This window comes from Cebus imitator, unplaced genomic scaffold, assembly GCF_001604975.1.
Source record: "Cebus imitator isolate Cc_AM_T3 unplaced genomic scaffold, Cebus_imitator-1.0 Scaffold450, whole genome shotgun sequence".
Classification (NCBI taxonomy): Eukaryota; Metazoa; Chordata; class Mammalia; order Primates; family Cebidae; genus Cebus; species Cebus imitator.
In genome coordinates, this window is record NW_016107765.1 from 434,282 (window position 1) to 506,370 (window position 72,089).

The 72,089-nt window shown below is 37.0% G+C and overlaps 1 protein-coding gene and 1 long non-coding RNA gene across 4 annotated transcripts; one reads left to right on the forward strand and one right to left on the reverse strand.

The window, feature by feature from the left end:
- The first annotated feature begins 21,566 nt into the window (after positions 1-21,566).
- On the forward strand, positions 21,567-45,884 carry LOC119468585. Of its 2 annotated transcripts, none has more exons than XR_005197282.1 (3): positions 21,567-21,782; positions 43,052-43,100; positions 45,757-45,884. It is a non-coding gene; the product is annotated as an uncharacterized LOC119468585 (long non-coding RNA). The 2 variants fall into 2 exon arrangements; XR_005197283.1 differs by lacking the exon at positions 45,757-45,884 and adding an exon at positions 43,628-43,702.
- On the reverse strand, positions 31,825-46,842 carry LOC108291360 (histone-lysine N-methyltransferase SETMAR). Of its 2 annotated transcripts, XR_001819864.2 has the most exons (3): positions 46,783-46,842; positions 39,652-39,871; positions 31,825-33,044 (listed from the first exon to the last, which is right to left on the reverse strand). XR_001819864.2 is itself a non-coding variant. In XM_017511725.1 (2 exons), exons 1-2 carry the CDS (start codon positions 39,691-39,693, stop codon positions 32,775-32,777), a joined length of 312 nt encoding a protein of 103 aa, XP_017367214.1. In that variant the 5' UTR covers positions 39,694-39,871; the 3' UTR covers positions 31,825-32,774. The 2 variants fall into 2 exon arrangements, 1 of the variants encoding a protein (XP_017367214.1); XM_017511725.1 differs by lacking the exon at positions 46,783-46,842.
- Between the last annotated feature and the right edge of the window lie 25,247 nt (positions 46,843-72,089).

The window sequence follows — 72,089 nt, forward strand, 5'->3', positions numbered from 1 at the left end:
TAGTGGTGGATCCACAAGGGCAGGAGCTGAGGTGCCCAATCCATTAGGCTTCCTCTAAGCAGTGCTTTTTCATTGCCACCAGAGTCAGTCCTCTGTGCCTCACAGATTCACAGGATGGGAAGAAGCTGTTCTTGTGGGTCTTTCTTCCTACAGGGAAATGGAAGTTGAAGGTTGGCAGGATGAACAATAACCTCCATCGTGCAGGTAGTCTCAGGGCCACAACCTGTATTCACCTTTTTCCCTTTCCACTGTCCAACTGAAATTGTCCTCACTCTCATCTGTCACCTCAGGACATCTTGCAGGCTTACCTCATGGGTCGATCCAAGCCTGAAATCCTGAAAGGTATGACCCTTAGATTGGAAATCACACTCTTTCAGCTGGGGTGGCTGTGTGTGTCCATTATAGTTACAATGGTGTAAGGGTGTACAAGGAAGCATTCTCTCTGCACTTATTGTGTAAATGGAGCCGTACCTTTGCCCACTGTTCAGAGTTGATTCTTCCTGTCAGGATGATAACTCTTCTTTCAATCTGTTGTTTCCCAGATACAAAGAAGTCCATAGTCCTCTGGTGGCAGCCATAGCTTGTAGTTCAGTGGGACCTTGGCTCTGTCCCTTTGCAGGTGTCCAGGCCCCAGAATTTTGAGGAGGAGAAGCTCAAAATTCCCCAGTGGGTCAATGGGAATGATGATTAATGGGGTTATTACTGGTTCCACTCCTGGATCCCAGGCAAATTTATTCTTCCTGCTGAGAAGACTGTGTCATAAAGAGGTCTCTGATTTAATGTATATGCTGTTTCCTGAAACATGGCACCCCATTATTTCAGAGTGATGCCTCCAAGCTGGTGCTGTCTTTTTTCCTACTTACAGAGAAGTAACACCTTATTTTCTCAGTATGGTGAATATGTTCTATGAACTGTCTCCATAACTTGCTGTGAACCAAGCCCTTGAGTCTTTCCTTCCAAACTTATCAATTGTTACCATAGCACCTATTATCTTCTGTTGGTTAAGCCACCACCTGCCTTTTTAATTTCTGGGCCCCACCAAACCATGGATGTTAACAAGCCCTGGTCTGTGACCCCCTTTCGCTGTCATACGTGGCCTGGAGAGGAGAGCTAGCACTGAATGTATTGATTCTAGTGCTCCTCTCAGTAGTGTAGTGCTGGTGGTTGTGGTGAGTGGTATGTCTTTTGGGCTATCTCATTAATCCTTGAGAGGGTTTTCTGGCATCACCTAATGTGTTTATTCTAGCATGCCTACTTCTTTCAGCCACTTTATTTGTTCTACCCTCTTCCAGGGATACTCAGGCATTTCCACTCTATCAAGCACTGTTTGTCACTTTTTCAGATCTCTAAAAGGCACCCTGACAAATTGGTTCCAGCCTCTGAGTTTTAATTCTTATCTATCTAGTTATATTTTAGCCCTTTTAATTCAGTACTATCAAAATTCAATTCCAAGGGATGAATATATAATTCCATGATATATTAGTCTATTTGGGCTGCCATATATTGGGTGGTTTAAACAACAGAAATTTATTTCTCACTGTTTAACAGGTTCGGAATTTTAAGATCAGAGTACCAGCATCGTTATGTTCCATTGAGGAGCCTCTTCCTGATTTACAATAGCTGCCTTCTTGCTATATGTATTGGTCTGCATAAGCATGGAGAGGCATCTCTCTCTCTTCCCTTCTTATAAGCAATTTATCTCTCTTCCTCTTCTTATGAGGCCGTCAATTCTATTACATTAAGACTTCACTCTTATGATCTTGCTGAACCTGTGTTGCTTCCTAAAAGCTCTATCCCCAAATACCGTCAAACTGTGGGTTAGGGCTTCAACATGTAAATTTGGGGGTGGGAAAGGAACAGCTTAGTTCATAGTATCTGGTTTCTACAGGAATATGCGAATTCTTGCAGCTCTATTGGTATATAATCTCTTTTCTCACTTTTCAGGCCCAGCATATCCCCAACCTAGATTTAACTCTAGCTATAGACCTAGTGGCCAAGAGAGAAAGTGAGGGCAGCTCTTGAGGGTGCTTCTGTTGCTCTGCAGGAAAGAGTCCTCTGCAGCATGTCTCAACACGGGAGAAGTACTAGTTCTTACTCGGGAAAAGACGGACCATCTCTAAAAACTAAGGGTTAGGGGGATCTTCACAGCCAACATGCTCATAGGCATCCATCTTTCTGTTCACATTTCACATTTCAAGGCCCCAGATTTTACTAACCAGAGTCCTAGAATTATCATAACACACCTGGCTTGCTGGCTCATTTAATTACTTCTGGAGCTCTGTTAAACTATTAAAGCTTCTGTCTGCTGCTCAGCTCTATGTATCTATAAAGGAGGCTCTCTGGCTCTTCCACTTGGCCTTTAACTGCCTGTTTACAGTTCTCGATTTCTAATTATACTTCTGCAGGACATAAATAAAACAGCAATAATTATTCCTCTCCGATGTCTTTGTAGGCGATGCCCCTACATTCCTTCTATTTTTCAAATTGCAGAATCATGGAACTTGCAAGAATGTTTCCTTCCAACAAAGTTTTCCCAGGTTATCCTGGTAAAATCTTTAGCCACAAATAAATTCCAGGGACTATTCTTGCTCTGTAAACCACTCAGAATGCCGACTTTGCCTCCAGGAAGAAGAGTGAGCCTGTCCTAACAACTGCCCCCTGTGTTGTCAGAACATTCCCAGAGCCATGTATGTTAGTGAGGGCTTCTTCAAGAAGCAAACAGCAAAATTATATGTGCAAATGATTTACTGTGGGAAATGCTCGTAAACGGTAAAAGGAATGGGACCACAGAAAGCAGGGAGAGCCTTCAGACCGTGATGCAGCTCTGATGCCTGTGAAAGAGGAGCAAAGAAAGAAGGATCCAGTAGAGTTTTATACTGCAGGGTAATTCTCAGAAAATTTTAGGTAGTCTGATGGCAATTCGTAAGCCAAAGACCTGTGTGAAAGAAGCCCCATGCCTTGCAGGAGTTGGTCTGCATTAATATACCTACTAGGCTCAATCACTGGTAGCAGTCTCTGGGATGTGTGACTACAGTGTGCACTCAACGGTGAATCCTGAAGTTAGTTATCTGGGGCCATCACTCACTTATGCTTCTTGCAGCAGGTGATCTGAGTGGTACATTTTCATCGACACCACAGGGCAAGTCTGTAAAATTATTTTTCTAAGTTCAGTTTTCTCCATCATTATCTCATTTTTTTCCCCTTTAACATAATTTTCCCCATTTCTTTATCTCAGTCTCTTCCTTTTTATTTCAAGTGTTCCAATATGTGGTGACCCTTGATTACCCTCACAATGCAGTGAATTCATTGATGGCTGGAACAGTTGAATAGGTATTGATCAACCTGTTAACTAATCTGAGATGATTTGAAACTCTGTTTTCCAGAAGAGAAAATCTTTGCTTCAGAGCATCAACACCCACAGATTGCTTTAGTTCTTCTTGTACACATAGTTCAATGTTTAAGAAAACTACAAATTTTTACCTGGCATGAGTCACCAGCTGCTCTACATGTAAGGCTATAGTGGAACAGCAGCCTACTATCTTAAATAGTCAATTTGCAGTTCATTTCTGAGTTTTCAGCCCTATGGCCCTTTTCTGACTCTCCTTTGTATTTATTATTTCGAATTTTTAAATCTGTAAGCTTGTTTATACTTTGGAAAACTATTTTACTACATTGTTATTTCATAAATGTGACCTGAGAATCTACTGTTTTTTTTTTTTAAATTGTTACTTGATTAATTTTAGCAGCCAAATGTAGAGAATTTCAATTTCAGAGCAAAGTAATATGAAAGACTTTTCTAATTTAGAAATTTATACTAATTAAAATTCCTAACAGTTTGTGAGAATGCTTGTTTCAACATATGTTGACCCACACTGATTAATATAACTAAAACAAAACTAAAGCAAACCAAAATGTTAAAGAACAGAAACAAAATTTTACCATTTTTACATGTGAAAAATAGCATCCTGTTTACAGGTAAATCAATATCCTCCTATCATTTAAACTGGCTTCTGGCCATTCAGATTTCTCTGTGTATGTGTGTGTCTGTGTGTTGTTTATATTCTTTATCTATTTTTAAACTTAGTTCTAACTATTTTGCTTTCATCCCTTAAGGAAATAAACTTTACTTGAATTACTGTTACAATTTATTTTCCAGTTTGATAGTCTACTTTTAATTTATATTTTGGTGTTTTGGCAATGAAACAACTTAATATATGCTATCGAATATCATTTCAATCTGAATTTATAATCTGAAATACCTCCCATCCTGATGAAGAAATTTAAATACAGTAGAGACCTTTTCTTTTTGCTGTCTTTTTTTTTCTCTAATAGTTTCTTTCTTTTTAATGCTAACTTGGAATCATTTAGTACTTGTATTTAAAAGATGTCAAAGGTCACTACCCTCTAAAGGACAATACTGTATATGAATTTTGGTACAATATATTAGAGAAAGGTAGAACATGTTAAAAATGGTGCACTATTTCAAGAAGTTTTGACTTGATTTTGTAGTCTAAGAGGAGTCATTGAAGACACTGTTTTACAGACACTTAATGTTATTAGTTGCAGACATGTTGAAGCAGAGGTTCAACATAATGAATGGTATTCCAGGAAGGCTCTATGCTAGTAACAAAAAGATCTGCACCAAAATTATAGGCATCTTTTGGTTCCCTATGCTGATATAAATGATGGAACATACTGCATCACCTAACACAGTAAGAATATTCTAAAATTATCATTTATTCACTCATTCAATAAATATTTATTATGCCTTTACAAAATGGTCAATATATCTACGACATGTTTGTATTACAAAAATCAAAAAAAATTATGGTTCTTGCTTTTAAGAAGTTTAAAGTCTGGTAGAACAGCCACTCTGTACACAAATAAATTATAATATCAGGGTGATTCTAATAAGAGAGTTATAAACAATTTGCAATGAGAACACAAAGGAAGAAGAAACTAAGTATACTGCAGGGATTAGACTCTGTTTTGAAGGAAAAAGTGATGTTTCAAATGTATCTCACAAAATGAGCCATAAATGCAGACTTCTTCTTGGCCACTGACACCTTCCAGGTGGATTTTGGAACAAACAGTTTCCATGTGTGAGTTTTTGGGAGTGAAGGAATAAACCACTCGGTGAGTAAATGATTTAATGCCCTGACGTGTAAGTGAGAGATAAAGAGGCAGAGAAAATGCTAGCTGATCAGCCTTTTAACAGTTTTGTTTAGGCTGGGCAGGGTGGCTCACGCCTGTAATCCCAGCACTTTGGGAGGCTAAGATGGGTAGATGGCTTGAGCCCAGGATTTTGACACCAGTCTGGGCAACATGGCCAAACCCCATCTCTATAAAAATTCAAAAAATTAGCTGAACATGGTGGTACTAGTAGTCCTAGCTACTTGAGAGGCTGAGGTGGGAGGATCACTTGAGCACAGGTGACAGAGGTTGCAGTGAGCCTAAATCTTGCCACCACTGCACTCCAGCTTGGGTGACAGAGTGAGACTCTGTTTCAGAAAAACAAACAAACAAAAAAAGTTTTTTTGTCCTGTACAAGAGAAGAAGGGCAATAGCCACATACCTCTTAGTCTTTCTCATATTCAGTAGCAATGCCTGCCAGTTTGTGGCTCTTCTCATGGCCACATACCCTGTGGGGGTTGGTACCAGAGTGTAAGTTTTGTTAGGCTAACTTCTGTGATTTGGACAAGTAGTCAACTCCTTTCCCCTACACAAGCAGAAATATAGGTTGCTATTTTTCTCAAAAACATGAAATACTTTGAAGCCTTTTTAATATTTAATTTCAGATCTGACTTATGTTAGTTGAATCCTACTATGTGTCAAAAGCTTTCCTAGAATCTTCCTTATGTAGTTTATATTGACCAAAATAGTATCATGCATTTTACATACTTTTCAACCAAAAAAAAATTTCTCTAACATAGGATTTTCCTTTAGTGTTGCACCAACTACATAGAAATATATAATATACTAAGATGTATGATGCGTTAAGGCAATCTGACCTCCAGATGTTTTGTTCTGAAGCTGATGTGGCAGAAGGCTGAACGTTGCAGCCTTGTTGAAAAGTTGGTTTGCATAGCAAAGTTAAGACTGTGGAGAATCTCTCTGTCTCTCTCTCTCTCTCTCTCACACACACACACACACACGTGCACACACACACATACACGTGCACACACACACTCCAAACCAAAAACCATTTGCTTCAAAATAAATAATAGCAACTTCAACTACTTACTCTCAGAGGAACTACTATGTCTTCTTTCAATACCTCAGAAGATTTTCTCAGAAATTGTGTAGGGCTGGATTGTCGGCCAACTAAGTGCAACTGCAAAACTGGAGATGAGATGGGGAAACAGCAAGCAGAAAACATTCATTGACTCCCCAAAGCTGGAACCACTTTATATCAATTTTAAATTAAATGTAAAAAAAAAAAAGAAAATGGTGCAATATATTTTCCTCTGCTTCATTTCTTTTGCATTGCCTTCTCCTGGGCATTTTGCTATGTAGAAGGGTAATGTGTTTATACGTTTTGGAACTAAGCAGTCATAAAACTGTATAGGCACAGCTTGGAACTACCATCTACAAATTAGAAAGTTCCCCTAGACTTGCCCATTTTATAAACACTATATGAAGAGCGAGAGAAAGAAAAACAAACAAAACTGGAGGAAGGTGGTTTAGGTTTAGCTTTTTCTCTCACTCTTCCCCCATATAATTCCTAAATAGTTTATTTGATAATTATACAGCATAGAAATATGATGCAAAATAATGTAAATATTATTTTCATCATAAAATGGAAAACGTGAAAAATCGCCTTTAGCAGTGTTAGCTGGAATTCAATAGACTTTATGCATTTTTGGAGTAAAAAGCAAATTGTACTCCATTCTTCATTCTAAAAAGCAAAGACTAACTGAAAGAAATATCAGTAAACATATTTATTTTTGTTTTAAAATATATGTTTTTGCAGTAAACTAGATTTCAGAAGTTATTAGTAGTCAGAAGTAAAATGTTTTTTTCCCAAAATTTCTTTGATGATATTCTGCATTTTCTAAACAATCTTCTTGCTTTTTGACCCATGTAATTCAAGAAAATATGCTGAGCATTGGTAGTTTGGACAAAGATTCTAACACCCTGTTTCTGATGTACCCCCAGATTAAGATAGTGAGTAATTTGCATCAAAAAATGTAAAATAAACAAAGCGTAAGGCACTGCATGTTGGAAGTGTAACTCCTTCAACAAAACTATGAATAACTTATTTACTTGCCTCAGCAGTAATTTCCTCTAGATTGCTGCCTCACCACTGTCGGCACTGAAATTATATTAAATACAACTGTATTAACTGCTGCTTTTGTTTCACATCAGATGAAAGCTCAAAACACAAAAACTTGAAATAAATATACAAGTAAAAAAATAAGTACATATTTATGTGCTGTTATTGCAGGCTATGTTGAATAAGTTTAAAGGCCCAATAGTCTACTAGTACATGTGCTTCAAATAGAGATGTTCCATATATTGCATTTAGCCAAATTTTGTCATCTAGCCCATCTATCAACAAATGACAAATTAAATTATGGGAAAAAGAGGAAATGATTGTGGATACTGGTAAAATAATAGATGTTAGTAAGTAAGATTGATTTTAATACAATCTATTGAAGATTTAAACGGGTTCCAGAATAACTCTATGGCTAATGCTTGGCACATTGCAGCTACTTAAGAAATATCTGTTGAATGAATGGATAAATTTTATTCACAGCAGAAAATGTCAAAATGCTTCCCAAGGAAAAGAAAGTACTGCTGTGTATGTTTCTGACCTCAAGTTTCATTTCGTAGGGTACTGAGCATGCTCTTAACAGAAAGTAAATGTTCTATAGAAGTTTGGGGTGTAGGTAGATTGATAACCACCTTTGATGCTCAGCAGGGAACTCATAAATAGTTAAGCATATGCAAATTACTTGAGAGATGTTGGTCTTCATTTGTGGTTTTAGGTCAGACTAATGATTTTCTTTTTCAAACAGAACCAAATGGATGTGTCAAAGAGGTAAAATTCTTAATGGGAGTGGACATAAATAGTTTCTAACCTGCTGCTAAGGTTACAAATGTCACTGGTAGTTGTCATTATAGTAGAGCAGAGGGTCCTTCATCATTTCAAACACATTTCCATATCCACAGGTAGTCAGATAAGTGACCATTACCACATGTAGCAAAAGGACAAACAGATGGTGTTCAGATCATTCATTTTTTTGTGTGTCTTACAGGACTCCAGCATTTTAGAAGTCATTCAGAGTCATGTGTTTTATATCAACTTATGTAGAAACATTTACAGATATTGAACCCATGCTCTTTCACTCACGGCTTTGTTTCCTCCATCTCCCCTTTCCTATCTCCCAAGTGTGCAAGTATGGAAGTGAAGTATAGATCTTTCTCACTACAGAGTGATTGAGAAATCTTCCATTAGGATTCCAAGTGAGCATGTTCTATTAATCTTCTGGTCTCCCAGCAACCTCCACACATAATAAATAGCACAATTTACATCACTTGCCAAGGGCCTATCCCCCCTGCTTGAGTTTTCCACATTTAACAGTTTTTCCACAGAATTTGAAGTGAGGGTGGTGGCCATATTGACAGAACACAACCGGACTACCCTGGCATCGCTGATTCAGAACTTCCCTACAGTTTTCCCCCAGCAGAGTTTCAAACAGATTGTGGCCACAATCTAAACAGGCTATGGATATGGCCAAGAAAATGAGCCGGCTGTGCTAGAGTCAATTTTAGGGCTGTTTTGTTGTTGCCTGGTCATGTAGACAAAGCCAGTGAGTGTCATTACACACTGTCCCTTCCCAGTCTGTTGTAATTACCTCACTGCAGCTCATCATAGACACAGGTGGTAAGCTGTTCAGCCCAGGTGAACCCCACAATACAACCTGTGATTTTGAATCATTCCAGATATTGCTGAGAATTATAGATTTGACAGCTGTGCATGGTAACTCTAGTGAAGGGGGCCATAGGTTTTTAGAATTGATGTAACATTTTTATTTGCAACTTTCTCCCACTCAGCCCTCAAGCACACACCCCAATGATGTTGCTTGCAGAGCCCTGAATTGACCTTTTAAGCAGGGTGACACTAAACCACAAGATTTTCTGGCCCAAATCAAATGTCTCATCTTTTCTTCTAACCACATTCCTGTCTCAAGGTATGCCCTACTCTATTCTTCTCTTTAATTTGGGTTTTCTGGTTAGATTGCTTAAGAATTTAATGAATTTAACACCTGTGAGTGCAATTACCCCCAGCTAAGTTCAATTTTCAGTATTCAGCTATATCAAAGCCCACTCCCACTTGGCCTTACCTAGCTGAGAAAGGTCTGCTAGGATCATCCTTAGAGATAAACAGTTCACCTCACATTTAGGTCCCAGAGAAATTAAGCTATACGAATGACATGATCACAGGCATTGAGCTAATCATACCTAAACGTAGAACTTTTCTCATTTCCATGTTTTTCCAGTATACATCAACAACAACAACAACAACAAAAAGACTATACAGAAGTTTACCCACATCAATAATATGCATTTCAGTAATCTGGGCTATTTGAACTAATGCACCATATGAAAAGCATGACAGAAGCCCACAGCTGTGAGCAAATCAGAGCATGTGAAATCTCACACAGTTTGTTGCCATAGGATTTTGTTTTAGTTTTTCAGAAGTTTTTGTAGTAATTACTATTTTTTGATGTTCTGTCTCTGCTTTATGTGGAAGTGCAATACTGTTACATTTGAAATGAGTACCCTAAAGCTTGGTTGATTCATCAGTGCATTGCTTGCTCCAAACCTCCTTGGTCAAAAGTCTGTATTTAGGCATTATCAATTTACTGAGGCTTAGAAATGTGTTCTTGAATGCAGAGATCTTAGACACTCAAATTTCTTTTAGTCATGACTAAAAGGTTTCTCCTGTGGTATGATATAGACAATAGCTTTCCTTGCACAAATTTCTCATGTGAACAAATTCTGTAGTCTTGCCTCAAAGAAGGTATTCTGAGATTTACATGATGCATGCAGTTTTTAATTAATAGCATTTGTTTATTATAAATTACAAGCCACTTTAAACCAATGGTAGATAGTTTGAAATCCCCCTTGTCATCAACTAGTGTGTTGCTCTTACCTCCCCTTTTGTTTGAAAGGACTCAGAAAAAGGAGAAGAACAGGTAGAAACATCAAGGACCTCATCAGTTTAACTGAATAATGATTTTCTTGTCCTGTTCAAGATCTCTCCTCTCCCACCAGATGCAGCTCTAAAATATGAGTTATTTGTTTCAGTTGGAGAAGTAGCTGCTAATTCATATTCTCTGAGATTCATAGTGAAAATCTGAATATTGGACTTTAAATCATCTGTGTGGATTATCTGGAGGTAGGCAGACTTGCCCTGTGTGTTAAAGATAGGCACTTAGTCCATTTGTTTGCACTAATTCCTCATTCATTTAACAATATTTATCAGCACTCTCTATGTGCCATTCTCCCGCTTATTAAAGATGAACACCAAAACAAGAAATGATCTCTTCCTTCAAGTTACATGTTTTCCATTTTTATTATTTGATAACAACACATAGATCCATTCAGGCTATACCTATGGCTTCTTCATTACCTTCAGTTCTCACTTTGCCTACTTTTCCATGTTTTTCTATTTTTCTTTTTATCCAAGAAAAACAAACACAAAATAATAGAAATCAAAACAAAAAAATCATACTCTCTAATCGTCAGATGGGAATCATTTATTCTGCTGAAGAAGTTAATGCATTTTTTCTCAATCTTATGATTTCCTGAAATATTGCCAAGTAAATTGCACATTGGAGGTACAAGTTTTACTTAGGAAATGACCAACTATTCTTAATTTTCATTCCACACATTAGTGATTATTACAGTGCCTGGTATGTTTAAATTCACAGACACCAATGAAATTTAACTCTTTTTAAAAATATATATTCTCATGAGTATTAAAGTTTATTTTATATTACTCAAGAGGATATAGCCAATGTACTAAAAGACTAAAATAAAAAGTAAATAAATAATATTCATAATTTAAAGGGATAGCCTAAATGATTATTATTTGAACATAATATAAATGGTTACCTAGAAAATTTGTTAATCATCTGACAAGCCAAAAGAACAATTAGATAATTCATTAAAGTGGTTCAATATTTGATCAATGCATAAGTTTGCTACTGTAAAATATTTTTGATAATGTAGAAAAGTGCCAGCTTTCTTAAGTAACAGCAATAGCGAGAGAAAATGCAATAAAAACTGTAATAAGAAAAAATTTTACTGCAGAGTAAAATAATACATAAAATACTCTATAAAAATGATTATAAAAGAACATTTATATAAATGTAAAATAAAAGTTATAATATTTTTGCCAGGAAGATCAAATATTATAAAAATTTATATTTTCCCCAAATTAATCTATAAAATTATCTTAATAAGAAGCTATGACTCTGTATGACACATTTATAAACATTTGTTTTCTAAGTGTCATTCAGAGGAACGCATCGGCAAGAATACCCAGAAATTTTGATAATAACAGAAACATTTGCCCAGATATTAAAACATACTCTAAAGCTAGTAAAGTTAAAGAGCTTGGTATTTATGATGGAAGAGACAAATCAATTACGGTCCAGTATAGAGTCAAAGTATAGTACATTTGATTTTCCATGTTTGTTGAGAAAGGATGCATTGTTAAACAGATGAAGTGGATCAGCTGGCTGTCTACCCGAGAAAAATAAAATCTCCATTGTAGCATTCAAAAAAATAAATTCCAATACAGTGAATATTTACATAAAATATAAAGCAGCAAAATAGTAAAAAAAGGCAAATATTTTAGAATATTAAGGAGCATAAAATTAAACCCAGAAGTCACAAAAGAAAAAGATCAGATTTCACTTCAAACATTTTAAGTACATTTGTATGGGCAAAATACATTATTAAAAAATTGAAAGATAATTTATTTGTGAATAATATTAACTATGGTTGTCAAACACTTGATATCTTTATTGTATCCTACTGCCTATATATATAAGAGAAAACAAAAGATAAGATATTCCAATACAAATTAAAACATGATATGAAGGGACAATTCAAAGAAGAAACTACAAATGATTATTAAACATATAAAATATGCTCAAGCTCACTAATACTCAAAGGTAAATTAAAATAATTGCAGAAAACTTCACTGTAAGAATATAAATGGAAAGAAGATATTAGTAGAAAAGTGGTAATCTTCTAAGTTGGTCCTGACTGGACTACCTTTTATTTGTTGGTTTATCTATTTGTGCTAATATTTATATAGACTTATATTTTAATTAGCAATTCCCCTCACACACTTCATCCAACAGATATTCAAATACATCTGCAAAGGATGTTAGTTACAGCAATGTTGGCCAAAGTAAAACAAATCAGAAACAATCTACATGCCCATCAGTAGGGGACTAGTTAAGTAGAGAGATGCATTCATAAAAAATAATGCAATTAAGCCATTATAAAGTACTCTTTATGTTTTAATATTGAAAGATGACTATTAAATGAGTGACCCCAGTGAAGCCATGTGAAGCTGAAAAATACCCCAACTGAATACTGCCTGAATTTCTGATTTATAGTCTTGAAAACAAATAGTGTTGCTTGACACCCCAAATTAATCTATAAAATTATCTCAGTAATAAGCTATGACTAAGTTTCGGGGTGGTTTTTATATAGCAACAAAAACCCAAATTAGAGATTAAAATAGAAAGCAAACATGCTGTTGGACACATAGATGGAGTAAGGAGATTAGCCTGATTATATTCCAGAGAAGAATAAAGTTGGAATATATAGCGTAGGGCAAAACGTTAGGATCTTGAAAACTAGGCAAAAGACACTCTGTGTTCTTAAGAACAGAGAGATACTTGTTACATAGCTAACTCTAAACATCATTATAGTTTTTGAGACAGAAAGAGGGAATTATATTCCCCATCTAGCTGCCTCAACTACAGATCCTTTGTTCCTGGAGAGAGACAGAACAAAGGATCTCATGAGAACGGCTAATTTCAGCAAAGACAGTGAAAACTTCTGTGTTGCATCTGCCAGAGAATGTGAAAGCTCCTCAAATCAAGCAGATCATCAAGAGTCCTTCCAATTCTTTTTTTTTTATTTTTTTTTAGGAAAACGTTTCCTAAATTATTTCGCAAATGGCATGGCTAGAACCCTCAACATTCTGTTAATTCTCTGTAGGGGCTTTAACTTGTCAATGGCCCTTTTAAGTGAGATATCTGGAACTGGGCACCATGCTTCTGCTGTAATGTGGCCTGCATAGGGTGGAGGGCACTGTAACTCCAAAGATCCTAGTTATTTAGCATGCCAGTTTTCCAAAAATATCTAAGTATTGAAGGACAATATTAGTGGAATATGTAAATATTAACTAAATAGCTAAATGTTGATAGTAATGGGGAATGCAGAATCTTAGAAAACAATATATTCTAAACATATTTTAAAAATTGGTCTCATCCAATGGAACAGAACAGAGGCCTCAGAAGTAACACCACACATCTACAACTATCTGATCATTAACAAAACTGAAAAAACCAGTGGGGAAAGGATTCTCTACTTAATAAATGGTATTGGGAAAATTGGCTAGCCATATGCAGAACGCTGAAACTGGATTCCTTCCTTACAACTTATACAAAAATTAACTACAAATGGATTAAAGATTGAAACATAAGGCCAGGCATGGTGGCTCACGCCTATAATCCTAGCACTTTGGGAGGCCGAGACGGGTGGATCATGAGGTCAAGAGATCGAGACCATCCTGGTCAACATGGTGAAACCCCGTGTCTACTAAAAATACAAAAATTAGCTGGGCATGGTGGCGCACGCCTGTAGTTCCAGCTACTTGGGAGGCTGAGGCAGGAGAATTGCTTGAAACTCGAAGGAGGTGGAGGATGTGGTGAGCCGAGATTGTGCCATTGCACTCCAGCCTATGTAACAAGAGCGAAACTCGGTCTCAAAAAAAAAAAAAAAAAAAAAAAGATTGAAACATGAGACCCAACACCCTAAAAACCCTAAAAGAAAACCTAGGCAATACCATTCGGAAGTCAGGCATAGGCAAGGAGGACTTCATGACTAAAACACCAAAAGCAATGGCAACAAAAGCCAAAATAGACAAATGGGATCTAATTAAACTTAAGAACTTCTGCACAGCAAAGAAAACTATTAGAGTGAGCTGGCATCCAATAGAATGGGAAAAAATTTTTGCAATCTATCCATCTGACAAAGGGCTAATATCCAGAATCTACAAAAACAAATTTACAAGAAGAAAAACAACCCCATTAAAAAGTGGGCAAAGGATATAAACAGACACTTTTCAAAAGAAAACATTTATGCAGCCAACAAACACATGAAAAAAAGCTCATTATTACTGGTCATTAGAGAATTGCAAATCAAAACCAGGAGATACCATCTCACGACAGTGAGAATGGTGATCATCAAAAAATCTGGAGACAGCAGATGCTGAAGAGGATGTGCAGAAATAGGAACACTTTTACACTGTTGGTGGGAGTGCAAATTAGTTCAACCATTGTGGAAGACAGTGTGGCGATTCCTCAAGGATCTAGAAATAGAAATTCCATTTGACCCAGCAATCCCATTACTGGGTATATACCCAAAGGATTATAAATTGCTCTATTATAAAGACACATGCACATGTATGTTCACTGCATGTATGTACAATAGCAAAGACTTGGAACCAACCCAAATGCCCATCAATGATAGACTGAATAAAGAAAATATGGCACATATACACCATGGAATACTATGCAGCCATAAAAAGGATGAGTTCATGTCTTTGCAGGGACATGGATGAATCTGGAAACCATCATTCTCAGCAAACTGACACAAGAGCAGAAAACCAAACACCACCTGTTCTCACTCTTAAGTGGGTGTTGAACAATAAGGATACATGGGCACAGGGAGGGAAACAACACACACTGGGGCCTGTTGGGAAGTGGGGGGACTGGGGAGGGATAACAGGGGTGGGGGGAATGGGCAGGGATAACATTTGGAGAAATACACAATGTAGATGACAGGGGGATGGATGCAGCAAACTACCATGGCATGTGTATCCCTATGTAAAAATCCTGCATGATCTGCACATGTATTCTAGAACTTAAAGTATAAAAAAATTGGTCTTATTATAAAGATAGCTTAGTCTGCTTCATATAAACCTGTTGATAAGTATTTCACTCTTCAGTAATGTTCAAACAGAATTCTTCCTAGCATCTTTATCCTCTCACAGCAGATTAATTTACTTCTTCCCCTTTCAGAGAAAAGTTATTTAACCTACAATCCCTACATTTTCCTTCACTCCACCAAAAAGTGTCTTTGAGTTGTATTCAGGGTCTTCCCTAGTTTTCTCCTCCATCAATCCCTTACATTGCACCTAGACTCTGCCCCACTGTGTGTACTGAGACAATCTAACAATCACACTCTTGCTTCTTCCATTTTGCCTTCTATGTTGTCATTCTCTGCCACACCCATCGAAACATTCTCGAACTCACTCATGGACCTTATTTCATCAGATGACCTGTCTTTTATCTTTATTTCTCCTTCACTGAAACCTTTTCCTTAGTTTAAAAGTATGTAGTTTAGACCCAACTGAACAATTCTTCAAAACACTAAATATCTGTCATCTGTGCCTAGAAATCTACACTTAGAAAAATTAAAAACATTTTTGCTTGCTAGACCAAAAAGAGTAAACAAAACCACACTTGGAATTGTGTTAATGTTAGAGAAAGCATTCGGATAAATGGACTGTCCTTTGTAGAATCCTTTTTCAAATCGAACATTAGTTAAGCTTTCTATCTTGAAAAAAATGAGTTTTTAAGAACTCCGTTTTTATAGCATTGTATTTATAAAGGGTTATTATTATTTATTAGTGTCCAACCACAAACCCCTATTGAAAAGTGCCATTATGGCCATTTTAAAGATAAATAAATGGAAGACAAGAGTAATGACATTAAAGCCCAATTTCGGTCAAAGGATGAGTGAATGTAAAAGTTACAAACTCATTTAAAAGAATAAACTCATTTATTTAAGTTATCTCCAGCCCACCAACACAGGCTTGCTGTTATTAAACCACATGGCAGGAGCAGAGGGGTAATCTCTTTCTAATTTGCTGGTACAGACTTCATTAAAAAATACATTTTCAGCTATCCTTCCAATATTTCTATGCTATAGAATTTATTGCAGTTAATATGATGGTTAAGGCAGTATAATAAAAGAATCTGAAAATCTAATATAATCCTTATTATGACTATCAAAATATTTTGCATTTATTTACATGAAAGATGATACTACTCTGCAAAATCATTTATATGTGTGTTCTTTCATTTACAGAAATATATTGTCTTTATAAAAATAATGACATGAGTAGACATTTGGGACATGCCTTAAATAAATACAATACTTAAATAAATTAGTTACAATATTTAAATAAATAAAATTTTGACTAAGTTAAGGGCTATCCATTAAAGTATTCTTCTAGCATAGGTCACACATGAAGATTCTGAACCAGAAGACAGAACCACTGAGAGAAAATAGGAAGAGGTAAATACATGTTACAGAGGATACTTTACTAGAAAATGGATTAAGATGAGAAATAACATGGTCCTTGAGAAGTTGTGAACATAACCACATCCTGTGGATATAACTGGTGGGAAATTTATTTATTTATTTTTCCATAAGTTATTGGAGTACAGGTGGTATTTGGTTACATGAGTAAGTTCTTTAGTGGTGATTTATGAGATTTTGGTGCACTCGTCACCTGAGGAGTATACACTACACCATATTTGTAGTCTTTATGCCTCAAGCCCCTCCCACTCTTCCCTCCAAGTCCCCAAAGTCCATTGTATCATTCTTATGCCTTCGAGTTCTCATAGCTTAGCTCCCACATGTCAATGAGAACATACAATTTTTTTTTTCCACTCCTGTGCTGCATCACTTAGAATAATGGTCTCCATTCTCATCCAGGTCACTGCAAATGCTGTTAACTCATTCCTTTTTATGGTTTATGGCTGTGTAGTATTCCATCATATAGATATACATATATACATATATATATGATGTGGTATTCCATTATATATATATATATATTTCTTTATCCACTTATTGATTCATGGGCATGTGGATTGACTCCATGATGTTGCAATTGTGAATTGTGCTGCTATAAACATTCATGTGCAAGTATCTTTTTTGAATAATGACTTCTTTTCTTCTGAGTATCTACCCATTAGTGAGATTGCTGGATAGAATGGTAGTTCTATTTTTAGTTCTTTAAGGAATCTCCATACTGTTTTCTTTGGTGGCTATACTACTTTACATTTTTGGTGGGAAATTTAGAATCACTACAGTGAAGAAGTCTCAGACGCTGTTGCTGCAAATGTCATTCTTTCAAGTAAATAGCTAAACCTCAGCAGAAGTCAACATTTCACTTTAAATAAATATCTACTGGGCAGTTTATTGTATGTGAGCTGAGAGCAGATAATAGTTTAAAAGTGCTTGAAATGTTGAACACTTAAAATTTGAAAAGAAGCTATTGTAAGAAATGGCATCTCTTTTTACCATTTGGGTTTATTGCATTAGCCATACATTGTTTAGTGAAGAGCATTGCCCAGTACTTAATCTTGTTTATTCATTCATTTATGTGTATTCATTCTAAGGTTTTTTTTCTGTTCACAATTTTGTATCTGTACCAATCAACATAGTGTCTAGTTGATAATCAGGGGTCAACTTAGAAAGCTGAAATATTCTGCAATCTAGCTGGTTAGGCTCTAAGCATGTAACTGTCTAAGCACAAAACAACTCTTGACTAAAACATTTTGTTCAAGAGTTGTCCTATGCTTAGACAGTGAATCTGTCTTGAATAACTCTTGAACAAAACGCAGGTGAAATATAAATAACATATAAGATTTACCATCTAAGCATAGAACAACTCTTGAACAAAACACAAGTGAAATAACATATAAGAACTTGTGCTCATACATGATAGAAATAAGAAAAAAGGTAGAACAGCAGAGTTGAAGTGTGCTTTTCAGTAGAGTCAATATGATGTTATTCATTTTTTATCATAGACAGTTCCTCATCTTATCTGATTTCTTTGAATTTTTCCACATTACATATATATGTACACATACACACATGCAAATGCCAAGCTAGTTGTTATAAAGGTATGTTAAGAAATACATGGACGCAAACACTTCCGTCCCCAATTTGAATGTATCAGGAGAGACCAGAGGGGACGATGAGGGCTCAAATCGTGGAGAATGTCCAACGTGGACCTGTGATGAGCAGGAACATCTAGAGCTTGTAACACCTGGGGTCTGACTTTGCTGGAAGCAAGTTAGTAACCTCTGAAATTCTGAATTAGATTATAAGCAATAAGTTTGTTCTAGTGAGAATAGTCTTCACCAGAATGTATTCTCACATTCTGTTTGCTGATCACTGTGTAACTCTGAGTAAGTCACTAAACTAGATTTCTGTCCAATTTATCTCATAAGGTTTTGATTCCTATGTATCACTGTGCATTCTCCACATCCAACAGGTTACCCAGTACTGTTATGTATTCCTACATTTTATACTTGATGAGGGCAAGGCCTCCATATTGCAAACGAAGTGGCTGTAATGGTTGGCAATTACATTAAAAAGGCGAAAAGTGAGAAAAGGATGTCTTAATTCACATTCAAAAATTGTTCTAAGAGCCGAGAAAAAAAAAACCCATTAATTGTAGCCACAGAAATAATTCACAGCTCATATGTAGGGCTCAGTTGTGGCAGAGGTGGGATATGCCATTTTAAATAATTCAGAGCATCACTTCATTCATTCAACATATAATGTATTTAGTGTCTTCTCTGTGGCATGCTTTGTTTATTCTTGGCAACACTTCATTGAACAGAACAAAGATTTGTGACCTCACTGCTTTTACATTTAAGAAGAGGGAGACCGAAAACAAACCGTAAACATAATAAATAAGTTATTTAGTGTGTTCATAGATAATAAGTGTTAGGGGGAAAAAAGGAAATAAAGTAGAATAGGGCAAAGGGGATCAGGAGTGCCAGGGTTTGCAGGAAGGACATATTAAATATTGAGGTTAGGGCAGCATCATTGAGGTGACATTTGAGAAGAAATTGAAAGAAAGTTAAGGAATTAGCAATGAATATATTTGGAAGCAGATTATTCCAAGCAAAAAACGTAGCCAGAGCAAATCTTTTAAGATGATAATCTGGTCATCAAGTTTAAGGAAAAGTAAGGAAAGCTTATAGTGTAGTAGAGAGTGAGCAAGAAGAGCATATTACAAACTGAGGGCAGAGAGGTAACTGGATTAAGGTACAGAGCAGGAGGCCATTTAATGCTTTTAAACAAATTTGACTTTTAATCTGTATGAAAATAAAAATGGAAGCCATTGCGATGGTTTTGAACAGAGAAATAATATGATCTATCTTAAATGCTAAAAGGAGCACTATGTCTACTGTGTTGATATTAGACTGTCAGAAGATAAGGGTGAACCAATTAGAAGGATAAGCTGGAAGTGTACAAATTATGAGAGAAAAGTAAGAGTCATCATCATCACCATAATTTTTTATGTTAAGTAACTGGATGGAGTTTTCATCAGTTGAAATGTGGAAGGTTGCAGGTGAAACCACCTGGTGTTTATTTTGGGGCATATTGATTTTGAGATGCCCATTAGACATTCAAGTAGATAGTTAAGTAGACAGAGATACAAATGTGGTATTTAGGAGAGAAGCCAGGGCTGGAGATACACATTTGTGAGTTGTTGCCGTATGGAGTATATTTAAATTCATGTGATTGGATGAGATCACCAAAGACATGAATAGAGCAAGTGAAGAGACCAAAAACAATGTGGGAGTCTTCCCAACTTTAAGAGATTGGGGAGAAGAATAGAACCCTTAACAAAGATTGAGAAAGAAACCAGCGAAAAAGAATGAACATCAAGGAATTGGGTGGTATGAAATGAAAATGAGAAAAGATTTATCAAGGAGGTAGGATTGTTGCTAAGAATGGCTGTTGATCAGCAGTAACCATGAAGACAGTAGTTTTGATGCGATGAGGGAGGCAAAGAAGGCCTGACTTGAGTGGATTTAAAAGACAACGGGAAGAGAGAATTAGAAACTACAAGAATAGGTCATTCCCTCAGAGTATTTCAACAAATAAGACTAAGTAATGAATGGATAAGAGACAGGGAAAGTGGAGCAAGTAAACTTCTTTAAGAACTTAGACATATCTATATATTTATATATACCTATTTCAATGACAAGGAGAAAGAGAGAAAAATATTAATGTCAGAGAAAGAGGGAAGAATTGCTGGAGAAATATTCAAAGAATTCTGAGTTCTGAGAATGATGTCCTTAAACAAGAAAGAGGAAATGGGATCTATGTAAAACTGGAGGAATTGGCTTTAGATGGAGATAAGATTAAAGCCCATTATTTACTGCCCTACACAGTTCCTATTTCATAACATACCCATGAATGTCACTGGGTGATTAAACACTTACTGAGGAAATATAATGTGTCTGTATATATTATGGAACATGGTTTTTATTATGATTGTTAAGGATGAAATTGAGAACATTTTGAAAAGTCAGAAAGGAGCAACCTGTTGCCAACAATGGCAAAATGGGCATTAAAACTGATTCCATACCCTTTGAATTGTTTATGCCTTCATGTTAATTTCTTGTTCACAAGACTACAGAATGCAAAAGGGTCTTGAAACTCATTGCTTTAATCCATGGATTATATTCCATTCTCAAGTCAACACAAGTTGAGGTTGGACTGTCAAAAGGGCATTGAATAAAGCTACAAACATCTAGAATTAGCATCTTTTTTAAGAATGAGAATATGTTATTGAATACAGGCCTCAGAATGGTTTCATTGAATGAGGCTGTTCAATTATATATCATGTGGTGAAGAGACATTCCCTTGGCATTTAATTTTTTTTCTTTCTTTCAGTTGTTTTCGTTCTAGTGTTCTGTTTCTCTACTCTTTTACCATAATCCATTCATGAAAACATGGCCAATTTAATTTTCCTAAATTAGCAGAAGCTTGTTCATGTCAATCTTTGTTTGTTTAAGGCATTTAGTAATTCACCATTTCTTAGAGAATTAAATTCAAATTGCTTCAATTGGGTAGCCTTTGTCATCTTCACTATCACTTGGTCCAAGCTGCCATTTTATCTTACTGCAAGAGCCTGAAAATTGTTACAGTCTTGTGCACATCATATACCACTGTGCAATCCATTTTTACATTTACCACTGTATCCATTATCTATAGCTATGTTTATGCTGCTTAACAGAACCACAAATCCTAGTGGCTTAAAATATTAAATATTTATTTAGTTCACAAATCTGTGGATTAATTGGATAGTCTTTTGGGGCTCACCTGAGAAATTCTGCTGATGTGGAGAGAGGGCTTAGCAGAATTAACTATTTATAAATCAGCTAGACTACTTGGCTGATCTTGGCTGGGCTCTCCCAGGTGTCTGGCTGGTGCCTGGGTGAACCTGAAGGAGCTGAGTTGAGATTACTGCTCTGCTCCACATTTTCTCATTCTAGCAGGGAAGCCTATGCAGATTCTCATAGTGGAGGAAAAGAAAGAGGCAGCATGCATCTACTTTTCTGAGTCTCTGCCTGGGTCCAGTTTGTTCCTGTCCTATTGACAAAGAAAGTCACATGGCAAGCAGAGTCATTATGGTAAGGCACTAGAAAAAGGGCATGGATTTCAAAAGGTGTGATAAATTGGGGGCATTAATGTAATGAAGCTACTAAAAAGATCTATTTTTTTTTTGGAGATAGGGTCTCATTCTGTCAACCAGGCTGGAGGGCAGTGGTACAGTCATGGCTCACTGTACTCTTGACCTCCTGGGCCTTAGTTGATCCTTTAGCCTCAGTCTCTGAGTAGCTGGGACCACAGGCAGGCACCACCATGCCCAACTGGTTTTTGTATATTTTGTAGAGATGGGCTTTCTCCATATTGCCTGAGCATGTCTTAAACTCCTGTGCTTAAGCCATTTACCCACCTCGGACTCCCAAAGTGTTGGGACTACAGGTGTTAGCCACTGTACCTGGCCCTAAATTCTTAATAGGTGCCAATATAGTCTCTGGCTCAAAGCCCCATCTCACACAGTTTTTCCCCATAGATGTTGAGACATCACTTTCTTTGCCACATTTATTTAGCCTAATTCCTATTTGTCCTTTATCTCAGCTCAAATATCAGTTTGTATTGGAAAAGTTCTCTGATTTTCCAAGTTAGGTCAGAAGCTTTTCTCATAACCCTTCATAGAATCATGTTCTTGTCACAGAGCACTTGACTTGGGTTGAATGATAGATAGTGTAATTATTTGATTAATTTCTGTCTTTTCATTACACTAATAACTCTCTAAGAACAAGAACTTTAACATCTCTTTGTAGCACCTAGTATCCAGTATTATGCATGGCTGATAAGAAATGTTTAATAAATGTTTGTTGAAAATGATATTGCTTATTCTGAATTTTCCTGATTATTCTTTCTCTTTTCATTTTCCTTTTGTTGAGAAATCTTATGTATTCTGTAAAATTTATTAACAAATTTTTAATGGGAAACTGTCATCTATCATTCCATGTATCTAATACATTGACTATTTTTCTTTCTTCTTTGCCTTTTCTCTTAGACTTTAAGTTAGACGTTTTTCCTAAGTCCCTGGTATCTCAGCAGTGGTTTCCTTTGTTAAATAGCACAATTGAAATAGGAAATTATGAATAGTTGTCATTTCTCTGGCCATACCCTCCTCATTTTACTGTGGCCTTTTAAAAGGGAGCAATAACATACAAATTAATCCTGTGAGTTAGAGATATGCTACTATGTCTTCCCCAGAGAGGGATCTGCTCTAGTAATGGAACATTAGACTTGGAATCTGGAGATGTGGTGAAAATTACCTGTTGGTCCCTGCCTGGGTCATTTTACCTCTTTAGGCTCAGTCTTATTATAACATTTAGAGAGGACATAGTGTCAGATGAAGTCTAATACTCTCACTAGCTTTAAGAAAAATTTTCAAGCAGTGTTTTAGTGTTCTCATATCAGATTTCCTATATGTTCTTCCTTAAATGGCTGAATAGTTCTCTGATGAAACTTACTCTGCTATGTTACATAACATTCCTGGCTTCCAAATTCAATTGTGATTTCTGTTTATCATTAAGAACTCTGTCTTCTTTCTAATGTTTGGCACAATTAACTGCTGAAAATTTTTAAGATCAATGAAGACTGCCATCGAATTCTCATTTGTGCTTGTACATTTCAGGGCACATATTTTCAGAGAACTCCCGTGTTCAGAGGCTATTGCCTTAGGTGTAAGTTAGACACATTGGAGACTGCAGCTGGAAGTTGTTAACTCTCATTCATTAGTCCTTCCTTGAATGTGATAAAGTTATATTGAATAGGTGTCTTGACATGCTAATTTGAGAAAGGAATACAAATGTAAAATGCAAAAATATAAAGAGCATTTTGAATGTATAAGTTTGTCTTTTGGAATCATATACCTTGAAAAGGAAGTCCTGAAATGCAAATTTCATAATATTTAGCATATACTAAAGTGATGGGGAAACTGTTAATATCAGGTTGTGAGAGTTCCAATTATTGAGGCCATCCACCAATAAGTACTGAAGTAATGTCAAAGAATCCCAAGAGTGTGTCAGTGAAAAAATAGTTTATTATGGAAAAACTAATGGGCCGTTTTCTGTAGTTGCTCCTGCTGTTGCTACTATGATGGGTAACATACACCAAGCAAAATATCCTTCTCATATGTTTAACCACACATTTTCACCCTAGGGAAACAGAATGGGCTTCATCTCTGTTAAACGTGTTGTTGCTTTGGGATATTCTCTCTCCTTTTCTGTTTTATCTATTGCTGTTTTTATTTTTAATAAAAGTATTTTATAGCATTCATGCAAAAACAATTCAACGGTATCTTTTTTTCACAAATAACTTATGTTAGGAATAGAGTTAAATGGCTCTCCTGTGACCTCCATCTTGTTATGATCCATAGGTCCTTAGAATTTTGCCTTCAGGGTGTTAGGATAATGAATCCAATGCTTACCCTGGTTAGATGGCCAATTCTGGTGATGCAAGCTGAGTGTGCACTATTTTTTAACTTGTCCCAAAAAAAAGGTGTTTGATGATGGCCAGTCTTTGCTGCATGCATGAGAAGTTATGTTGGTTTGGAAAAGCTTAAACTTTTACATGTGTTCTCCGTTAGCCATACTTTTATGTTAAGAAAATAATTTCTTCAGGAGTCCATCTTAGCCTTGATTTTTCCAGAATAATAAAGAGTTAAGAAATCTGAATCTTTTAGGCCCTAAAAGTAAAATCACAATGAGTATTATCTTTCTAAAGATATTGCACATTTTTTTGCAGATATGTGTGGTCGGGGGAATGTATCACAACGAAAAGCACTAGCATTTGTCATTCTGCAGAGAATGACTTAGAATATCAAATCTCTGCTGAAGCTGTTTCTGTTCCATCTGTGCCTGCTTCACAGACTGTCCCAATTCTTTAAAGAGCAATCAGTGAGTCTAACATATAAAATTATGGAGCCTGGGTCCCTTTTTGTAAAAGAAAAAAAAATTACTTTATAAAGATCCATGTTTTCTTTTGAGGAAAGAACAAATGCATCATTTCCACTTCCAAGTTACTTCATCTTGACAAATGTTAGCCCTTACCCCTGCAGGGTTAGCAGCTGATTAGACTAATACAACACATAAAAACCGTAAAATTTATTGCCGATACATTTTAAACCCAGTTTCCAGTGAAGAACTTTGACAATTGTCCCAAATGCATTAGAACTCAGATGTTCTAGAATATCATTTGAAATCGAGATTGATGGGTATGTTATTTATAACTCATTCTCCTTAAGAATTTTAATTTGTGTAAATTATTTTACTCTCAAGTTCAGTCAATACAGAATTCAGGAGTCATTTGACTTCGCAGCATTGATTACGTATTTTTTTCCCTACACTTCTTTCATGGTTGCTTCTGTGTTTAATTCCATAAAGTTTTTACTTATGGTATTTTCCTGGCTTAATTCCCCTTTCTGTCTCCATGGATCACAGTGTTTGACAGAACTGCAGAAGAGAAAAAGCCTCACTACCAGATTTTCCATTCAAACTAAAGATTAAGTCAAGCTCCAATAGAAAATTCCTTAATCAAAGTTGTCAGCTTACATATGGTCGCTAAGTTTAATACAGTCAAATGGATATATATATATGAAATGTTGTCAAGAGCAAATTTAGGGTCCTGTTACATAGGAAAACACTAAGGAACACAGATGATTCTCATTTCTTCCATAGAAGTAAAAATAATATAAATAATAATAATAACTACTCACCATTTATAATGTGCTAATTATAGCATCATTGTGCTGAGTGCTTCACTCAAGTGATACTTGAGATTGTTCAGTTATTTACAATTTCATGGTAATTCTACGATATCCTGTCCCAGATCATATAGCCTTTAAGTTGTTTAATGTGGAAATTCATGTCAAATCCATTTCCATCTTCCATCAAGGCCTTTCTTAACCATTCTGCAATACTACTCATCTAAATCATGATGATGCTTTTTAATTTTTTTAGTGGAGATGGAGGGGTTTTTTTGGTTTTATTTATTTATTTATTTATTTATTTGCCCAGGCTGGAGTGCAATGGCGCAATCTATCTTGGCTCAGTGTAAATTTCGCCTCCCAGGTTCAAGCTATTCTCTTGCCTCAGTCTCCCGAGTAGCTGGCATGCGTCACCATGCCTGGCTTATTTTGTATTTTTAGTAGAGATGAGGTTTCTCCATATTGCTCAAGCTGGTCTCAAACTCCCAACCCCAGGTGATCTGCCTGCCTCAGCCTCCCAAAGTGCTGTGATTACAGGCATGAGCCACTGTGCCCTGGCATGATGATGCTTTTATCTCATGATAAATGACTTTGGAACTCAGGGAGCTTCCAAACTCATGATTTCGTATTAATCTCTGAGGAATTTCCTCTAAAGGCCTCTGTGAATGTAGTCTCTGCCAGGATAGAGGATCAAACTAAGTTGTCTGTACAATATGACAAGTATAGTTGGCCCAGACACTGTTATTAGTGTTCTCAGTATTGAAACAACTTACTCTTCAGGATTCTCCCTGAGTAAAACACAATAGAATAAAATTCAGAATTGGTTCTTTGTAACTTCTATTTTCTGAACTTCTGGTAGATTCATGCCCTAAATCATCAGACAGCTTTATAGTCTGGTCTTCTAGGAGAAGTACGTACCTTTGTAACTGTACCCTCCTGGGGTCTCAAGCCAAAGCAAAAAAGACAGGACTCAGTCTGGTACCATCATGATAGTAAATTATGCAGCACCTCAATCCTGACACAAAATTTATAAAGATAAATCCTTTGTTCACCTTTCAATATCTTTTTCAAAGCCTCCAAATTCAGTTCTCCCAACTCACCTAAATAAGCCAAATCCAGTAAACAGTAATTTTCAGGGTAAAGGCAAACAGTAAACCTTCAAATGCATGGAATAATTCCTTATACGTAGGCCTTATCATGCTCTGGTGAGCTCTAGTCCAGTCATAGTTTTCAGAATGATCTCTAAGGTGAGGTACATGCATGTAATCCAAGGTGGATGCAAAATGATCCCCTAAATAATAGTAAGAAAATTTTAGGGCCTCTTGTTATATTAATTTTATCTCAATCTTTAAAGTTTTTTATTTTAGGGACCATTTCAAAAAATAAATGATATAAAAGTATAGTGGTAGATTTATGTTATATATAAATACACAAGTAATAGGCTCAACATATCTGGGGACTCCTGTTCTATACCACAGTAATTAGGCTAAAGGAATTCTAGGTGGAAAGTATGCAGCCACTTATTATGATACTACAAATTTATAAATATTGATGCATCAATTATCTAAAATTATGAAAATACTACATTGTAAAGAGGAGGCCAAGATTCCTGATTTAAATACTAATTTTTGATTGAGAAGTAAGAATGATACCTCTAAAGGTAAGGCCTCTAGGTTTTCTTTTGAGACAAGAAAAAATGCAGAATGAGATTTTCCATCTACTCTACATAGCTTTAATTAGGGAAAAAAAGGAAAGAGATTGGAAAAGACTTGTTAATCCCTCAGAACAGTATTTCCCAGGAAGTACTCCTCAATGTTATTAGGTATTCTAGAGGAAGAGAAGGGTTTGTTAAACAGATTTCTTTACTAGAAAACATTTTAGAGCTCCTAATGAGAAATTCCAATATGCACCATCTAAGTGGCAGACAAGATTGTTCAGCTAGACTTATTTGACCATAGTATCATGTTTTTTAAAAGCATTTCCTAAAATGAATCTGTTTTTGAATGTACTTGGAAAATGTTGACTAAAGTAAATTGAAGCTTTCTGCCTAGAGCCCAAATTAGTGTCCATCCCAGTTCAAACTAATTCCACTTTAATGTATGCCTCACCAAGAGTCAGGGTATTCTCTCTCTTTTCCCTTCTACCTTCGTCCTCTTATATTCAATATATAGGTTTTTAGTTCTTTCCATTTATCCAGTACTGTGCTAAGTATAATGAGAAAATTATAAACCTATATAATATTTATTCTAATTGAATTCAATACAATTAGAAAGATAGACATTCTACCCATAATTATTTCTAATTGTTATAAATCAGAAGTTATAAATAGGTTTCAGAGGGACACTGTGTTTGGTTTGGTGGGTTCAGGAAGCACCTATCAGGTCATATTTCTGCTGAGATGTAAATGACGAGTTGGAAATGTACATTTGATAAGCAAGAGAGCTCCTAAAATAAAGGAAATAAATATACAAATGCTCTGAGTGTAGGAGAGATTTGTTCATCATCACCATTAGCTTAGCAGGCTGGTGCGGATGGAGCAGAGTAGATGGGATAGACAGCTATATGTACGGCATGGCAGAGTCAAGCAGGAAGCAGATTACACAGGACTTTAAGAGCTGCATCAGAACTTTGGGAGTTTAATCGAGAGCAACTGAAAATTATGAAAAGGTTTTAAGTAGCCAGTGACGAGATCAGATTTATCCTTGAAGTGATTACCCTGGATGTTTTGTAGATGACATATTGGAAAAAGCCAAAAGAAAAAAGACATCTCCATATCCTTCTAGATAAACTCTGCAAGGACAGGGGTATTTTTCCCTCACAAAGATACCCCAGACATTTATGAGAGTACTTGGTACTTGGTAGAAGCCTCATAAATATTTGCTACATAAAAGAGTTAAGGTATGCATCTAGTTAAGACCCTATTTTAGCAATTCAAGTGAAAGGTGTTGGTACATTGGACTTGAAGGTGACAGTGTAGCAATACAATATTTGTGATTAGCTATTGACTTCATCTCCCATTACTTTCAATATGTGTGTTTTAATGTGAGGAAATCTTTTGATGGAATATCAGATATTAGCCAGAAATTGACAATATACAGCTTTCGGAGACATGAAGAATTACTAGCAGGTACTGCACATCATAGGCAGCTGTCTACTTTGCCCATGAACTTATATAGCGATGTTTAGGTAACTTTTCAATTCCTCATTTTTAATATATACTCATATCACAATTCCGAGTTCATTTGAACTTTACACATGTCAAGATTTAAACAAACAACCATAGAAACTATTAAGAATTTCATTTATTATTTTAACTCTATATAGTGTTGAAGATCCACCTTAATTATTGTTCCTAACAGGTATTTATGTTACCCATAGAATTTACACAAAAAATAAAATTTTAAATGATGCTTCAAATAAAAATGCAGAAAGTGCTTGTTATGGGTTGAATTGTGACCTTCCAGTTCATATGTTGAAGTCCTAAACCCCGTACATACAAAGCAACCTTGTATAGAAATAGAATCTTTATAGAATTAAGCTAAAATAAAGACATTAAGGTGGGTCTCAATCCAACATGACTGGTGTCCATGTAAAAAGGGAAAATTTAGGGACAGCCACATATACAGGGAGAATGATATGTAAGTATGAAAATCTACAAACCAAAATGGCTTAGAACAGATCCTTTCCTCACAGCCCTGAAAAGGAACCAATCCTATCAATCCTTTGATTTCAGAGTTTTAGCCTCCAGAACTGAGAGTCATTAAATTTCAAACAGTTTCCAGCAGTTTGTTTTGGCAGCCATAGCAAACTAATGTAATGCCTATAATAGCAGCAACTTTAAGATTCTATTAACTGTTTTTTATATTCTTTATTCTGGTTGAGTCTGCCAAATTTAGCAACACATGCTAGTTGCTACTGAGGATGGTGATTAGCTCTGTTGTTTACAAAGACAAATCGTATTTAAATCTTTTGAAGTTGGAAAAAGGTGGAAAGCAGGAATAGCAATTGCAGTTTTAGTCAAGTCCTGTTTCTGACTCTATTGTTGTTGGAACTAGAAGGAATATTATTTTTTTATTGAGAAGTTATTTGTTATTCTGTGTGATTATTCAGAATAAATAATATTGGCAAGGTCACTTGAGCTTCAGTTTGAGATGGTGCAAATGTCATATGAATTCTCAGCATTTGGCTTTGCTCAAACAGGTTTTCTTCACTTTAAAGATCAATATACCTGCTTCATTTTATTTACAAAGAAGTCATTCTCTTCACTACAACTGAGCCACAACTTTTAAATGTACAGTCAGCCCTTCATATGTGCTGGTTCTGCACTCTCAGATTCAACCACCAAAAGATGAAAGATATTTGGGGAAAAAAAAACAGTGAAAAATAATATGATTTTAAAAATACAAATGAGCAAACAATACAGTATAGCAATTATTTACATAGCATTTACCTTGTTTTAGGTATTATAAGTAATCTAGAGATAATTTAAAGTATATAAGAGGATATACATAGGTTATATGCAAATACTATGCCACTTTATTTCAGAGATTTGAGCATCCACAGATTTGGTATCTTCAGGGGTTCAGAAGCCAATCTCCTATGGATATGAAGGTCAACTGTATATTATAATTAATGGCTGAAATAATGTGAAAAACATTCAAATTTATTTCTTTATTTTTTTTGGAATTGAAGGATATAAAAATTAAATGATAGTAATACACAAAAAAATTAAAGCTATCTTGAATTTAATGTTATTAAATTCTCCAAAGTCTAATGCCATTCCAATTATATTTGTATTTATCCTCAATATGTTTTCTTAAACAGTAGGTTCAATACATTTAATTTTTTTTCCAGATTTTACACTTTAATTGTAAAAATCATTGTCAATGCAGACGCACCAAAAAACTAGTCCCAAAGTTATAGTTCTTCAGTTTCTGAAATATTAGCATACTGGTTTCTTTTTATCGTTTCCAGGGCCTAGAGCTCAGATAGATTCTGTTATGTCAACACATATTTATAGATTGTTCAGAATCACAGCATATGTGATAAAATTCCAAACAAAACTGAAGATGTAACTCTTACCCTAATAAACAGGTAATGTTTTGTAGAATAAATGGAACTTGCATTAAAATAAAAAGGAAGCATGTGTGTATGTGCACCCAAGTGAATGTGCACACTTGCTAAAGGAATAGCGTGAGCACGGCACAAAGTCGTAGTGAGTACATTTTAAGTAAAGATAAGTAGGCTCTTTTGATTCAAACACAGATTTGATGAGTTACTTTAGATTATGTATGTAAGGAGTGATTACTGGAGGCCTCAAATGCCAGTAGTAAAGATGCTTTTGTTATGTGTTGAATTGTGACTTCCCAGTTGTACCTGAGACTGATCAGTAACAGGGGCTATTGCAGAGGATCTAGAGCCTCGCTTCCATCCTAGGTCAATGTTTACTGCTCATTGCACTCCAAGCTTTTACGCTGTTTTATTTTTATAGTGATACAAGAGTGCTGGTAAGGGAAGGGCGTGGTCCCTTTAAATGACAGGGAAGCAGGGAAGGGAAGTGTTGGAAGTGTTAGGTAGAGGAGGGTGTGGTCCCTGGCTAGGACTCCATCCCCAGCAGCCTAGGTGAGGACAGGCATTTCTGCCTTTGCGCCCAAATGTTGCATTTTCCAAGACCACCCTGGCCCACCATACCCTCATCCTGGGCCTATAAAAACTCGAAACCCTAGCAAGGCAGAGACAGAAGCTGCTGGATAGTGAGAGGCACACATCAGCAGAAAAAGACAAGTGGCCTGACATTGAGAGGATGTACAGCAGAGCACACCGATGGAAGAGCACACCGAGACCCGGCCGGCTGGCAGGACATCAATGAGCTGGACAAGGTGGAGTTTGGCTGGAGAAGACGCAAGAGAGCCAGGGGCCCCCAGCAACCAACTCCAGGGGAAGACCATCCCCCTATTGGCTTCCCTTTCGCTGACAGCTACTTCCACTCAATAAAGCTTTACATTTATTCTCCAAGCCTACATGTGATCCGATTCATCTGGTACACCAAGGCAAGAACCCAGGATACAGAAAACCCTCTGTCCTTGCCATAAGGTATAAGGTCTAATTGAGCTGGTTAACACAAGCAGCCTATAGATAGATAGCAAACTAAAAGAGCACCCTGTAACACACGCCCACTGGGGCTTCAGGTGTGTACACATTCACCCCTAGACACTGCTGGGGTCAGAGCCCCACAGCCTGCCCATCTGTACGCTCCCCTAGACGTTTGGGCAGCAGGGCACTGAAGAAGCAAGCCACATCCCCATCACCCTCCATGCGTGGGGGACAAGGGAACCTTTCCTGTTTCAACAGCATGTATTGCTCTATCAGACATTGTTACAACATCATTTGTTTAAATGGTTTTATTAAAATGTTTACATTTTTAATGATCTTTCTCCCCAGGCAAAATGCCCGACTGCCAAGAAAGAACTATTCTGTTCAACTATTACTTCCTCATATTAGGGTGGTGCAAAAGTAATTGCAGTTTCTGATCGTCAATTTGAAATCATTATAACTAGGCTCAGGCACATCTTTATTAATCAAAATAGGAACCATTACAATCAACACATTTTTGCCAATGAAAAATAAGTTTGTTTATTCCTGTAGCATATAAATCCATGCTTCAGGATTCAGTGAACTCTTGAAAAGCACTTTCTGCATTCTGGTTGTGGAAATGTTTTCCTTGCAAAAAGTTGTGCAGATGCTTGAAGAAGTGGTAGTCAGTTGGTGAGAGGTCAGGTGAATATGGTGCATGAGGCAAAACTTCAGAGCAAAATTAATTAAACTTTTGAAGCATTGGTTGTGTGACGTGCAGTCATGTGTTGTTGAGAAGAATTGCGCCCTTTCGGTTGACCAATGCTGAGTGCAGTTGTTGAAGTTTTCAGTGCATCTCATTGATTTGCTGAGCGTACTTCTCAAATGTAATGGTTTTGCTGGGATTCGGAAAGCACTAGTGGATCATACCAGCAGCAGACTACCAAACGGTGACCATGACCATTTTTTTTTTTGGTGCAAGTTTGGCTTCTGGAAGTGCTTTGGAGCTTCTTGGTCTAGCCACTAAGCTGGTCATCACTGGTCGTCATATAAAATCCACTTTGCATTGAATGTAACAATCTGATTGAAAAATGATTTGCTGTTGTTGCATAGAATAAGAGAAGACGACGCTTCAAAATGACATTTTAAAAAAAATTTAACTCGGCTCATGAGGAATCCACTTGCCAAGCTTTTTCACCTTTCCAGTTGGCTTCAAATGCCACACAACTATAGAATGGTCAATGTTCAGTTCCTTGGCAACGTCTCATGTAGTTCTAAGAGGATCAGCTTTCATGGTTGCTCTCAATTGATCATTGTCAACTTCTGATAGCCGGCCACGATGTTCCTCATCTTCAAAGCTCTCCTCTCTTTTGCAAAACTTCTTGAACCACCACTGCACTGCATGTTCATTAGCAGTTCCTGCACCAAATGCTTTGTTGCTTTTGCCAGTTGTCTCTACTGCTTTACGACCCATTTTGAACTCAAATAAGAAAATCACTAGAATTTGCTTTTTGTCTAACATCATTGCCATCGTCTAAAATAAACATAAAATAAGCAGCAAGTAATAAGTCATTAGCAAAAAAACATAAAGTGAGAAATGCCCATTAAAATGATGTATAACCTAACCACATTTATTTAAGAATGTATTCCAATATTAAACAGCAAATTACAACAATGTAAAAACCACAATTACTTTTACCCTCATACTTAGAACCATGCCTGGGGGATTATAAAAACTCAATACAAATGTGTTGATTGGATAAATGAGTGACCTTGAACAACTGCTTAGTGTATTTCTAACTTGCTTTCCTTATATTGATATGGCAGTGATGATGATTATATTAACAATAATCATAGTAATGACACATAGTGGTATGATAAGGCTTACACATAGATGCACCTTGCACGGTGCTTTTCACATAAGTGCTCAATAATTTTCATTTGTATTTTTTGAGACAGTATCTGGCTCTGTCACACAGGCTGGTGTGCAGTGGCAAGATCTTGGCTCACTGCATCCTCTGCCTCCTGGGCTCAAGCAATCCTGTCACCTTAGCCTCCCAAGGAGCTGAGATTACAGGTGCATTCTACTATATAAGGTTAATTTTTTTATTTTTTGTAGAGACGAGGTTTTGTCACGTTCAAGGCTGGCCTTGAACTCCTGAGCTCAAGCGATCTACCTGCCTCAGCCTCCCAAAGTCCTTGGATTGCAGGTGTAAACCACTGTGCCTGGCCTATGCTCAACAAATTTGGACACTTTTTTCTTGTTGCAGATTCTTGCATTGAGATCAACATAAAAAAAATTCTAAAAGAAGTCTTGATTTCAGAATGTTGATTATTTTCAAAACAAGTGAGAAACCCAGGGGAGTAATAAGCACATAGTTAGTTCTAGGCTTCAAGAAAGAAAACATTTATTTGAAATTAGTCTAAGATATAAAAGTAAGAAACAGAAAAAGATAATGCATGAATTGCAGGATCCAGAATAAAGAGTTGGGGAAACAAACAAACAAAAAATATATATATATGTATCTCACTGATATATATATACATATCAATGAGAACAGGACAAGAGAATCAGAGAACGCTTCATGGAAGAGGAATGGATTTGAACTTGGGATTGAAAAATTGGCCTGATCTATATAAATGAAGAGGAAAGGAGCAGACAGGCCATGGGAGAGGATCAAGGCAAAGAAGAGTGCAGAGTTCAGTTGGAATGACTATGGTATGCCCGTATGATCAGAAGTTGGGGGATGTCAACAAAAAACAAAAAAGCAGGCCTTTGGGAGAGGATAGCATTGCCTATGTGAGAAACCTATCCTTCAGTAAATCTAAAGGACACTGAAAGTAAGGCAAAAGACTTTTATTTTGTTGTAAAAAACAAAAAACAAAAAAAAACTATAGATACTGAAATCATTTTGTTTGGGGTGTGTGTGTGTGTGTGTGTGTGTGTGTGTGTGTGTGTGTTGTGCACCCACACACATAATCAAGTGTCATAAAGTCACCCAGGAGTATTGGAATTAAGAAGTTGGAGTCAGGAAAGCTAGATAGCAGACCAGCCTATTTTTATATCCTCTATCACATTTGCTCTTTCCCTCTTCTTACTATCAGCATGATCATTCTAAGATAGAGACATGATTATGTACTTCTGCTCAAATTCTGGTCACCTCCCAAACTTTTCAGGGAGTCAAGTCCAAACTCCTTAGCAAGTTATTCAAAGTTGATAGTAAACTAGGTTCAACATCTTTCCTGCCTCATCTCCTAGTAGATCTTCTAAACCTAAACGAGTTTTGTAAACTCTGTCCCCCACACAGACACACCAAAATTCTACCCATCCCTTTAAACAACATAAATATTTGCAGCCTGGAATAGACTTCTCTTTCTATTTTGCCTCATATGATCTTCAACTCATTTTTCAAGACACATCTCAAATGCTGCCTCTCCTATGAAGCCTTTTCTAACACTGTCCCATCCCTGTGCTTCTCTGAGCTCTCTCTTTTCTCTTTCCATAACAACTTATACATCTTATACTTGTAACATTAAACTTACTTTGATTTTGTGTATATATTTCTATTTCTTAGGTTAAATAACGAGGTTCTTGAAGGTCATGTGACTTTGTATCTGTAGTGCTTAGCACGGTAATGGCATATGGTAAGAAATTCATATACTAAAAAGCACTAGAAAAACTTACATTTTGAGTTTCCCTTAACTTACATTAAAATATAAGTTGCAACTTAAACTTACATGTTAAGTGAAAAAATGGTGTTACTACATAGAATAAGGTCATGATTAAAAATGAGACTGATACAGAATAGATGGCAAGTTTAGTGTTAACTTTTTAAATTGGATATGTCAGAGGGTTATTTGAGAGAAAATATTCTGATATGCTTGGAAATACAAGGCTGGCTCTTGAGCTAGAGAACCACACATTGGGCAAACATATTTTTAGAGATGACACTGAAAAACAGATGAGGAGTGGACTCTAAAAAAAGAATATGAAAGGAAACAAACATCTGATTAGAACCTGGCCTTGTGTTATGATAGAAACAATGAAGTTACTAGATCAGGAAGCAGTGACCAAGAGTAATTGGAGAGGTGGAAGGAGAATTAGGATGGTGTGATACAGAGGCCCTTGGCAAGAACACATTCAACAAATCAACACTGTCAAATGCCCCCAACAGATCAAGGGAAATGAAGCTGAGAAATAATCAGAATAAAATTGCTAATTTTAGAGCAAGATTTCAGCAATTTGATTGGTAGAGAAGATGTGGAATTCAGATATCAAAGAAAGTTGTTGAGCAGGAATTGGTATTTTTGGCTTTCAGTCATGTTTACAACTTCAAAAATGGGAAAAAGAGCATTGCTAAATATAAGTGTCCTATCTATAGGGTTTTTAAAAATATGATGGCACTGCATTTTAAAGACTGAGTTTCTAATTTCAAGTTCAGTTATAGAAAAAAATAGAACATTGGGAGTTTGGAAACTCCCAGAATGAGATTTTATTCCCTCGCTGGTCATGTATGAAGGCTCCAGAGCCTAGAATTTCCTTCACAAACCTTACTTTTCTTATGGGTAGTTCGACCAATGGACACATTTTTCTATGTATAATCTTTAAAAGAGTTAGACTTTGTGGGTGAGGTATGTAGAAGTTTTGAGAGCAGCGTTTCCCAAGGTATGTTCAATGGAGCACTAGTACATAGTCTGTTTAATAGCTGTTATATGAAAAAAAAAATTACCCTAGTCAAACATATTTTTGAAATGCACATTAAAACAAACTCAAACACTTTCTTTACTGTAGGACTCCTCGGAACCTCTATTAGTGTGCAACACTGAATATGAAGGAAGTATTTAGGGTAGCAGTTGTTTTCAAAACACTTTTGACCAAGGTATAATTTTTGTAGTGAAACTCACCTTTGGACATGTTGAGCAGAATGTGTTTTATTTAATATTTTCCAGCTCCTTTTATCTCAAAGTAGATGTTGCATATTTACATGTTATATAATAAGCATAAAAATCAGTAATAATAATAATATATACATACAGGAACTGCAAGTTTTTTTTCCCTGCCTCCCTCCCTTCCTTCCTTCCTTCCTTCCTTCCTTGGGACTGTGTTAGACTTCCCAGGGTCCCCTGGTGGGAGGGGGGAGCATTGTTTAAAGTGCAGAAATTCTCTAGTTCTTCCCCAGCCCCCACCCAGCTAGGGCTCTTCATTTTCCTGCTGCAGGCCAGGTAGAGCTCTTTGTTTCACCGTTCCGCCCTGACAAGCCAGGTAGGGCCCTTTGTCTCTGAATTGCCCAGGCTGGCTCTTGGAGGAGGGAGCTCTGTGACTCAGGGTTTTAAACAAGTAGCCAATCTGGTAACAGAGTCGAAGATCAGTCAATCCAGAGGATGTTTGAAAGAACTCCTCTCATTGGATGAGAACATGCATAATGGGGAGGGAATAACTCAAGGGTAAAAACTCCAGCCATAGCTGTCTAGACGGTATTGTTTTTCTGGATCCCCTTACACGAAAGGGTGGGAGCTGTCTTTTCACTCTGCCTAATAATCTAAACTTTCGCACACACTCTTTGGGTCCATGAGTTCTATTTGAACGGTAAAACTTACCGCGCCTCCGGGGCCCCTTTCCTTATTCTTCTGGGGTTAGGAAGATCAAGAACCTAAGCTCCACCTGCAGTGGCAGTTCCTGCTTCTGTGGTGGCCTAGTGGTTGGGACTCCTCCCTTTCACCCAAGCGGCCTGTGTTTGACTCCCAGTATGGGAACCAAGGAATTTGGCTGTAGTTTTACTCCTCTGGTAACCCTTCCTCCCTCCTTTCATCCCTCCTTCCCTCCTTTCTATCTCTCCTTCCTTCCTCCACAAGAATTTGAGACAAGTCCATAGAGCAGAGTGAAAGCAAGTTTATTAGGGAAGTAAAGAAACAAATGAGTACTCCATAGGCAGAGCAGTAGTATGGACTGATCTACTGAGTACACTTATAGTTATTTCTTGATTATATGCTAAACAAGGGGTGGATTATTCCTGAGTTTTCTGGGAAAGAGATAGGCAATTTCCAAAACTGAGGGTTCCTCCTGCTTTCAGACTGTACAGGGTAAGTTCTGGACATTGCCATGTAGACTGTCATGGTCTGGTGGGAGTGTCTTTTTGCATGCTAATGCACTATAATTAGCATATAATGAACAGTGATGACGACCATAGGTCACTTTTGTTGCCATCTTAGTTTTGGGTTTTGGCCAGTTTCTTTACCAGCAGGGTCTTTGTAACCTGTGTCTTGTGCTGACCTCCTATCTAATCCTATGTTTAAGAATGTCTGACTTCCTGGGAACGCAGCCCAGTAGGTCTCAGCCTTATTTTACCCAGCCCCTAATCAAGATGGTGTGGATGCCTATCTCCCTCCCTCCCTCTCTCCCTCTCTCCCTCCCTTCCTCCCTTCCATTTCCTTCCTTCCTTCCCCTCTTCCTTCCTTCTTCCTTTCCTCCCTCCCTCCCTCAATATTGGGGTTCAGGGTGCCTTCAGCTCCCCTGAGAGGATGTTTCTCCAGGTTCTTGGCCTACTGCCCTCTCAAGAATGAGAGAGGAGACCATGGCACAGTGTGCGGTAAATGCCAGATTCAAAAGTGTTTGTTGAAAGTGATTTATTTAAAGAGAGAGAAACAGGAGAAGGAGAGAGAAAGAAACAGCTAATCCTCACACTGAGTGAATTCAGAAAGATGGAATCCAGGAGAGGAAAGCAGCTTCCACACTGAGTGGAAGGGAACACAGAGAGAGAGATGGAGTTTAGGAGGGGAAGACAGGCTTCCACGAGAGAGTGTGGAAGGGGACTCCAGAGGGAAAATCCAGGGTAGAGAAAAACAGCTTCCACGAAGGGAGTGTTTGTGGAAGGGGACCCAAACATGGAATCTGAAGGGATGTGGAAGAAGGGGACTTTTAACCCGGGAGGAACCTCCATGTTCTCTAAGACCCCAGGCCAATGAAAGGAGTTCCTTAGAACTTCCGCGGGAGTGACTGATTCTTAGTTTCTTCCCGTGCCTGCAAAATTCAAACATAAACCCTTAAATCTCCCAGATGGAGAGAGATGGGAAGGGGGGGCGTGGCGCTAGGAAGTTTTTGCCCTTTAAACTATGCCCCCTTGCGGACGCAGAAGGAGAACACCTTCTCCCTCCCTCCCTCCCTTTCTTTCTTCCTTCCTTCCTCCCTCCCTTCCTTTTCTTTCCTTCCTTTTTTCCCTCTGTCCCTCCTCTCCCTCCTTCCTTCTTTCTTCCTTCCATCCTTCCATGCTCCTTCTAATTAGATTGTTTCAATGAACTCTTTAATTTTCATTTAAAATAAAGAACTTGCACCAGCGAATTAGATTTCAACTGTAACTATATACTGAAAAAATTATAAAGTAACTCTCAGGAAACATCATTAACAAAATCTGTGGGACTGAGATATCTAAATTTTCTCATTTCCAGTTTGTAAGCTCTCATATTTTAGGGCTCTAAATTTCTTTGAAAACGTGAGAGTTTGAGGTACTGGCATGCATAAAATTCTTTAGTAAAACAGGAATATTGAATATGCTTTTAACTTTAACACTAAGAATTTCTACGATTGCCTCACACTTTTTTTATTGGCTATTGATTGTAGTGGATTCATGAGGAGGACATATGTTCTTAGCAAAGACATGTAGGATGATTCTGCGTTACATCACCACCACCCACCTTTATTTCAGCTCTGGAAAAAGACAAGCTCTTCCAAATGTTTCTAATTTTTATTCTGCTTTACTCTCATATAGATACTTCTCCGGAATGTTCTTATCTCATCCACCATGATTTTTCTGTCCTTCAGCTTTGTTCCTCTGCCCTTCACAGAAGTTAAACGATCAGCACCTCTCACGGCAGCCTCTGGATCCACGTTCCCCATATTGTGTCCCGCACCACTTCTCCTGTTCTTGTGGCAGTTTCCCCAGTGAGCAGAAGCTTGTTTCATATCAGTCACTTAAGCCACTTATGTTTTCACTGCTTCGGATTCACAGCTTTTAGCTACCTTGCAGTGCTTTTCTGGAATATGTTTGGCCTCCCCAGGTTTGTTAAAGCCAAAAAGAAACCCCAACATCATCTATCTGAATGATTCTGATTGTTTTTAAAAAACCCATTGGCTTTGTGAAATCTACCTTTTCAAATTCAAGGTAAATTGGCCCCTTGCAGTCCTGCATTCTTGTGGTCTGAAATGCTTCTTGATATGCAAGTATAGCAGGAAGGCACCGGAATGCCTGGGCTGAGCAGTGACCAGCTGCTCTGTGCTGTTAGGGGACTTCAACCATAGTGCAGGTGACAAGAAGCCCTTACAGGAAATAAGGGCTTCTTGCCCTTTCCTGGCGCCTACTGTCTTCCCTAGAAACAAAGATAAAGGACACCTCCTTCCATAAATAGACAACTACTTCAGATGGAGTTAGTCAGCCGGAAGTCACAAGATGACTCAAAATACCTATTTCACAGGCATAAAATACTCTTAGTGATTGAGATATAAAAGAGTCAGCTTTAAGTGTTTCATTAAAATCATGGCAAATACTACGCATAACAATTTACCAAGAACCCATGAAGCTGCTTGTTTAATAAATGAAGTTCATCTATAGTAAATGGCTTGGTGCAACCAAAGAGGCTCTAATCAAAATGGGGACAGATGAGTTTTGTACATGCAGCTTATTTCATTAATTTACTAGGGTTCATAGGCAATGGCCAATTGATATTATTTGTGACAACACTAAATAAAATAAGCAAAGGAAAATAAGTTGCATGATGTATTGCAGAGATAAATCACACCCCAGTAAGCGGGGAGCTGAAACCCTCCAGCAGAAGCACTTAGCACACTTCATTTCATTCCCATTCGTCTGCCTCAGTGCCGGTGGCTCAAAAAGAATGCAAAGGTAAATGAACACCAAAATATGATTTACAGTACTGGAAAACAGTCCTACCCAAATAAATCAAGGTTCCACTTCATTTCAGGCATTGGTTTATTCATAATACAGGACTTTTACAATCAAGCCCTGCCAATTGTAAACAAACCACAACAAAACACACACCTGCACTAAGCGATAGGCATGATACTGTGTGTGCATAGAGAACTAAAGAGGTTTAAAAATAACTGCAGCGATTCGGCAGATTGAAAAAGGAAACGGGCAGCACATTTTAAAAGACCTTGTTGGTTTGAGCAGTAATGTTGTTGCAGTCTGCTTACATGATTAGGACAGGAAAAGCCACATCCACTTTCAGAATATACAGATTTAGAAATGTTTCAACCAGACCATTTCTATACATAGCTTTGTTAAAACTCCTGGGAAGACTATCATCAAGTTCCATTCATATTCAAGATTTTTAGAATTGAGCTAGGGTAGAGATAAAAGAAGAGAGAGAGGAATAAGTGAATAGGAGAATCTATTAAATGGGGTGTCTTCTAAAATGACTTAATTTCATTTTCATTTTAGGCTCCATAAGATTGTAACTGCCACCTTGCTACTGGGGAGCTTTTCATCTGATGTAAACCAACAATAACAAAGGAAGAAACTGAAGGGTTTCTGCCGTAAACATCTCTCTTCAGCTAAATATAAGTGATTGCATATTGCAAACATAATTCTGTGTTGATTTCTTTTTATTAATAATAAACCTAAAAGAAAAAAAAATGGAAAACAAAAGAAACAAAAGGAAAACCTTAAAATTCCAGTGTTTTAGAACTGGAAAGAACTTCCTTATCGAGCATTTAGAAGTCTAATTACCAAATTCTGCAAAAATAATCTTAGGATTTAAATAATGAGTAAATTTAAATTTACTCATTTAAAAAATGAGTAAGCCAAGGTTACAACATTGGTTAATGACAGAGTGAAACTCCAGCTCAAGGACTTCAAAATCTTTAAAAAGTTTATGCACAAATATGTTGAAACCTTTATACCCTACGCTTTTTTGTGTGTGATAGGCAAAATACACAGATAAATGTTTTATGTTTTTACATACCCTGTGTACATGCATGGGTGCGTGCTCCCATGTGTATATCATAGTTTTTTTTATACATATGTCTATGTCACGGATTTTTTTTAATTTTAGTTTTTTTGCTTTTCTTACAGACTTACAGCAATATTTTATTTGGTTTCATTATATTCAAGCAATTTTTCCAAGAAGCATTTAGTGTGGTTTCCAACATGGAAGTGTCCTCCCTGAGGTTACTGTTGCACTTAAATGCTTTTTTCCCCACCTTCTTATTTGTGTCCTAAGAACGACATACTGGACCGACTAGTTGTCTGTTTAGTGCCATGTCTCCAAAGGTTGTACATACATTGTGTTTCCTCTAACAAGCCTACAAAGCAACTGCCTAGAGAAGCATTTAAAACCAAGTGCAAAGTCTTTTTTATAAAATATCTTTCCTGGGAGAGAATGTAATATTTTTAGTATTTATGTTGCAGATACTGCTTGTATTATCGAAAGTTAATATTTTATCCCTAGTTGCAGAGGTATTACAAATTACCAAACCTATACAACCATGCTGCCTGAAGTTAAGATTATACATTGCTGAGGTTTAAATAGGTGTTTTCCTAAGAGCAGCATTCTCCATAGAAAACAAGTTTTCAGAAGGAGAGCAGAAACAGTTGGGTTTTCATTCTATTATCGTTGAAATTGCACTTCTTTTTCTTAATGATTGAATAAATCAGAATTTCAGTGGTGTACTCTCAGCATTTTCTTCTATTTATTCTATCTGTTAGGGGAAAGCACCAGCATCTTGAGAAATAACCCACTTTATAGTCAAAAAGTATAGTCTGCAAATTTAAGCTGTTTATTGTGGGATAAAAATAACCATAAAACAAACAAGCTCTCCTTGAATATCTGTGCCTCTGGTTGGAGAGCTCTTCCATACCCTTGAAGGCTTTTGGCTATAAAACACCCAGAAAAACAATTTCTCACAGTCCTAGCTCGTATGTAGGAAGCTGTTTCCTCTCATTCTGATTAACTTGACTGCAGGTTTGCCTGGGGATTAAATAAACTAGCTAACTTCCAAAACCCTTCCCAGGGAGGGACGGTCTCTTCTGCCTCTTGTCTATTTCAGTGTCAGCCTGTAACACGCAGGGAGGAGGATGGAGATGGGGTTGGGGAGCAGGATAACTTCGTGGGAACTGAACACAAAAATAAACCCATAAGAACATGGAGGCTTTCCGTAGTACTGCTGGAAAATAGGATTGCCGCCTACCCCTCCTGGTTCACGTTTTCTCTACCTGTTACAAGTCATTTATTTTTATCACACCTTTAATGAAAGTGACCTATAGAAAGGGTTTTTATCTGGGCTGTGGTAAACGAAGAAAATAAAAAAGAACTTAGAATTATAGTAGTTTAGTTACCCATCAAGGAAATAGAGAAGTTAAGTTTTCATAAGGAAAGATAAGTTATTTTTTAAACGAATGTTCTAAACAAAACAGTATAATGTACAACAGGAAGAAAATCTAATTGAGCACCATCTCTAACTATGATTGATTCACCAAATATGCATTAAACATTGAGCCATGTGTAAGCTTCACTTCTTTGTCTTTTCAGAGTTCAAATGCTACGATTACTATAAATATCTATACTTCAAGTTTTACAGGTAACTTAATATATTCTATTGACCTAGGTTAAATATTTTCCCCAAATTTCCAATGCTTAAACATATCAGTATTTTGAATGACAGAAAGGCTTGCATAACAATTTTGTTTTCTTTCTTCTATTTATCTGATCCTAAAGCTTCAGGGGGATTGCTAAGTTTTTCTTCCAAACATGCTTGCAGGTTATTTCCTTGTTTGGCAAGGGAATGAAATTTACCATCACTTGGGAAAATTCTGAAGTCAAGCTGTGAAACTGAACAAAATTTTCATCAGCAAAAATTGAGTTTGAAAAACATGTGTTTCCCCTTTGGTAACAGGAGGATGCGAGGTAGATAGGAAGCAGGATTGGAGAGTTTAAGCCTTCATTATTCTTTCCTGTGTAACTAACTGTTCGGCAGCAAGGAAGAGAAAGAAAAAAATGCCAGCTGCAGTGCCCAAAGCAAAATCTTTATGAGAGTGAGTGATGGAACTCTGAGAGCAAACCAGGTGTCCACTCCTTGATCTTAACACACAACATTTGTATACACAGCAGAAAAGGAAAGACAAGCCAAGAAGGACAGATCCCTGGGGAACATGGAGAAAGAAAGTAGAGTGAGGAATCTTAAGAGGCTGTGGGTCCTTGTAGTGTGTTCACACAGGCATGCTGAACAGTAAGTCCAAGATTATATTTTCATAAAGGAAACAGCATAATTGGCTATTTCCTAAAGTCACCTAAGCCCAGCCCAAAGGATATGTTTTCAGGGATAACAATAGCTTAAATTTTTATAGCACTTTATATTATCTTGTTTGATCTCATCCGATCTGCACAACAAGTCTGTAAGATAGGTTACAATTATTCAATTGGAACTTAATAGTAGAAAGGTTAAATCACTTTCCCATGAGCCAGAATCAGGCTGGCAGTCTGTTGCTATAATTTCTTGTATGAAATTTTACTGAACCAAGCAGATTTACACTAAAAAGGAAAATTCACAGCCCCAGTGTTCTCAGAATAAATACAAAAGAGTTATCTAGCTTGCAATGAAGGAAACATCTTTTATAAGAATCAATATTATGAACGTAAAGTAAAATATAGAAAATAGGGTGAGTGCTCTTTCTGGTGATCACACCCATAGGGTCAGTTTAGTCCATCCTTGTTACATAAATATATGGTAACTTTCATGTTCCATGCTCAAATGTATCATTCATGACTATCTTTTTACTCCTGGTTGCTGACTTTAGACTATAGACCTTACCCTTACATGAGAGAGAAAATCAACCATATCATCATCATCATAGAAAGCATTTAGTGAGGCCTCAATCTGTGCACCTGTTGTTTTGCAAAGCGGGCTATTAGACATGGTTCCTGTCCACTGGGATCTTAAAGACAAAGGAAAGGACACACAGACAACTAAACAAGCAATGAGACTTGTACACAGGCACATATGTGCTAGCTCCTATTTGCATATGGAAATGTCGACTTTGTAGATTCAAGTTAATGATGTTTTGCTTTTGTCAATCCATTATGAATTGTCAGCTATTAAAATCTGGCCCCAAGTGGTATCTCAGCACAGTGACTTGCCTGATCCTGCTGTTCTGTTGTGTAGGCTAAGATCTCAATGTTCCTATCAAGCTTCAGGGAATTCTTAGTTTGTAAAGACTGTGCATTCAGGTCACTGATGTTTCAAGAAACAGCTTAGCCAAACACTCATTTTTTTCTGTTAAATTTTAAAAAGTTAGTTTAACAATTAGGAAACCAAATCATCTGCTGGCTTCTCAGAAAATAGAATTTAGGGGAACTTTATGAATTGAAATGAAGCTTAAAACAATTTCTATTTTGAACTCTGATAAACTTGAGACAAAATATAGCTTTCCTTTTTTCAGTTCTCAGCACTACGAGAAGCCTTATTTCTATCTTAGGAATCCTTAAATCATTAAAAATGTGTTATGCTTTATGGCATCATTTGATGCATAAATATGGATAGGAGTAAGAAAATAGGAAGATTGCCAATCTTTGCCTCTAAAATTTTGTTTTGGTATGACACCTATGCACAACAATGCACTAAGTGCTATACATAATCTCATTTAATGACACCTAAGAACAACAATGCACTAAGTACTATACATAATCTCATTTAATATTCACAATTGGTGCATAGAAGAGACATGATTTTACCATACCCCACCCTCCCTTTTACTGATGAGAAAATGCTAAATGAGTTGATCTTGGCTGCACAAAGAGTGATAATTACCAACAATGTTCAAACCACAATTTATCTGACTCCAAAGTTCATATATTTAATCTATACCTATCTACTTTATATAATAATTCTAAAAGGATGCATGTCAACTTTTTCTTTGAGAGAAAGTATATCTTTTTGGGATGCATTAAGTACCCTAAGGGCAGAGTGTACCACAGGCCTCTCCCTTTTGCGTCTTCTCAGCCCTATCTGTTCCACTAGTCGGCTGCAGCATACAGTCCAGCATAGGGGCTGGCCAAGCTCACACAGGTGAACCTGACAGGGTCCTTTTCAGGCTCCCCAAGGCCTCCCTGATGCTGCTACATGGCATGTCTGTGCCAATCACACAACTTAGTGTGGGGAAGTTCACGTCCATTAGGTTACACTTGACAATTGGAGAGCCGGCGCCCATGGAAAAAATCATCTCCCTTTTATCTTCCAGGTTAATAATTCTGAGATATGTTTCATAAGCTTCCTTAGAGAGTCTGGCAGGATGGAACACCATTTGCCTATAGTGGTGGCCGATCTATTAATGTTTGGTGTGGCATTCTCTCCTGTATTTCATTCTCTCATTCCTGTCCCTTGGGTTCCTATTCATAATAAATGGTCTGCATGCAAGCTCTTTTTCCAGTTTATGCAGAGTACTTCAAACTAAGACACAGGTAATTTGTTTTGCTAATTATTATATCCCCATCTTCTAGTAATATATCTGACAGAGTATATATATATAATCAATGATGATAAAACTGAAATTTTTTTCTTGTATTTTTACGTTGCCTAAAATGTGCTTAGGTTAAAGGGAGTTAAGAAATTGTTTTCTTTCTTTTTTTTTTTCCACAATTGAGAAACTGTAATGATGCTTACTTGTTGCCATGGATGTGTTGCCTTGGAAGCTGAGGAGTTGGACAGGGTTGAATCCATTCTGGTCATTTCTAGGGGTGTTAAATGGGCACGCACATCCAGAAAATGTCTAATTCCTTGATGCTAAGATCGATGTAATCAGTGCTATTATTTTCTAACTGTAAAAGCCATAGTCCTATTACTGAAATTTGTAACACAATTTTTATCAATCATTCCTTTTTCCCCCTAGTATAAAGTGAATACTGTAGTAAATTCCTTGCTTTTTCAGATATGGATAATTATTTTTAAGCAACTGGATAGCTCATACTCTAAAGTGAAATAAGCCCATCTTATTGATCCATATGCAATTTGTCATCAGATAGGTATCAGCCTTTAAGAATAGAATCATAACTAGGATTAATTAAAACAATTTAAGAAGATCTTGTAAGGGAAGCCAAACAGTGGAAAGCTGTTGAAATTGAACCCCTTCTCTGTGTTACTTCCCGATCAATGTTTTCAACGCCTGTGGGCTTTCTGGCAAATGAGTGTTCTGGTGTCAAGGATTACAACTGGGCTCCCTTCAAGAGCAATAAATCCACTTAAAAATATGTAAATGTGTTTCATTTACCACTGACCCAGAGGTGAAAAGTTCTATATCAAATTACTAACAGCCTGAGATACCCATTCTCCTATTCTGACTCTAATTAAAAAGGGCTAAAAACAAGCTATGTATGAATGTTCATTTATAGTACAGAAAAAAGTAAAGATTTACTAAGTGTTACTCTCTACACAAAGCTGCAACTACAGCCAACCACGAGGAAAGGAGACTTCAATGTTTCTTCTAAATGGAACATGCTTTTCCAATTAAAAAAAAAAAATCACAACCATAATCCAAGAACTTGTCACTTTATGTCAATCTTTTATGAAAAGTTTCTAATTAGATTCCCTGAGTCTTAAAGAGTTTCGTTCATGGATTTTCATACTGCTGGAGTAACCATTCTGAATGTTGTCATGCACATGATATTCCTATATCTTCAAATTGGCAGGAATTCACCATTGCCCAGGGTAGATCATTTAAATTTTTTCATCCAAGCATTCTAGCTACCTTCCTGATATGGCTGCTAGGAGAAGCAAAAACGAACTCTTCACTGGCATTGAAATGCCTTCTAAGTGCACTGTGGCATGATGGTTAATCTCATTTTGTAACCCAGGGGACAGCAGCAGGTTGCAGGGGCGTCCCAAAAGGTCCTCACTCACTGTTCCCCAATCAGATGTGTTTTTTCCAGGTCCTTGGGTTCTCACTCACCCAAGAATGGGTAGGAAACCCTGGTGGTGATATTGTTCAAGTAAATATTGGACCAAAGAGCTTTGCAGAAAAGCGATTTATGAGAAAGAGAGAGAGAGAGAAGAGAGAGAGAGACAGAGAGAAAGAAAGAAAGAAAGAAAGAAAAATAGAGTGTGAGAGAGAGCCAGCGAGCAAGCTTCCACGCTGTTATGGGAGAGTATCCAGAGATGAAGTCCACACAGGTAAGGGGCAGGGGGACTTTTAATCTTGGAGTTACTCTGGCCTCATTCAAGTTCTTGTCCCATGAGAGGAGTTCCCTTAAACTTCCACTGGAGTGACTGATCTTTGACTTTGATATGTGATTGGCTGCCTGGCTTGCAATAAAGCTCTTCCTTCCAAGGCTTTTGGCGGGCTTTCTAATCAAAGGAAGCTCACCTGGGCAGTCTATCTTTCCCAAGTGCACAAAAGTTAGACAAAGAACTCTAGTTCCTGGATGGGGACGTGAGTGGAGGTATGGCCATTGGAAGTTCTTGCCTTTGAAACCATGCCCCTTGTGGACCCGGGAAGAGAAGTTAACATCGTCCTTCAATTTCATCTATTTTCCTGCTCTACTGGCAACTGTGAGGCCAGGAAACAACTTTCATACTGTGTTTTTTTACATACACCAGGCACTCAAACAACCTTTTATTAATTGAATGAGAATTGTATTCCATTCAGTTGGGTATTGTTTAGGTGCTGTCCCACATATTTGACCTTTCACATACAGTGGGTTTGATGAATAAACTAACATATTTCAAATTTAATTACCCTGAGAAACTACAATAATTAGGGACAAGTGGACAAACTGAGAGTTGATCCTCTCTAACTTAAGACCACATGTGTGGTTGTGCAGGTGATACACTTCAAAACTCTAGAAGCCTCAGCTGCATTGTAGTAGATGCGAATAATGCCCCTGGTCCTCAGAAGAGGTTCAGGCAACACCTGCTGAGCCATACCTGGCAGCCATGCTGACCTTTACTAGCCTTACAGATTTTGACAAGTTCTTTAACCTCCTAATTTATGAATAGGGGACACTGTGCTTCCTTAAAGGATTGTTGAGGATAAAATTACATGTTATTTCTTCATAGCATTGTTTACAATTATGAATTTGGTTAGTGTCTAAGACTGGAGTATGTACTTTTCATGAATATAAGAAGCATGCCTATTTTTGCTTATCACAAGAGTACACATTTTTGTAATGTGCCAGCTGTTGAGAAATATTTGTTAAGGAATGAATAAATGTCAATTAAATTATGCAGAGTACCTGGCACATAACTGGATCTAAATAAATGTTGGTGCCTTCTTATCCCCGTTCTATTGTTATTAAAGGTAAAAAATGTCTAGGGAGAGAGCGACAGCATTAGAACTGTTTACCACTTAAATCTATCTATATGCTTCTTTACAATTCTAAGAAAATAAGAATATGGGAGTAAATATCTGAATGGTTAAAACAAGAAGTGCTGAGCCTTCAAAGCATCGTCTCTGGAACTGATTACATTTGTGTTTGTGACCATGCACCTAGCCAGGTAACTGAGCAAGTCTGAATTCTTTTGTAATTAATAACATCTGTAGCCATTAGCTACCTTACAAGTTGATGTAAAGAATAAATACGACATTTTGCCACTGTGGCAGAGGTTTCCAAGTTGTGGCTTCATAGACCTCTAAGGACTTGCAAGCTGAGTAATATAAGCAACTGTATCACCAATATTTTAAAAAGCTTTTATGTTTCTCCACTTTATTAATAAACAAAGCAAGGCAAAATGCAACAGAAAAAAAGTCAATAACATGTATTAATATATTTTTTATATATTTTCTCTTAAAAGTTTTTTCCCCTTCAATTTTTGTTTTTTATTACTTATCTACAGTATATAAATTCTGGGACAGTAACTAATATATGGTAAGATAATAGATCTAGTTACATCAAATCAGATATATCGATGTCTCCTTTTATAACATGATGACCTTAATGCTTTTTCATCACCTGAACAAGTTGAGAAGCTCTACCAAAATGAACCACGTATTTATAATTGCAATTACAAATGCCCTTTATTTTGAATATACAGATAGCTAGGTTATTCAGGGAGTGACTTCATGGAGATTATGATCAAGTTAAAGAGACAAACCATATAATACACAAGATAAATACTAAAATCAGTGATATTAATATGACTGAATTACAGGGAATTATATCAGAATTTAGCAAAATAAGATCGCATTGTAGGGCAGGGTAACCAGGAAAGCTTTGAAGTTTGCTAAGAATTTAGAAGAGCAAGGGAAGTGTAGTTCAGCTGAGGGGAACAGCAAGAACCACCATTTTGAATTATTAAGTATCTTTTCAGCTTCTTAATGTTGGAAGGGCTTTATCTTTCCCAGGCGGGTATTCTATTTATATGAGGCATTAAAGTTTTTGGTGTATGTAGATTTTTCCCTACATTACTGTATATTGCAAGTTTCGTGAAGGCAGTATCTTTTTTAAAATTTATTTTTCTGTCCTACAAGCTAACCTCAGGTCTCAAAATAGCAATCAACTGATGATAAATCTAGAAAGTATGAAAGTTAAAACTCAGGCTTAAAAATGAAGATTATTGTTTGCAGTTCTGCTTTTAGTATTTTCCTGTGTAAGTTTAGATAAATTATCTAACTTCTATGAGCCTCAGTTTTTAAATCAATACAATGAGGATAATAGAACCAACCTCATGAAATTATTGATGTGCATAAAGTGCTTGGCAGTCTGATACAAGGTAGGTATTTTTTCATTATTTAAATGAGTGGATTAACAAATAGATGCATAAAAATGTATAGAAATTAATAATATAAAGAACGGCTACTTCATGCATTAAATGATAAAAAATGACAAAATCTGGCAAAAATACTCAGTATATCTCCTAAAAAAGAAATCAGACGGCAAGAACTTCAACAATTACACATATAAACAAGGCAGAGAAAAATATATCAAAATAACCAATGTTAAGTACATTTACTATGATTTTGTAAAATAATTTTAGAAGACAAAAATATCATAAGAAAATAGCACTGACCTAGAGGATGGGAGAAAAGCAGATCAGAAAATGTTAAGTAAGGTAATAGGACATGTAAAATGGTAGAATAATACTCAAAAAGGTTTTCAATTTCCCTTAGACTGGAGCGATAATGGAATTGCAAAGGCAAAGCATATGTTGCTGGAGGTGGTAGACAGCTGTGTTTTTCATGCATTTATGGAGCAGCCAGTAAGTTTAGAGGCTATTTTGGAGTAAGTCCTAAGACTTAAACCAACTATGATGAATGAGACTGAATTGGGCAAACAGCTAGGGTTTAATGTTCACCATATCAATTCTTGGTTAGCAAAGCCAGGCTTTTAAAGATTGTAGATTCTTTTAAACCAGACTTTGAAGAGATATGTAAGACCAAATGTGATCGAAATCAGTGTCTGTCAACAAAATTCAACACTGGAAATGTGTGAAGTTCTTAAGGATCACTGGAAAGGGTTATATCAGCGTACTCCCCTACCAACCCTTTCCCCTTCTTGCATTTTGGTTTAAATTAAATGGAAGTTACACAATGGGAAATCAATATTTTGTTGTTCCAAACACTGCATTCACCTTGGGGGCACAACATTCATGTAATTCTAGTGGGAAATTCTTTTGAAGGGGAGTTGAGAACAGCTAGAAAAATGTCGAGACTGATCAAGAAGAGTAACCTCTTGGTACAGTGTTATATTTCTAAGTGAAAGTCAAAAAATTTGAAAAACAGAGGCCCTTATTGAAACTGACACTATATGGCTTTAATTTATGTCTTAAGCCTGAGTGAATTTCTCCATTAAAGCCATAAATGCAACAAGAATTATAAGAATGAAACATTTTAATAGGAAACTATATTCTAGTCTGCAGGTCAAATTCCAGGTGTTATCCAAAGTCATTGACTAATTCCCCTCCACCATCCCAATGTGTGCTACACTTCTAGAGCTTCCCCAAGCATTCCTAAAAAACAAAAATATGTATAAAATAGGTTAGAGTTTTAGTTTCTAAAACAGCAATCAAGTCCAGGGATACCATCCTCAAATGGTTTAAATAATTCTGTTAAGGCATCCATTTCCAAAATATTTCTCATTTATTTGTTCATATTTTCATTTATTCAATCAATCAACAGTTATTTCTTGAGTGATTTCTATACCCTTATTGCTCTCATCAGACCATACCCAAAAGTTCACACAGAAACACCTTGTTTTGAATCCTGTTTAATTTTCAGTAGTCCCCTCTGAAAATGAAGTATCTATGAAAGAGCATCTTATTAGTAGATACTTGTCATTCATAATAGCTTGTTCTGAGTGAGTAGGCAAAGAAGCAAAGCCTTTAAGCATTTATGCTCAACCATGAATGCATAGGATGGGTTTTTGGATAAGTTATTATGATTAGATGGTTAGATAGCAAGAAGATTGCCAAATGTTACTATTTGCTCTTGCGTGCTGAGATTCATGATTACTCTTAGACAGGCTAAAGTCTCAATTTGCCAAGGTGAAACAAACAACCGAGAAACCCAATTCCTGTAGTTAGTGCTGTAAAACAACATAAAAAGAAGATGAAACATCAAGAGAGAGGTAGATGATCAAATACCAAATACAAAATTGTTCTCTTTAACTTTTTACTTGGAGTTTGCTCCTATCAAGATCTTTAAGAATGAAAACTTGTAGGAAAAAATAAGCAAAGTCCTTCCTACATGTTATTTCATTTAGATCCTATAATCTCTCTGTGAGTTTGGTACCAGTACTAGATCCATGGAAATTTAATGATGACTACCTGAACTCCAAGTATTTAAAACATGATCAAACTTCCAACTATCTATGTATCATTGGATTCCAAAGGTTCTATGGGCAAAATACACTACAAGCCAAGGCACATATTTTATTTATGGCTCAAGTAATTGCCCCGTATCTGTGTTTAGCATACTGTGTGGGAGCTGAGCTGAGTCATATAACTTTCTCAAAGACCCATCTCCCTTTTATAAGGACTGCTCTTGATGCTGCCTTGAAAATTCTGCCCCATGTGTTCTTTACTTGGCTTCATCTAATTTCTATTTTTGATATGTGGGTGGGAAGTGATTCCAAATCCTAACATCTGACCTGGCCACATAAGCCATGACAAATATAGAAGTGCAAAACAAAAGAGGTCATGTGGAGCTATTATAATGACCTTATCTCATAAAAATCTTCCCACATCAGCACAGTAGTATGTATTTTAAGACTTCTAAATTGTCTTTGTTTTCTTATCAGGGCTCCTTCTTCATAGGCTGGGTGTATACAGAAAGGATAATGGCATTAAGCCAGCAAGGAAGTGTCACTCTCCTACAGGATAGAATGTATGATCAGTAGATCAGAAACTGAGACTCATGGAGGTAAAAATAGCTTGGCTACAGTTACACAACTAACCAGTTATTGGCATCATAGACTCTGGTTTGACTGAGGCCAAAGCCTTACTCTTTGCACTATAAAACTTTATAGAAAGGGCTTAGTGGCTACTCTTTACAAATTTTAAGGGTGAATTTCTAAAGTCTCTTAAGGATAGCATAATGAGATTATTCCAAAAAATGTGTTAATTTATAGCATTGCTCCACATTCTAGAATGTAGATAATCATAACAGTAATCTATGTAACCTCCAATATTGAGTACTCATATGATGTACCAGTTATTCAAGTAACAGTATTACATGAACTATTTTATTTTAATCTTGGAGGTGAAATATTACTATAGCACCCCCCCCAACTCATCTTACAGAACACTGAAGTTCAGAGAAAAGAAATAACATATTTAAAGTCCTTTAAGTGTTAGACTCTGGACTGATTCCTGTTCGGGAGCTCTCCTGCATTCATGAGGCATTTTTCAGCCAGTTTGACACACCCCTCTAGTTGACTGGCAGTTTATATGCCATTAATAAAGTAAGGCTCTCAAAAATTCCAAAAAGACCAAAGACCTAAATTACCAAAACTTCATTAATATTCTCTGAATTATTCTACAAAATGTAGTAAAAGCAAGAGGAAGCAATCTATTAATCAGACTTCCAATTATATACACAAAGCTCATTTCAACGCAAATAGAAGAGCAAGCTTCAAATAGTATTCTACTGATATGGTGTGACTGTGTGTCCGCACCCATATCTCACTTCAGATTATAATTCCCAAGAGTGGGGGAGGGACCTGGTGAGAGGTGATTGGATCATGGGGGCAAATTTCCTCCTTGTTGTTCTTATGATAGTGAGTTCTCATGAGATCTGGTTAATAGTGCGTAGCACTTCCCCGTTCTCTTTCTCTCTCCTGTCGCCATGTGAAGATGTGCTTGCTTCCCCTTTACCTTTCCCCCATGATTGTTAAGTTTTCTGAAGCCTCCTTAGCCATGCTTCCTGTATAGCCTGTGGAACTGTGAGTCAATTAAACCTTCTTTTTTTCATAAATTATCCAGTCTTAAGTAGCTCTTTATAGCAGAGAATGGACTAATATATCTGTTATTTGCTACTAGGATAGTAGGCATTGTGCTTACAGTGGGAAAGACAGTGTGAACAAAGTAAATAATTTCATGAAGTTTTCTGTCAGTGAAATTCAATGAACACATGTGAAAGACATAAGAAATATGTAACATATCATAGTAATTAAGAATAATGAAATATATCTATAAATATCAACATGCATAAATTTCAAAAATATGTTGCTTACAACTGGAGTGGCATAATATTTCTGTAAATAAGATACAGTGCAATACTATATTATTATTAATGCAGCGTGTATGTGTGTGTGTGTAAGTATTAAGAATAAATTTGAAGTATGTAAATAAAACTCATGATAGTGGTTCTCTTACATCAGGGCTGGAAGCAAATGGGACTAAGAATAGAGATCAAAGTAGACTCCACAGAGAAGAAAACACTGGAAGGAAACAAAATTAAGTGTTAATTAATTCTAGGTTGTGGATTATTTTGTTGTAGCCTTTGTGATGGTTAATTTTAGGTAGCAAGGTGACTGGATTAAGAGATACCTAGATAGCCAGTAAAGCATTATTTCTGGGTGTGTCTCTATAGGCATTTCCACAAGAGACTGACATTTGAATCAGTGAACTGATTAAGGAAGATTCACCCCCACTCAATGTGAGCAGACACCAGTCAATCAGCTGAGGGCCAAGATAGAACAAAAAGGCAGAGAAAAGGTGAATTTGTTCTCTCTTTCACCTTTCTTTTTCTGCCCTTGGATATCAGAACTTCAGATTCTCTGGCCTTTGGACTATAGGACTTACATCAGTGACCTTCTGCAGTTCCCAGGCCTTTGGTCTTGGACTGAGAATTGTACCATCGCCTTTCCCTAGTTCTGAGGCCTTTGGACTTGTAATGGGCTAGACTACCAGCCTATGGTGGGACTTGTCAGCCTCCATAATTGCATGAGTCAATCCTCCTATCAACAGTCATTCCTTGGTATATGTGGAAGTTTCAGGGTCAGCCTGCATAAGAGATATATATATATATATATATGTGTGTGTGTGTGTATCTACGTTATATATATATATATATAACATTGGCCCTTTTTATACATGTGTCAAAACTGTATTTTCTTAATTATTTAGAGACACTCTTGCTCTGTCGCCCAGGTTGGAGTTACAGTGGCATGACCATGGTTTACTGCAGCCTTGAACTCCTGGGCTCAAATGATCCTCCTGCCTCAGCCTCCATATTATCTTGGACTACAGACATGCAGACCCAGCTAAAAATGAAATAATTTCATATTTTAATTTTTTTTTTTTTGTGGTGGGGGAGTCTTGCTGTATTTCTCGGACCAGCCTTGAATTCTTGACCTCAAGTGATCCTCCTGCCTCAGCCTCCCACGTACCTGAGATTACAGGCATGAGCAGATACTATATTTTTGATCTGCTTTTGGTTGAAAAAAATGTATGTATGTGGACCAATGCAGTTCAAACCCATGTTGTTCAAGGGTCTATTGTATGTATATGTGGGTGTATATGTATCTCTCTTTCTGTCTCATTTTCTGTTTCTCACCTATCTCTGGATAATGCCAACACCATCTTGTTTATCCTTCTGTGTGTTAGTATACTTTTCTTATTAAATAAATTAGAAAAACACAGAACAGAAACACTTACAAGTCAGTTTAGGGAAATCTCTGTGGAAAAAGTGATGCTTAATTTAGGACTTACAGGATGATAGTAATTTTGTGAGTACAGAAAAAGGAAGTTGTATTTCAGATAAATGACTAGCATGTTCAGAAACCTGGAATGAGAATGATCTTGGTTTGTTTAGAGAATTTCTCCTTCTCTGGATTTCTCTTATACCCCAGATTAGGTCCAAAATGGAAGTAATGGTATAAGAGAGGCAGCAGTAACTTGGCTTGGGAATTCAAGCAGGGAATTGGCTTGAATTCGTAAGATGCCTCCTAAAGGCTTAAGAGTGGGAGTGCTTGCTACATGGCCTTGTACTTGGCCACATTCGCTGCTGAACACAGGTTGAACATGAAGATTTCTCTGCTGGATGTTGCAGGCAAAAAACAACTGTGAATAAGAGGGAAAATTTGGGCCGTATTCCAGCTGATGTTAACACTACAGTATTTTCTCTACTATCAGATTTAGGCTGGCAGTATTTCAAGGAATGCCTCTTTCTATACCTAAATACAATTTTGCCGATTCACAGGCAAAAGGGTGTGTACTTGAAGGTAGTTTTTTTTTTTTCTTTTTTATTTCTTTTTGGCACCTTTTCCTCCAATTCACAAATGATGATAAGGGATGTAACTCCACAAGGACCCTGATTCTTCTTTGACAAAATAATGAATCTGCACTGATAGCTGCTTGGGGTCAGGGATGTGGGTTTTGACCTTGAGACAGATCCAAACTGTCAGGTCCATACTCTGGTGCCAACACCACCCTGTTATAATTCCATTTTTTCAAACTAATTCACAGAACTTGAATGGAGGATGCTTGTTAAGATTTTGAGAAGTGGTTTATAAAAAGGATGGGTGTTCAGTGTCTTGTAAAATTACTGATTTAAAGAAAATTCTAATTGCTGCAGATATATTATTGAGACTTAAAAAATCAGCTTTATAGGGTTGATATGATCAGCCAGAATAACTTTCCAAAAAAAAAATTGATAGATACATTGGGTAATTTTTCCTGGTCAAAGCCAGTAAATATTTTTCTGAGATTTAAAGGTTCACTCCCACTCTTTTGTGGGAAGGCACTATATATATATCAGTGGAACTTTGGATTGAGTTCAAAGGCAGGTTCCTGGGAATGAGCCAAATGTACACTAAAAGCAAGGATTTATGCACTTTCAAAATGCCTTACCAGTACTCAAGAACATTGAGACTGGTCATTGTTCCTAGAATGTCCTGTCATGTACTGAAGTTTAAAGGAAAGTAAGTTCTTTAAACACATAGTATTGTGTAAATGGCACGATGAAAGACACAAGTTAGTCCAAAAATCTGAACTCTGCTACCTCTGGACTTTTTGTCTGCAATGACTGAGAAGTTCACAAAACTGAATCAGCAGCGAATCTTCACTTGATAGTTGACCATTTCTTAAATATCTCACCAGAAAGTATGTTGTACTGGCGTTGCTGCCAAGAGATCAGAAGTTCCTATCATTCTTACTATTATAGCTCAAAAAAAAAAAAAAGAGACAAAAGATAAATGTTATTAAATCCTTCAGATCTCTACTTACTTTCCTAGGTTAAATTTGTCACTTTAATTTCACTCATTTCTGGTTAAAACACTGAAATATTATAGATATCTAAATAATCTTTATACTTCTCTTGAGCTCCAGAAAAATATGTTCATCCAGATACTGTAGGACATAAGGGAAGAATGGTTCAACTAAGGGAAATGTAGCTAGACTACTTGGATTTTAATCCCGCTATCCTCCTTTAATAGCTATGTGACTCTAAAAAGTTACTAAAGCTCTCAAGATTCTTAGTTCTTTACCTATAAAGTAAGGAAAATAATATCTCCTCTTTATTGTGTTGTTATGATGATTACAGTTGAACCTTAAATATTGTGGGTTTGAATTGTGTGGTTCCCCTTACATGTGGATATTCTTCCATCTTTCTTCCACCCTGAGACAGTAAGACCAATCCTTCCTTTCTTCCTACTCCTCCTCAGCCTCAACATGAAGATGATGAAAATGGAGACCTTTATTGTGATCCACTTCCAATTAATGAATATTAAATGTTTTCATTAGCAATATTTTTTCTTCTTACTTTATTGTAAGAATACAATACACAATACATATAGCCATACAAAATATGTGTTGACTGTTTATATTACATTATATGATTGATAGGGCTTCTGGAGAACAGTAGGCTATCAGTGGTTAAGTTTTGAAGGGGTCAAAAGTTATATGTGGATTTTCAGCTACATAGGGGTCAGTTCCCTCAACTCTCTGTTGTTCAAGGGTCAGCTATAGTTACTGTTTGCAAAGTACTTAGAACATTGAGCAGGTAGTATTCTAAGTGTTTGATTTATACCTTACCTTGGATATCTCATTGATATCTGTATATATCTTTAGGTCTATATTCAAAATTTATCTCATTGTGTTCCCCTCAAATTGGTCTTTCTCCTGTGTTATTTATGCCACTAAATGACACCTTCATTCTTTAACCTGGTTGCTTAAGTAACACCTTTGATGCCTAGTTTCCCTCAACTTTGCATCCTCATATTCTTTTAAAATATGACTTTGTTGTTCCTCTACAAAGAGGCAGAGTCTATTTCCCTTTCCCTAAATCTTGTCAGGATCTGTAGCTTGCTTTGATATAGAGAATACAGCAGAAGTGACATTGTATGTGACTTACACTTTAAGAGGCCTGAAATTGTGCATTTTTATTCTCTTTGAAACATGTCCCATGTAGAGAGGCTTGGGCTGAACTGGGTGATCAGACGTCATACACAGAGAAAGAGCAAGAGAGAGATTACATGGAGGAAGAACAAGGTACACAGCAGACAGCCAGTGCCATGGCCTCAGACATGTGAGCAGTAGAGTCATATTGCTCTTTCTGGCCTCAGTCAAACTGTCCCAGCTGACACCAGGGAAGCAACAATGGGAAGATTCCTTTCAACTATGGATGAATTCTTGATCCACAAACTTGTGAGTGATATAAATAAATTTTATTGTTGGATTAAATCACTAAGTTTTTTAGATAGTGTTTGTAGGTAACAAACAATCACAAAGTGCTATCCATTATAACCTTTGAGTATCTCTCAAAATTATCTGTCTTCATCTCTGCCACTTTCCAAGGTTATACCATCTATCTCTCATAGGTTATTGCAATATATCTCAACTAGTATTCTGATTTCTCGTTTTGTCCATCATTAATCTATTCCTATTATACAAGGTAGTAAATTTTTTAAAAAGTTAAAAACCGATTATGTTAACTTCTCCTATTAAAATACTTATGAGGTACCCATATTCCCAAGCATGCCTCATAAAAGCCTTCATAATATGGCTCCTTATGAAATCTTCAGGGTTTTTTGTTTGCTTGTTTGTTTGTACCTTTTTCTTTGTACTCTATGCTTTATCCAGGAAGAAGTTCTTGAAAATGTTAGAGCCTGTTCTGTAGACAAAATCTTGCTCATCATTCAGTTCTCAGCTCAGAAGTCACTTTCTCCAGGAAAACATTCCCCATCAGGGAAGACTTGAGTAGGAGCCCCTTCTGTTTCAGTCTGTAACTCTGTGAGATTATACTGACTAGGATAACCTTCCCCTTCCATATGGAACTTTCTGTTTGCCACTTTCTTACTTGATCCTGATAAATTTAAGAGCAGTTAATCTTTTATTCTTGGTTGTAGCCAGTGACTACTAATGTATGAACAGCTAGAAAAGTTGGGTAAACATTTGTTGAATGAATCAGAGAATAATATTGTGTCATTTCTCAGATGATACAATGACTTTTCCGCAATAGTAGAAAAAATAGCCATCGATTCTTTTTTAAAACTTGCGTGTGTTTGCAAGGAGAGGAAAAGAAGGGTGACAGCAGAACCAATCTAAGTTTTCCAGTCTCAGTTCATCCTTGACCTTTGACATGGCAGATGACGCAGTCTGGGCATGCTCTCTCTCCTCACTGTTATCTTGGCTGTAATAAGCCAGTAATCGCTTATGTACTGCAGAACATGTGGTTATTTCAGAAAGTTAAAATCAAGATGTCAGCAGGACTGTGTTCCTTTCTGGGGGGTCCATGGGAGAATCCATTTCCTCGCCTTTTCCAGTTTCTATAGGGCATACACTTTGCTTGGCTTGAGGCCTGTTTTTTCCACCTTCTCGCTCAATAATGTTGCGTCTCATTGACTGTTCTTCTATAACACATCTCCCTCCTTGACTGCAGCCAGGAAATATTCTCTGGTTTTAAAGATTATGTGATTAGATGGGTACACCTAGATAATCCACAATAATTTCCCCACCCCTTAATGCCCCATATTTACTAAACAATTTGCATTCGTTTTCTATTGCTGCCATAAAAAATACCACAGCTTTAGTGGTTTAAAGCAACACATTTGATATCTTATACTTTCATAGGTCAGAAGTCTGACATGGATCGCATGGGGCTAACCTCAAGAGGCTAACAGGATGCATTTCTTTCTGGAGCCTCTAAGGGAGAATCTGTTTCCTTATCTTTTCCAGCAGACAGAGGTCTCCCATGTTTCTTGGCTTATGACCCCTTTTCTCCATCTTCAAAGCCAGCAACATCACATCTCCTTGATCCCTCTTACACAGTCATTGCAGATGTTTACCAATCCCAGATGGGAAAGGTTTCTCTGATCTTCAAGACTCATGTGATTAGATTGGGCCCATTTGGATAAGCTAGGCTAATCTTATTTTGATGTCTTATTTTGCAGTAACATCTGCAAAATCTCTTTTGCCACGTAAGGTGACATGTTCATAGGTTCCCTGGATTAGGATGTGAACATTTTGGGGAGTCCATTATTCTACATACTGGAGGTATTCTATTTTCTATGTTACTGTAGGCAGTTTTCCTGTTTGTGTAGTATACAACTCAGGTTCCCCTTTCCATAGCTTCCAATATCAACTACCTTGCTTTCCTTCCAGACTCCATTAAAAATCTCAAGGTCCTTTGGGCTTCTACCTGTCACCTGATACCAAAGTCATTGCCACCAAATGATTTAGGTTTTTATCACAGCATCTACTGGCTATAAACCAAAGATGTGCGCACGCGCGCACACACACACACACACACACACACACACACACACACACACAGTCTACCAAATAGATTTAAGTGCTTAAAGAAAACAAAATGATTTAAAGAAAATACAGAAGTGTTTATAATCTATTAATCTAGAAGCCATAAAGGAAATGCTTAATCAGTTAAGTGAATAATATTTCAAAAGTCTGTAGAGCAAAGGCAGTTAGAGAGTAGAGAAATCAGAAGAGAGTCCGGGAGAAAATACTTTCTTGATCTATTCCAAATAATAAATTAAGAATTATATATTGTATTTTATAAATTCTCATGTGAGGACAGAGGTCAGAGAATAATAGAAATGTTTAATAACATTACAAAAGTTGATCAACATTAATAGTTGTTACTAAAATGGTAATTAAAACAACATTTTAATTGGGACCCATCAGGTAGGAACATTTTTAAAAAATAAATAAACATCCAATTTTGAGGAAAGCTGTGGGAAATGAATACCTTCCATTACTGGTGGTAAGCAGGTATATTGCTACAATTTTTTGAAATTAATTATAAAATGTTAGAATAGTAACATTCTTTGACCAAGAGTTTCACTAAAGACGTATAACAGCATTGCATAAGTATACACACAATGTAAGTGATCGCTCACACAAGATTGCTCGCTGGCAATGACCACTTCCGCTCTATAACACAGAAATGACTGGAACAGCTTTAATGTCTGACAATCTGAAAATGATTACATTCATTACAATAAATCCAGACAGTGGTATAGTCTGTAGCAATCGAAATTTGGGTGGACATAGAGTTAATGACTGAATGTTTCTATGACATTATTGAATAAAAAAGCTAGTTCCATATTATTCCTGCTACTGACACTATTCCCACTACTATATATACTAGCTAAAATGTAGTGAGGATTATTTGTTTGGCACTGCCCTACATACATGTCAACTGGTGTCAACTTTGCTTAATCCTTATAACCACCTAGGTGATAGATATTATTACTATCTTTATACTACTGAAGAGGAAACCAAAGGACAAAGAATTTAAATAAGTTGTCAGGATCACATGACTAGTGGATTTGGAGCTGCGATTGAATCCAGGTAATCTGGCTACAAAATACATAGGTTTTAGTCACCATAGTATTTATTCATTAACACAGCGAACATTTCCATGTGTCAGGCACTCTTCTCAGTGACAGAATATAGTAACAAATAGACTGGACCAAAAAAAATTGCCTTGATGAATCTCACACTCTAGTTAAGTACATGAAAACAAAATCATAAAATATACGTTATTTATAAGGTGATAAAAACTATGCAGACAAACCATGAACAAAGATGGGCAGGAAGTAGGTATAGGAGAGCAGGTTTCAGTTTTTAATAGAGTAATTGGAGAATGTCTTAATAATAAAAGGAGATGTTTGGATAAGGCCTAAGACAGGCAAGTAACTAAGCTTCAGAAATATTTTGAGGAAAAACATTCCAGAAAGAGTAAACAGCAAATTCCAAGTATAGCAAATGCCATGTCTAGGTATGAACTCATGGAAAGTCAAAACAAAGCCAACAAAAATATATTTATCATTAGTTATATATGTGTATTTAAATACATAGAAATATTCTACGAGAAAGCATATTAAGGCAAAAAAAAAGATTTATATTTGTAAAGGAAGTGGGATGTGGCAGTTGTGTGTGGTTCGTGTGTGTGTATATGAGAGAGAGGAGAGAGTAAAAGAGATGGGAGATGGTGAATAAAGGGGTACTTTTTCACCTCTGTCTTACACACTTCTATTTTGTTTTAATTTAGAAATGTCATTGTGTGTTATTCATTTGGGAAAATATGTTTTGAGAATGTCAATGCACATCATATATGAGCCAACATAAGCATTATACTAATTGTGTCATATATATGTACATCAGCAGATTTAAAAATTCATAAAAAACATAATGGTCTTCTTTGACACGTTCTGTAACACTTTTATAAAGAGCAAAATCAAATGTATTCACAAATAGGAAGATATAGTGCATGCCTTCAAAAAAAACAATTGAAGTAAGAGGCAAAGAAATCAACTGGAATTGCCCTGAAGAGATTCACGTTTGCCTTCAGTGAAAATGCAGTATTTTCCCCAGATCATATATCAGACTTTTAGTTTAATAATTCACCCTGACATAAGCTACTGTACTTACAGATTTACTATACATTATGCAGGGCAAAAGGGCAGAAGACTAGGAAACTACGCACGTCTTGAATTATGTGTGAATACAGGCTGATAAGTTTTTTAAAATGCAACTGACAACATGAATCACATTTAGATCAATATGGCTTGCAAATCTGAAGGATAATGCTTAAAATCTAATTATCTCCAAAAAACTGAATGGATCTAGGGAAAATTGAAATTTAAAAAATCTATTAAATGACATCTAAAAACTGTTTATTCTGACATTTGTATGTATCTATCTTTTTAAATAAAGTAACTAGGAAAAGTGTCTATATAGATATTAGTAGAAAATGAGACATAACTAAAGGGAATTACTGTTTTCTATAAAATGAAGTTCCAGGCTAAATGCTAAAATGTCTTTTTTTGTTTTAGGATGTAAGGACTTAAGGTGTGACACATGCAAACAATATAATTAATTAATTAATTATCTTCAAGATTAATTCTAGAGAAATATAAAATAGAACCTAGAAATAAGTACAATTGTAAGAAATTAACAACCATTTCTATAAATTTATTTAATTTCAAAGAGATCCTGGAAACAGAAGGTTCTAACATAATAAAGATATGTTTGAAATACTTAAAGAGACAGAAACATACAAAACCCCTCAAACTAGCTGGCTTCTTATAAAGCATGGAGAAACTTCTGAAATATTAAATATAGGAAAACACAAATATAATGGTAACACAAAAGAAGAAGAGGGTAAGTGGGTGTGGATGAAGGGGAGAAAAGGCCATGCTATTTAGGAATTCTTATATAAGTTTTATAACTACATAGGCCAGAGAAATGAAGTATTTCAGTTTGTCCCATTTTGAGAGAGTTCCCAGACTTAAGGGACAATTAAAACCCTATTTAGTCTCCTTGTTGTGTTTTGAGGACAACAAATTCTATAGATGGGTTTACACAGGCAATTCAACACTGACATTTTTAATTGAAATATATTGCTTTATCCCAGCTCAAATTTAAGGTGACAGGATTAATTCTTGTGAGGCCTAAAACCACATTTTTTGATCAGATCTTGGAACAATGAAAAATTCCGTGTTATCTTGGCATTAACTGGGAGTTTTTAGTTATTCTTTTATTTTTATTCAGATAGCTCTCTCTTCACTTGACTTGAGAGCAAAGTAGTATGTTAGCTTTCCACTTATAAACAACACCCCTCCTTTGACAAGCAAAGTAATTCAGACCTCCCTACCCATGTGACTATAGGACTCAATTGGCAGGATATATAAAATTTGGGGAAAATTATTATTGGGTTCCATGGGCTAAAACAGCCAAAGAGCAGCAATCTACTCTTGCTCTGAAATTATTTCTTTCCTGCTGCTGTCTCCTCCTCATGCTTGTCTGCTCTCCAATCAACCCAAATTGCCCTATTCATGTCATCTCCCTCAGCTGCAGTTCTTAAAAACACATTCTGGCTGCAAGAAGCACAGTGAATTCACAAGGAGCCCAGTGCCTTCCCTCACAAGCTCTGGGTCGAGGAACAGGCTATTGCAAACTGAGGAGAGACATCTTCCTGGCTTTTGGGGCAAGTGATACTGATCATATCGCTTTATGGGCAATAAAACTTGATGAGTGGGTTTGGTTGGGCTAGGACCAGAATGGGGACCAAGAGAATTTTTTTCCTCTAGGTATATGGAGACAGCACTTTGGCAACTACACTCCTGTAGCTTCTCTGAAAGCGCATGCAAGACCTGTTGTCAGTCGGCATTTTTCTGTCTGCAAATGACAGAAACTCACCTCAAAGTCACTTTAGAAAATGGGGTAACGAAATACAAAATTAAACTGTGGAACAATCCAGCCTGGAGGAAGCAGGAATTGAGGTGGCTTCTGAGAACTCAGGGACTCAGAATTCTCTTTTCTTTCTGCTCTCTCTGCTTTTTGTTGTATGTTGGCCTTGTCCTCTCAAAACAGCTTTTCACTTGAGCCTGAACTATAGCCACTTAAAGCTCCAGACTCACAGCTACCCAGCATGGCGTCCTGAGAGGAAAAGCTCCTCTTATATTATTTCTAATTTGGAAAATGTTTTGGAACGTCTCTGATTGACCCAGCCTGAGACCAATCACTGGCTGAGGAGAAGAGTATGTCACGGTTCCCATTCCCACATGTGACAGTACAGTGTAGAATCTGAAGATCAATTTAAATCTCATTAGAGAGGCTGGGCAGACAAAATAATAAATGCCCACTTCAGTCTCATAGTATCCAGCCAGCGAAAGAGCAAATGGGACTAGCACCATCATACCTCTCTTCTCTATTTCTTGCAGAGTGCTTTACAATTTTCAAAGTGTTATTTTTAAGTGCAGTGTCTCTTGAATTCTCAAATAACCCTGTTATTATCGCTATTTTCCAAATGTGTAAACTTATATAAAGTACAGTTGTAGAAAGAGATTTTGTCATCTTCCCCAAGTAAATGGAAAGAAGTATTCAAATCTCTATCTTTGAAGCTCAGACCCCAAGTTCTTTGCATGTACAACATAAGCTAAGGAATGCATGTTGCTAGTAACCCACTATGTGTTAACGGGAGATCAAGGTATTTTCATTGTTTGTGACTCTTCACAAATACAGAAAAACCACTAAGCACTAACAATAGTTTGCACCAAATATTGAGCCAGAAGAAGGAGAAAGGGAAGAAAAAGAAGTGGGAGAAAAAGAGGAAGGAGAAGAAAAAAAACAAGCAAAGATAAAATAATCAGCTTAGATTAGCTCAATAATAATAAGCTGTCTAGAGATATTACACAAGTATTTCACATAAATTATGGCATTAAATGCCACGATAGCATAGAAAGAAAAAAAATTCATTTCTATATTGCAGATGAGCTTTAGGGAGGTTAAGAAACTTTCTATAAACAGTAAATGTCGGGGTTATTTCTAAATGTCAGGTCACCAACATTTTGCCACAGAGGATATAACCCTGGTTACTGATCCTTCATTGCTCTTCGAATGTTTTTTAAAACATTTTTAAAGTAGAATATCTAGTATGTGAAAAGTCTCAATGGAAGTTGTTGGCAGGATTTCAATGTTAGGTGGGTAACAAGACCTCTTGAAATTTCATACAAATTTTTGTGTGTATATGTTTCTGGTGAGAGAGGCCTTAACTTTTACCTGATTACCTAAAACTCTCTAACACATTCCACAATAATAAACTTATAAACCAGTTTGTTTCCCTTGCTGTAAATTTAGTTCATGCTATTGCAGTGGCTCATGCCTGTAATCTCAACACTCTGGGAGATAAAGGTGGGAAAATCACTTGAAGCAAAGAGTTTGAGACCAGACTGGGCAATATAGCAGGATCCTGTCTTCCCCCAAAATAAGAAAATTAAAAATTACTTTGGTGTGATGTTGCATGCCTGCAATCCTACATACTCAAGATGCTGATTGAGGTTGGAGGATGGCTTGAGCCCAGGAGTTTGAGGCTACCATAAGCCATGCTTGCACCACTGCACTCCAGCCTGAGCAACAAAGCAAGACTCCGTCTCAAAAACAAACAAAAAAATTCAGTTCAGTTAAATACACATCAGTTGAGCACCCACTGTGGCCAGCATCATACTTGAGTGCCAAGGTGGCTAGGAGTTTTGGCCCTTGTCTTCAAGGATCACAGCTGACACTCAATGCACAGTATCATTTCGTTTGTTTCTGTTATAAATCAGGCTGTATCCTGCTGATGATAAATATGTCTATATGATTTTATTCTGCCCCAGACCAGCCTTATTTTGAAATTCTCCAAATTGCAGCTAAAATACCACTATCTCAGTGCTCAGTGTTTACACGAGTGGGCTGACTCTTCAGTATGCTCCTAGAACACAAATAGCTTTCAACAGATTTGCTGCCTCCCAATAGCTCCTTCTGGCCATGTTCACTTTAGCTATAGTGCCCATGAAAAACCTGTACATGTGATGCACTAGGATTTCAAGTGGGCATCAAGAGCAAGGGTGGGCAGAGCCACACAGTGAGAATAAAGGAGGCCACACGATGCATCTGTTGATTGCTACAGAGTGGCAGCAGCAGGCATTGCTGGAAAGAGGTTGGAAGACTGCCAGCTGCTCCTTACCATGTCGAGATAACACAAGGGGTGTTAAGAATGACAGGAGTCATTGAGATGTACAAAGGAGTTGGTGTCTGCGTGGTGGTGGGGTCTAGCAAGAGAGAAGGGCTGCTATCATAGCAGCTTGAAGTCTGATTAAAGTGCAAATGCCACGTAAAGAATGTCTTCAAAAGAAAAGCACAGTAATAGCAATATATCGAAGTGTTTGGGGCTATTCATTTTCAAAATACAGCCTATTACACAATGAAAAATAGGGCAACCTGATAGAATAGACAGAGGGCCTTTTGAGACAGAAAATATCAATAGATAAGATCATACCTGTAAGTGGAAAAGGGCAAAGGGATTCTGAGCAGCAAGTATTTGAAAAGTACTGTTCCAGCCCTTTCTTTTATAGTTCAATATTGCACCACCACATTCAATACAAAATTCAGTACAGTATTATATTTCAAAGTCTGGCCATATTGAAGTTACCTAAAAGGCAAGGAAGCAAAGTCTTTCATCACCCTCATTGTGAATGTGACAGACTTTCAAAGGAAAACTGCCTCTGTTTCTGATAGTTCATCCGCATTTCACAAAGATGTGTCGGGATCAGCCTGTGTCCCTGCCCTCACACACACTGCTTCCCTGACTGAATCTACTTTCCTGCTTTCACGTGCAAGCCTGAGCCTGGACTTCCCCAGGGACTGGAAGTTGCTTCAGTAGAAAATAGATTAAGATGCTTCTTTGTGAAGGCAGATGGTTTGCTTCCTGCCAAAGCTGTTTTACTTCTGCTGCCTCATGCTTGTTTCTTCACTCCATAGTTGGGTTTCTCGACCCCAAGATAGATCAGAAAGTCAGTTTAAGCCAGACTTGGTGGTGTGCACCTACAGTACAGTCCCAGCTACTCAGGAGGCTGAGGCAAGAGGATCCCTTTAGCCCAGGAGTCTCAGTCCAGCCTAGGCAATACAGCAAGGGCCTGTCTCTTTAAAAAAGGAAGTCAGTATAATAGAGTAGAAAGAGATGGAATTCACAGTAGAGAAGACAAATTCTAAATCTGGCTACTAATTAGAAAGATGAGTTTGGCCAAGTTACTTAGAATCTCTGAGCCTAGGTCTCTTCTTCTTACAGGGGGGTATTCGTTTTAGCGCAGTGCCTGTCAGATCCTGGTTTGTTCGTGTTTTTGTTGCTGCTTTGGCATGTTTCGCACCACCACTCCTTGATTTTCTGCCTTCCTCTCAGCTCCAGTGTAGTGCCCCCTTCATGTCTGCCTGCTCTGCTGTTGTCTTACATGTGTTCTGGTTTCATCCACCTGTCCCTTCTGTTGTTCCAACCTATATTTTGTCTACTAAGAAGAGTTAAACTTTGGATAGATCTTTTGTTGCTGCCTTGATCACTGCTTTTGTGTGTGGTGGCCAAGAACAGAAGCTGCACAGATCTGCTACAGGGAACAGAACTGACAACAGCCCCAGCTGCTGCCCTGCTGCCTCCTCTGCTGCATTCATGCCAAGGCCTTGCTTCCTGCAAGCGGCCCCAACCAGTGACAGAGTATGATGACCACACTGTGGTAGCTAATTTTACGAGTAAACTTAAAGAGATATTTGGTCAAACATTAGTTTAAATACTTCTGTATTTCTAATATGAGATTATCATTTAAATCATAGACTCTAAGTAAAGCAGATGATCCTCCATATCCTCTAGTATTCGTCTAGCAGATGACCTTTGAACTCAATCTACAACTCATCCCTGGATCTCCACTTTGCCCTGAAGAGCACATATACCAATTCCCTTAAATTGCTCTTTCTTTTTATGTGTATAAGCATACACACATCCTATCACAGATATGCATGTATATATGTATATGTTTGTGTGTATGTATTGCAACCTATGGATTCTGTTGTCCTGGAGAACCCTAACAAATACACATACTAAAACAGGCCCATTCTAGCAAGATGTGAACTCCTTCAATGCACAATTTTAACTTCAGAACTCCCTACAGGCCCTTGCTGAATCTCTCTGGAATGGCACTGTTGCCTGCGACCCTTTATACCTGATATTCCTTTCTCCCTCTCTCCTTCCACGTGTGTCAGGTCTGCATCACGGTCAGAGTGCATCCCACTTAGGGTGCTCCTATGAGGCAACCCACGCAGTGCACTCCTGTTCCTTCCACAGAGAGATCTCTGGCACTTGTCGTCTGTTTTAGTGTCCATTTCCTGGTAAATTTAAACTAATGCAATATGCTTGTTCCTCTGCTCTCAATCTCATTTCTTGTCTCCAGCTTTATTTCCCGCTACTCTTCTGCATGGTCTTGAATAAAACTTTTCAAGCACTAACAAGTTGTTATTTATTTTGGGTCAAGTGCTTATCCTACCTTTAACATCAAAGCCAGGACTAGTTAACTTAGCTGCACTGAACACCATTCAGATCCCAAATGTGCCAGACTCATGCTTGCTTCGGGTTCTGATCCCAATTTCCCAATCTCCAACCCTCTTCTATCAGACTTTTATCTTTGAATTTCAATACAAATTTCCCCAGGAACCCTTTCTCCATCCCCCGGACATGGGTTATATGCTATTCCTGTGTTCCTATAACTTCTTGTGCCTTCCCTAATACAGGATTTATTCTAATTGCTTATTTACTTCTCCAGTTTTCCCCTTCTACTCCAAACACTTTGAGATGATAAACAGTGCTTTGATCATTGCTGTCTCTTTAATGAGTGGTTCCATAGGTGCTCAATAAATATTATTAAACAAATGAACTCCAAGTTATGAAAATGTCCAGAAAAGATGATTCTGTATTTCTAGGACTTGGTATAAACTGAGTTCTTAAAAATAAGCTCTTAGATGACTGTGTGTGACTTCCAAGAAGGCACTAAACGTCAACTCCTTGAGTTCTTGTTTATTTCAGGGAGTAAGCTGGGGTAGAGCAGGGAAGGAGTTTAGGAACATTTCCTTTGCTAAAGAAATAGTGTCTAGTCCCTACTAATACCAGGTTTTAAGCTGCTTGTTAAGAAGACATGCATTAAAATGTGTAGCAAGGCATCTAATACACAATAGATTTTCAATACTGACCAATAGCTTTCAATCCTACTTTCCCTCCTTCCTTTCCCTTCTCTGATTTCATCTCATCACCTTTCATTGTTGTTTGATAGCTGCAGTATGGGCTAAGTAGACATTGCTGTGGGTGACGGGGCAGATGGTCTTAAGAGAGAAACTCACCTCTTCCATTGCTAAACCTTTCCCACCCCTCACCCCTGATGCATCACAGCTTGAAATCTGTGAGTACTTAACAGAGTATCTTCTAGGAGCAAAGCATATTCCTAGACACTGAAGAGAAAAGGGAAAGGAGATAGAAATGTTTAAGACAAAAATCTCTGCTTTCTATGTATTTATAACCTAAGGAGAGGGATACAGACACATAAATTAATTCAAATACAAGAGAGACTGTGAAAACTGCTTTGAATACATGTTCACACACCATCTCTAATAGGATCTTATGGAGAAAGTTTAATCTCAGCCCACCCCTGTGATTGTGTAACCCATTTGATACCTCCTTGCTCAGTAGTTGGTATCTGGCTCAGTGGCATTCCATGCAGGAAGCTCTTCATGTTAACTATGAATTACATAAGCATTTTCCCTCATTTTCATTTAAATTCCATGTTATTTAATTTCATTGACTTCCTAATATTATGGGCAAAAGTACTTAACTAGCTTTTTTGTTTTAATATTTCATATTTTTACCCTCTTCTAACAAATTTCCTTTCTCTCCTTTACAAATGAAATAATCTTGGCCTTTTTCATCTCTTCTCATGTGCATATAATCACCGCACTCACACCTCTGCAGACCTTTCCTACAGTCTTTTTGCTGTGAGCAGATCCTTTACTGAGATGTTCACAATGACTGCTAGACCTTTCTCCTGAAAGGTTATAGTTAATCCAAAATCTATTCGTGTTCATTTGTAGCTTAAATTATTCCTCATCATATAAAGTACCATTTTCTTGTCTTGGCTCAATTTTATCTGACATCAGATTATTCAACTACCTAATTTTTGTTGGGTCCTTGTGGAGTTCCTCAAAATATTCCCCACTCCTGACTAGCCTAAATAATTCTCTGTTACCAACACATTTTGCAACCTCATTATTCAGAAGTATTTCCAGATTGATTGGTGTTAACATATACAAGAAACTCAGTTCCAATACCATTCCCTGGTGCACCTTTCCATTAACCTCCTTTCAGACTAACAACATCATTTATTCCAACCTTTTATTTTCATTGTTGTCCAGGATTTTTTAGCATCAAAGATTTACAGACAAAATTTTACCTCTCCCCTCAAGGGTCCTACAGAAGGCTGAAATGGATTCTAAATGCTTTTTGGTTAGGGGCTTGATCAAAAGCCTTTTGAATGTCTAAATATTTAATGCCCACTACTTCTCTACACTTCAGTATTTTGTTAACTCTTTCAAAAAATTCCAAATAGATTAGAGAGGCATGATTTATCCAGTCTGAAGCTTATATGCTATCCACCTGGGTGTTTTATAACCCTCAGTAATGATTTTATCAGCTATTTTTTCCCATCCTGCAGGTAACGCTCATTGGTAAGTAATCCCCCAGGTAACTCCAAGCTCGTTATTTAAAGATGGGCATTCTTGCCTGTTTGTCCAGAAAAACCTAATGGAAATTCAGACCAAATAATACAAAACCTGTTTTCTCTCTGACATATCCAAACACTACCCTAAAACACCTTGGGGCATGTCAGAGCAAAAGAAAGTCTTAGTTCAACTATTAAATATACACCATGTACTTTGCCTGCCCTAAAAGGAACATTAAGCTAGATTTAGTTTAGATATAAGGAAAAATTTCCTGACAGGTCTCTTTAGCCCCCAAATGGGTATAGAGGGAGGCTATGAATTCCCTTTTTCCCAGAAATCTCTTGGAGTAAGTCTTCATTCTTCAGATATGGCTTCCTAGCAGTCCTTCTGAAGAGGGAAGAATGTAATAACCACTGGAAGCCACCTCTCAGTTATATTTTACGATTTTTTTTGAACTCACTAGATCTTAGAGGGGAAAAAAGGAGAGCAAACTTGCAGAATATCTCACAGTGCAAACTGAATGATAGCAGCTGTCAGAAAGTACAAACAAGTTAAAAAATGTATTGAAATTAAAACTGAAGTACCCTCAAGGTGACCCAACTAAATTTGCTG

Bases quoted from the DNA above. Each gene is read 5' to 3' on its own strand.
- LOC108291360 (XM_017511725.1), bottom strand. From the start codon at position 39,693: ATGCAGGACTGCAAGGGGCCAATTTACCTTGAATTTGAAAAG. The intron at 33,045-39,651 runs GTAGATTTCACA...TGTTTATTTTAG, and splicing joins TTTACCTTGAATTTGAAAAG to ACGATGGCAATGATGTTAGA.